The 68,445-nt window shown below is 54.8% G+C and overlaps 5 protein-coding genes across 14 annotated transcripts; 1 reads left to right on the top strand and 4 right to left on the bottom strand.

Moving 5' to 3' along the window:
• Window positions 1-30,835: 30,835 nt before the first annotated feature.
• CNGA2 (cyclic nucleotide gated channel subunit alpha 2) lies at window positions 30,836-37,766 on the bottom strand. Its single transcript, XM_065689894.1, has 6 exons — window positions 37,669-37,766; window positions 37,371-37,478; window positions 36,139-36,309; window positions 33,768-33,875; window positions 33,231-33,337; window positions 30,836-32,535 (listed from the first exon to the last, which is right to left on the bottom strand). The coding sequence occupies exons 1-6, from the start codon at window positions 37,764-37,766 to the stop codon at window positions 31,115-31,117; spliced, it is 2,013 nt and encodes a 670-aa protein (XP_065545966.1). The 3' UTR covers window positions 30,836-31,114.
• Window positions 37,767-40,298: 2,532 nt separating this feature from the next.
• Window positions 40,299-51,000, bottom strand: FATE1 (fetal and adult testis expressed 1). The gene is made up of 7 exons (XM_065689416.1): window positions 50,919-51,000; window positions 47,992-48,219; window positions 47,296-47,450; window positions 46,540-46,628; window positions 45,446-45,607; window positions 42,846-42,924; window positions 40,299-42,396 (listed from the first exon to the last, which is right to left on the bottom strand). The coding sequence occupies exons 2-7, from the start codon at window positions 48,185-48,187 to the stop codon at window positions 42,265-42,267; spliced, it is 813 nt and encodes a 270-aa protein (XP_065545488.1). The 5' UTR covers window positions 48,188-48,219; window positions 50,919-51,000; the 3' UTR covers window positions 40,299-42,264.
• A 1,210-nt stretch (window positions 51,001-52,210) lies between these two features.
• On the bottom strand, window positions 52,211-61,579 carry PRRG3 (proline rich and Gla domain 3). 9 transcript variants are annotated; one of them, XM_065689419.1, is made up of 5 exons: window positions 61,517-61,554; window positions 59,239-59,368; window positions 58,853-58,894; window positions 54,878-55,038; window positions 52,211-54,488 (listed from the first exon to the last, which is right to left on the bottom strand). In XM_065689419.1, exons 3-5 carry the CDS (start codon window positions 58,857-58,859, stop codon window positions 53,952-53,954), a joined length of 705 nt encoding a protein of 234 aa, XP_065545491.1. In that variant the 5' UTR covers window positions 58,860-58,894; window positions 59,239-59,368; window positions 61,517-61,554; the 3' UTR covers window positions 52,211-53,951. The 9 variants fall into 9 exon arrangements, 4 of the variants coding, with proteins under 4 accessions (XP_065545491.1, XP_065545492.1, XP_065545490.1 ...); XM_065689420.1 differs by lacking the exon at window positions 61,517-61,554 and adding an exon at window positions 60,232-60,719; XR_010614814.1 differs by lacking the exons at window positions 52,211-54,488; window positions 54,878-55,038 and adding exons at window positions 56,563-57,313; window positions 58,039-58,217.
• A 275-nt stretch (window positions 61,580-61,854) lies between these two features.
• On the bottom strand, window positions 61,855-62,841 carry RIPPLY1 (ripply transcriptional repressor 1). The gene is made up of 3 exons (XM_065689712.1): window positions 62,786-62,841; window positions 62,190-62,260; window positions 61,855-62,105 (listed from the first exon to the last, which is right to left on the bottom strand). Exons 1-3 carry the CDS (start codon window positions 62,792-62,794, stop codon window positions 61,877-61,879), a joined length of 309 nt encoding a protein of 102 aa, XP_065545784.1. The 5' UTR covers window positions 62,795-62,841; the 3' UTR covers window positions 61,855-61,876.
• Window positions 62,842-64,634: 1,793 nt separating this feature from the next.
• Window positions 64,635-66,952, top strand: CLDN2 (claudin 2). 2 transcript variants are annotated; one of them, XR_010614809.1, is made up of 3 exons: window positions 64,635-64,860; window positions 65,700-66,606; window positions 66,756-66,952. XR_010614809.1 is itself a non-coding variant. In XM_065689357.1 (2 exons), exon 2 carries the CDS (start codon window positions 65,834-65,836, stop codon window positions 66,527-66,529), a length of 696 nt encoding a protein of 231 aa, XP_065545429.1. In that variant the 5' UTR covers window positions 64,637-64,860; window positions 65,700-65,833; the 3' UTR covers window positions 66,530-66,952. The 2 variants fall into 2 exon arrangements, 1 of the variants encoding a protein (XP_065545429.1); XM_065689357.1 differs by having other exon boundaries at window positions 64,637-64,860; window positions 65,700-66,952.
• Window positions 66,953-68,445: the final 1,493 nt, after the last annotated feature.

Here is a 68,445-nt window from a genome sequence, read left to right as displayed (position 1 = left end):
CAGCTAGTCACTGGGAAAGTCAGAGTAAATCTCAGTTATCTGCAATAACTCAAAGCTATTGGAGCAAACCAATGCAGGACAAGGTACGCACGTTTGGTGATGGAGCTCCTAATCAGCCAGACCTTGATGTAATGATGCTTGGGTATGGAGCTGGGCTCCTGCTTTGGAGGAAGTGAGATAAGCCCCACGAAGGGGAAGGGGTGACACCAACGCTGGACCCCGATATTCACAGTGGTGAATTCTCTGTAGCTGCTTTTCAGCTGGTTACAAGATGTTGGTTACCAGCGTTCCTCTTTCTCTTCCCTAATGTCTTTCCAAGTGACAAAGCAGAACATGTAAGTACTCCCATGAGCTCTTAACTGTAACTCTGTACCTGGAGGAACTTAATTGAGAAACCTTTTGTCTGATTTGATTCAAATGTAGAAAATACTATCTGGAGCTCTGCCCTATTCTGAAGCTGATCCAGGCTGTCTTTGTCATTACACTTCATGGCAGCTAAACTCAACATGACAAAGGAAACCTGAGTACATACTCACCCCAGTGAGAGCTCTTCCTCTCTTACAGCAGTGAGCTAGGAGGAGGACACCCACAGCCAAAATCTGTCATTCCAGCTGACAGGCATTTGTATAGTTGATATCTGTGGATTTAATCCCACCAGTTCCCACAGGAGGGGAACACCACATAGAACAGCTAACTGGGGTTCATCCCTCCTGGCTGCGATGCTGGACCTCTCCTGTCTGTAGCAAGCAAGAAGCCTGAGGCTCTTCTGCTACAAGTAGCTGCAGTCAGAGGCAGCAGAAGGGTCCCCCATACACAGCTATCCCAGTCCCCAGCCACTGCCCTTGCTCTCTCAGCATGGGACTTGCTGATGGCAGCCCCAGTCCTCCTGACCCGAGGTGTCAGCAGAGCAGATGGAACAAATGGACAAATGCTGCTTGTCCCATCCACACGTTTTCCAGGAGGAGCAGTGACAAGTTAATGGGCATAAAAAGCCCAAAACAACAAAGAGTGTGAGCATATTAAGCCCTTTTCCATCCCCCGTTTATGCTTCAGCTGCTACCTTGAGACTGGCATAGAAACCAACGTGCCGTTTGCTTCACGCAGCTCCTGGGACCTCCATGGCACAGTTTCTGCTTGGGTAACTTAACTTCTGGAGGCCATTAGGCAGGGTAATTTCACCAGTTCCTAAGCAAATGCCTGGAGGGGTCTTTGCAAAGCCCATTCAGCACAGCTGAAATATGGAGGAGATGTTCATTTGAATCCTAAAGAGAAATGTAATGACTGCTTTGTAGTAAAGCATGCTCACATCAGCCCCCTTTTGGCTGATCAAGGCACCATCTCATCAGCACTCTCCAAGAAGAAGCACTTCTGATCCAGCAAGTGAGCTTAACACCTTTGTGGGAGAGTTTTCATCAACAGACAACATCCAGTTGGGGAAAAATTAGCTGACAGCATCCCTGAGGCACAGGTTTAAAAACAAGTCCATTTTTTCTATTCCCACCCACCCCCCTTTTTTAATCTTTTCTTAACAGGTACTTGCAGTTTGATGGGCCCAACTCCACTGAGATGCCATCTGGCTGAACACAGCAGCTCTGCGAATGGCTCTGACCTGTTTAGTCATTGGCGTGCTGGTGAAAGCAGTGCTCTCCTGAGCAGCATCCACACCAGTGTGTGAGTCCTGTGTCCCAGCCACAGCAGTCAGCAGTGAAATTAAAATGGGGAGGAGGAGACCTGGGTTGTGGTGGTGGGTCAGGCTGCAGGAAAAAGCCCCTGAAAAGGCAATAAGCAGCAAGACCCTGGGCCACCCAAGCCCATCAGTACAGCATGGAGGGCAAAAGCATAGAACAACCGTTTTGGGAACAAGCACACAGGGAAAGAATCACTGGTGCCACAAGTTCAGCAGCATCACAAGGAGGAGCTGAGAAATCCAAAGGAATCACTGTGGGTTCACTGGCAACTTGCAAAGCAGAGAGGAGAAATAGTCGATGGTGGGGTATCTATACTGATGTGCCCGGAAGGATGGAGGAGCTCCCCACAGAGGAGGCAGGAGGGATGCTCTCCACCCCATGCTGGATGGCAAAACAGGCTTTGGAAGTGGCAGTAGCTGGTAGTTTATTGGGTCTTACTGTTACAAGGTGCATATCTGCAGGTCCTGCTCAGTAATGCTTCACTTGGGGATCAGAGTGCTCCCCGCCCAGCCTTAGAAATGGGAAAACAAGCAGAGGAAGATGTTCAGATGAAGGCATCGGGCCAGGCATCTTGCCAGCTGATGCCTTTGAACCACAGCAAACCCAGTACTCAAGTTTGGGTGAAACTCAGAAACTTGTCGCCTCCCGAAAGGGGATTCTTTTGCTGTCTGCTTGTCCCAAGCAACCTCAAACATCTGCAACTGAGCAGTAACTGAGGAACGAGCACTAGATTTCGCCTCCTCTCCTGGGTACAGGTGGCTGCATTGTGCCACAGACACCCTGTGTTTCGCATTCCCCAGCACAGAGGGGCTGCTGTTGCCTGATAGGGAGCTCAGTTCCCAGCTCCAAGGACAGCGCAGCACATGATTTCTCTTAGGTAACTCCTACCTTGCTTCCCCCGACACTTCGGGAAGCGGACTACTTGATCTGCGTGGGATTTTTTCATCTTTAGAGCCGACAATCCTCTGATACAGCCTGTTCTTTCTCTTTGACTCTAACCAGAGCCCCGAAGTAGTTTCTCATCTCAAAAGCTCTCAGTCAATCTACTTTTCAGAAAACATAGCATGTCTGGGGAGAAACCTGCAAAATATAGAACACGTTCCCCATTTGCATCCGAATGCTGAAAACCCCATCACTCCTCTATGATAAATCACACCGGTGCTACACCCTCCATGAAATATTCATGGCCATTTATTATGATGTTTTTATTATCCTCATAAAACTTTCCAGCGATCATTGTCTCTGTTTGCTCAGCCTCCTGCCTGCGTGGGGACTTTTGTCTCCCCTTCAGTGTTTGAATTAATCCATGTCCCACATCAGAGTAAGAACAATCCCACCGTCCTCCTGGGTCTCAGTCCATCTGGGATGCCTGTGGCATCACCAGGGCACTAACTGGGGATGGGAGGGTGACCATGACACACTCCACCTGCATTAGGCTGCTGGAAAGGAATGGAATTCAAACCAAGATTGACCTCTCAGGCCCAGTGTGACAGCACATGTAGCTGAGGAATTGAATGGTGTTGCTGCTCCTGTGTGAATTGGGAGGCCAGGGGGAAACACTGCATGTGACACTGAAAGAGAAGGGAAACACTCTGTGAAGGTGGCTCCTGAGGGATTTACGGCAACTGACAGATTAATGTTATTGTAATCTGCTACATGCTTTTCACATGGGTACATCTCCGTTTCCTCCTCAGCACTGTAGGGTCTGGTATGGCAAGCACAGCCCCGAATCATCTCTTCAACCACCAAACTGCCCTCATGGCAATGAAACAGAGGCAAGGATTGAAGCCGGAGGGAGGATGGGAGAAAGGCAGAGGCAGTTTCTGGAACAGATGCAATTTCTGATTCAGAGCAGCCCTTTATAGCAGGACACTTTGTGAGAGCCCCATTCTGCAAAGCTTTTATTATTTGAGCAAGAGCTTGCAAGACCTGCCTTTTACGTGTGGAGGGGAGTAAAAAAAGATCTACGAGGACAGTGAGAGCGAGAGCCCTCCTTCCACAGAGACTGCAAAGCTGAATCTCAACGGAGTGACCTTGATACAACCTCTTGCTTCAAACACACAGCAAACAGTTCTGCGCTGAGCAAACTGCTGCAAGAGGATTCAGGCTCCTGGCTTGCCAATGCCCTGGTGCTGCTTTCCCCCCGAGCACCGTGTCTTCCAACGGCAAACTGCACCAGCTTGAGAAACATCAATAAATCTACTTTTCACAGCATTTCATCTTCTGATAACAGTAATGAACTCAGTCCAAGGCATTACTGGGAATTAATGACTGCCTGCCTCCTGACTCACCAGCGCTTCGCGGGCTATCATAAATTCCCAGGAACTGTTGTGAACCACACATCAAACAGTAAGCTGGAAAGAAAGCAATTGTCCAAAACCCTGGGACAAATAGACGACAACCCAGTCCCACCTGCAAGCCTGGATAAGTGCAATCACTCTGCCTGGATGGCTCACTGGGGGCAGGCAGAGGGAGCTGCTTCCTGGAGCTCCCCTAAGGATCCCACCAGTGGTTCTGAGTCACTTTTCCGAAGCCTGGATGAAAGCAGCACACACCACCCTCGGCGACCTGCTCCTCTGGATAATTAGACTTGCACTGCGTGCCGTACCTTTAACCTTATTGCAGTCTCACGATGCTCTTGTCTGAGAGATTAAAGAGCCTCCCAGAAGCTCCCCTAGGATGCGGGTACTTCCAGACCATTATCACATCACCTCTAACCTGCTCTTAATAAACCAAGGGAAAATGCTTCATTACTGAAACCAAGCTTCACAGCTCATACCTGCTCGGCAGTCAGAAACCAGGGTACAGCACACATGCGAGGCCGCTTGGACTTTCTTCCTTTCGGATCACACCACTCTCTGCCGGGAGAAGAAGGGTGAATAAAATTACTACATACTTATGTAAATATCTAGATATCTTGCTTTCCCCATTGCAAATGTAAATCTGTGTGTAACTCGCTCCAGTAATTAGGGTTAATGACTAAAGAGCATTTGGAGATCGTGCAGCTCACGAAGTTCTCCACCAGAAAAGACAGATTAGATTTGCTGCTCTTTTTGAAAAATACAGATTTCTGTCATCATCTGTGCACTGAACATGTCTATTGGGCTGTTGTCTCACAAAATTTAACTACATTAACACATGATGTTGTTATCACTTATTAAGCACAGGCCATGTGCAGATTCGCATGAATCAGAGCATTGAGCTGGCAGAACGGACAGTGGAGTATGTTTTAATTTGGAGAAAATATAGCTGCTACATCAAACCAAACGGCTGAGCAGCTCCACTGCAGCAGTTCCATAGCTGCATTCATTTACTGCTGGGGCTGGAGTCACACATCCAAACTACTTAGGCTCCAAGGACAATCACTGCACAATACAGCCCAGTGCAGAAGAGAGACTTGTCTCGTGGTGAATTATCTCCAGGCAGAACCTGCACGAGCCTGAAGAATAATTCTGCACCACAAGTGTGTCCTCCTTTGCAGGTACCAGCCCTGTCCTTGGACCTTTCAGGGCAGAGCTGGGCACCCAGGGTGTCCAGGACCAGCATTCATCCCACTTTGGGAGCCAGGTCACGGATGCTGCAGAGGTGCCCCTGGTTAGCCCAGCAGCTGTGTCACTCCAGGTCTTCAATTAAGACAGCTTTGGCTTCCCAAGCAGTGGGGTGTGAAAACAACACCTCATCAAAACATCCCAGTCCCAACAACTCTTCTAAATCAGCTTCTCAGGATGCAGGCATAAGAAGCCACATGGAAAAGCCATTGCAGCAAGGGGAAGGTTTTGCCGGCTCTTAATTGTGAGGTTTGGCACAAGTCTCTGTAGCTGGTGATCTGGAAAATAGCAAGGAGGAGCATTCCAGCACTGTGCCACCTCCACCAGCTCCAGCAGCAGCTCCTCACTGCTCCCACACCTTCCCACACATGGGTGCAGACACTGCCACAACCGCATCCCATTTCTGCTTCTCCAAGGACCCACAAACCAACAGCTTTGGCTCCTTTCCTCTACCAGACCTCAGGTATTCTTCCGGTAGTGACCTGTGTACAAGTGATTGAAGCTCCCTGACATGCCAGCTGCCCCCAGGCTCCTTGTCAAAACCCTTTGAAAAAGGTGCCACAGGTCAGCAGGCCATAGACTAAAAGCTGCTGAAGTGAACAAGTCCCTAGACAGGGAACCTCATGATTAAGAGCTCTTTAACCTGGCTGAATCCCTGTCTGCAGGATCAAAGGCAGCAGCTGGAAGGCTTGATATCAGAAAGACACAGTTAATTGTGAGAGCAATTAGCCTCTGCAAAAATTCACCAGGTACATGATGGATTCTCTGTGCCTGGAAGCTTTTAAATCTCAGTGAAGATCCTTCGGAAAGATAAGCTTCTGTTTGACCAGTGTAGATGGCTTGATACAGGAATAGCCCAATTTCATAGAATCATAGAATAGTTACAGTTGGAAAGGACCTTAAGATCATCCAGTTCCAACCCCCCTGCCATGGACAGGGACACCTCACACTAAGCCATCTCACCCAAGGCTTCATCCAACCTGGCCTTGAACACTGCCAGGGATGGAGCATTCACAACCTCCCTGGGCAACCCATTCCAGTGCCTCACAATTTATGCAAGAAGAGATGAACATAATGGTCTTTTGAGCTGGAAAACCTCTGAAATCTATGAAACTATTAATAGAGAGTGAGACATTTCTGGTGGGTATGACACCTAGATGACAAATCTGTGTTAAATTCCACAGGATCCAAAGAAGCTGCTCAGCCTTGTTTTGTAACAGCCTCCAAGGGGTTTCCCGGTGGGGGATTCTAGTTTTCCCTTTTTTTTAGCTTTAAAACAACTTTCCAGACTGGAAAACTTCTCCATCTCCCCTCCTCTTACCTCGCTCTGCTCCTCCATCCTCTTCTCTGTCTCCGAGAGCGGTGTGTGGGTGAACCCCTGCGAAAGGCGGCAGCAAAGGTCCATCCCGTGAGTGGGATGAACAAAGAGCAGGGAGCTCTTTGAGGAGAGACCCAGCTTTGCTCCCCCAGAGCAATCTCTGAGCCCTGGTAACCCCCATTGCAGACTCTGGAGGAGCCCCAGAGCACAAGGAGCCCCAGCATCACTGTGCTGCACACATTCAGCTGCTCCCAGAATAGCTTTATCGGTATTTCTCTGTCAGTGTTTCCCCTTTTTAACCCTGCTGTGAAGCTCTATCCTCTCAAATTCAGCAGGGCACAGCAGCTCTCAGTATCTGTTCTTGGGGGCATGCTTCTCGTGCTCTCACCGCCTGCTACCTCATCCACCTCAAATAATGCAAGCAGTCGTGAGGCTTATTCCGTGATGAAGAATTAATAACTGCTTCCAAGACCAATCGTTTCAGCTGAGACTGCTGCGAGCTCATTCTTTCATACATATGTTTTGGAAAAGATGGCAGATAATTGGGAATGCAGCATTACTCCCAGTCATTCACCATCCTCAGTGAACTGCCACCCCCACCACATTATAAAACCCTCACTTAGGCAAGCTGTATCCTCACTCCTTTGCCGTGCTGGCTTAGGGAAACTCTTCAGGGAAGCGTAAGTAGTGCCTACTGCAAATCAAGGACTGCTCAGTCTCTCATGCTCTGCCAATGAGGAGGGGCACAAGAAGTAAGAAGGGATCAGAGACAGGACAGCCAACCCGAGCTGGCCAAAGGGATATTCCATAGCACAGCACATCATGCCCAGTATAGAAACTGGAGGGAGCTGGCTGTGAGCCACCCATCGCTGCCCAGGCATGAGCTGGGCACTGGTCAGTGGGTTGTGAGCAATTGCATTGTGCATCACTTGACTTTCTCGGGGCTCATTCCTCTCTTTTCCTATTGTTGTTGTTGTTATCATTTGTATTATTATTATATTCGACTTTATTTCAGTTACTAAACTGTTCTTATCTCAGCCCATGAGTTTTACCTTCTTATGATTCTCCTCCCCATCCCACACAGGGATGGAGAGGGGGTGAGTGGCTGAGTGGTACTTAGTTGTTGGCTGAGCTTAAACCAGGACAGAAATAAAGGCAGAAAAGCTGTCAACGTTTCCTGCGCTTCCTTGTCATTTATATTTGTGGCAAAGGCTGCATTCTTCCAGAAATCCCAAGTGGAAGAAGTAAAATAACAACCGCTTGAAGGATTTAACCCAGAAGTCTCCAATTTAATTCATATTTATAAAACAAAATCTGTATAAACCTGTGGAAAGCCTTGGAAAAATACATAAGCAGCAGCCACTGATGGAACTACTGGAAGAGGAGTAATTTGCAGAAGGATCCAAGACTTGTTTCTCTTGGACATCCCTTTTGATGACACTTTTCCTTCTCACACAGGGGCTTGCCCTTGTGATCATCCTCTGTGCACAATTGAATGTGCACACAGCAGGGATGATGGGAAAGGGGTCCCTGTGACTCAGAGCTGGATTTCAAAAGCCTGCTGTCAAGGAAGATTAAGCCTGGCATCTCAGGATCAGCAAGATCTGGAATGCTCTCCAAACAGAGCAGCAGGGTCCAAGTTCCTCTGATGGGTCTCATCACCTTGGCACCTCCCATTCTCAGTTCCCAACCATCCTCATGGTGCTCCCTGCCATCCCCATGTGCTCCCAATGCCCTTGGAGAAGATGCCCGTTGCTAGTCCTGCTGTGCATGTATAGGTGGCTGTGTCAGGTCCCCAGGACACACAAAAAGCAAACACCACAGAGCTGGTATCTGCCTGTCTGCTGCAGAGCAGCCCCATAGCTAGGTCCAAGCCTGCCCCCACCTCCACTGCAGTCCTTGGAGCTCCCACCCTGGGAATCCAACACCACCAAAGTGATTTAGATGCCCTTTTCCCCCCTCCCAAAGCCATGCTTTGCCATGCAAAGGTACTGCAGCACTAAATCAGTTTGCGAAGACAGAGCTGTGCCTGGCAGCAAAAGCAGGACCTGAGAGAGATGTGACAGCAGGAGAAACAAGCCAGTTAGTGCCTGAGCCTGGACCCTGTGAGCCTTTGCAGCACCCTGCTGACCACCGCAGCTCTGCCAGCCTGGGGACAGCAGTGCCTCTGAGCACAAGGTGTTGCAGGATTGGAAGATAAAGGTCACTAAGGTGTGATATAAAGGTACCCACGCATCCAGTTCCAGCAGCTCTGGTAGCTCTGGAGCTGGAATCACTGGATCCAGGGTTCATGCTCCTGCAAGGTTGCTTTCTGTGATCTCTGCACTGCCAAACAATGTACCTTGTACAGACCCTGTCCTCTGCCAGCTAGAGCACCCCTGTCCTCTGCCACTCTGCATGTGAAGGTGATCCAGGCCACACTGACAGGAATCATTTCCCTGCACACACCCCTGTGTGTAGATGCTACTGCTTTAGGAGGGGATGTTCCCTGCACTCAGCTCTTGATGGTACCAACCTGATCTCTATGATGAAGCCACAAGACAGAAGCTGCTGTTACATGGATCCACTCAGCCCTGCTGCTCCAGGTCCACAATAGAGTTGTAGGGTTTTTTCCTTGAAAGGACAAAGAGCAAAAAGGAATCAGCAGAACAGTAAACTCAAAGGCATTTTGCACCCCATCAGCTAGGGGAACGCACAGATTCTGTTACCCAAGGCACTGCACTACTTTGCTTCCTTGCCCACCCATTGCCAGTGTTGCTTCTCCTGAGCACCCCTCTGACACAATTCCAACCCAGGCAGCCCTGCAAGGAGCAGCTCCTCAACACATTGATTTGCATGAGCAGCAGGAATCATGCTCTGTCCCATCACCCTGCATCAAAGGCTCTGGGTTTAAGTTAGCCCCTGATGCACAGCCTGAGCCTGGGCACATTCAGGATGATTGCGTAGCCAAATAAGTTATGATCAAAGCCCACCTTGCCCCACTGAGAGAAATGACACTCAGAGACATCCCTGTGTTCCCATGATCCAGTGCTTCACAGACACCCATCATTCGGATGAAGCCCTTGCCTCAGTAAGGGATAGGTGCTGCTCCCCAAGGCTGGAGCCACAAGCTCAAGGCTGAGAATGGCTCGGGATGGATCCATGATGGATGCTGAGGGAAGGAGGAGGATCTGCTCAGGAAGAGCAGGAGGGCATCCCAGCAATAAACCTGCTGCAGCAAAGACAATGGAAGAGGGACTGTGCAGCTTGCAAATGGGGGTAGCTTTGGGTACCACCAAGCTGCAGGTTTCATGGGCTCACTGGGAATGCCCACAGGGGACACCTGGGCACATCAGTTGAAACACAGCTTAAGTGGCCATTAAAAACACGCCCTAATACTTCCACGTGTGTCTTGAGACACCTCATGGGGCAGCCCAAGCTGAGATAGAGTTGGGAGGGGACGTCCTGCCATTAGACAACTCTCCAGTCCTGCAGATCACCCCCAGGTTTCCTTGGCTCTCTCCTGGTGCCTTCTCTGCACAGAGATACTAACCAGGGAGTCAGCCTGTCACTCCCCATCTCCTCTTCCTCCCCAGCGCTGTGCAGATGGCAAATGATGGAGCTGCCAGGCAGAAGCTTGTCTTGCCTACTAGCAAAGCCAGCAGTGCCGCCCTCTGGAAACCTTGCCTCCCTTCTGCAGATGTGCTTTGTCAGTGCGCTGACACCAAGAAGCATGGTGGGAGTTTCGCTCCTTTATTCCATGGAATCAATTCCTGCCCTAAGAGCAGTGAGAAGAGATGAACACCAAGGCACAGCAGTACAGGAGCGAGGAAACCACACACACACACAGCTCCCGGAGAGGCTATCATGCTCAGAGTGCGATTCAGATACTGAGTCCCTTGTTGACACACTGTCCCCCCTTGCCACTTGCTTTCCTGGCTCTGGCAGACCCTGTGAGATGCTCAGGGTTTGGACGTGCCTTTTCCAGGTTCTAAGAGATACAGACCCCTGGCTCTTCCCTGGAAATGCTGAGGCCTGGAAAAACAAACCCTGGCTGTGCTGCTGGCTTTGCCCACAAAGAAACTGGCTGATAGTCACAGGCATCAAAGCTTTTGTTTGTTTCTCTCCTCCTTTCTACTTGTATCTTCTCTTGGTTCTTAGCTGGTACTGAGCACAGCCACAAGTCTGAAGGAGGGGCAAGGCTGCACATCAACACAGCCTTGTTGGCTCAGAATGACCAACCATCTGATGGGAATTCTCCCACATCAACAACAGAAGTGGAAACCACACAGAAATACCCTCCCATCACACACGGCTTCTGATCCCTCCTCAGCAGCTCAAGCCCTGGAGCCGCAGCAACAGGCAGCTATGCCCACCACTCCCAGCCACATCAAGGACGAGGTCTGGTCAAGCAGAGGGAAAGGCAGATGCTGTTCATCTCCCTCTGTCCGGGCAGGAGCACAGTGCCCTGTTCAAAGACAGCAAGAGATCTGGAATCCTTCAGGTCACCCTGGAGGTGGCACTTACCCAGCTGTACTGGTCCCTCCTGCGTCAATGATGGAGCTCTACAAGGATTGTAGGGTAATTTGGCCTCAACAACCCAAGGCTTAACAAATCTTCCCATTCAACTTCTCACTCTTAAAACAGGAACGTGGACTGTGTATCCCCAAGCTGAACTATCAAAGCATCAACAGAAAAATAACAGGTTCCTCTAGAGCTCCTTCATGATGTTCCCGGTCTTAGAAGACTTTCTTTCTTCAGAAAAGGCTAGAGAAAGCCTTGGTGGAGGCTGCGTCCTGCCATCTGTTGCTGTCCCATGTCTGTTTGTCTGCTCTCCATTAGCTGCAAGCAGCTTGCAGGGAAAACGCACCTGAAAACTCATGTGTGCTCATGACTTGTAGCTGGGAGACCTGTAAATCAGGGCTTTGCGCAGCAGATCCTCCTAGTCCCTATTCTCCATCAAGAGCAGGACAGGGTGATGGAGGTCAGGCCTTTAAAGGCAGACGACAGTAAATCCACATGGCACTCACTCCATTGTCTGAAGATTCATGGCTCTGGTCTCTGAAGGTCAGCTTCATCTGTTCTAGTCAATTAAGAATAATCTATCGCTTCTCCCTCTGCACCCTCGCCGGCCGTATGCTCCTCGTCTGCAGGAGCCCGTTGGTCACGCACAAGTCAGAACTGCTCAGTGTCCCAGAGACATGCAGCGAGAAGAGCAGGAGGAGGCAGATCCTTCACCTCGCAATGGGCTCCCAGGGCTCCTGCTTCTCTGACAGGCTGAGGACTGGCAGAAGGGGAAGTCCCCAGCATGATATAAACACCAAGGAGCAGTCCGCAGTGTGGGAACAGGAGAGGGACCTTCCAGCCACACCACAGAACAACCCCAACACCTCACAGCTTCTGTTGCAGTGCTGCTCCCACAGATGTCACGGGGATCCCTCCATCACCCAAGTCCCTTTGCTCTCTCCATCACTCTCATGTGACCACATCTCCTTCATCCTTGACTGCTGCCTCACTGGCTCACAGACAGGAACACAGCCCCTGCCCCACCTTCCCTGTCCTGCCTGGAACCCTATGATTTTTGTTACCTTCTCTGCTCACAGTTCCTGGAGGTTTCCTCAAAGGAAGAACTACTCACCTCCCCCTGCATGGCTGTTTGTATTCCCCTGTTTGCAGTCCAAGGCAGCAGTACAGCACATGCAATTCCCTCCCTTGAGTGCTGGAGCGGCTCAGGAGAGGCTGGGTCTTAGGAATGGCAGGAGGCAAAGAAGGGCTGTTAGGAAGTGAAGACACAGAGGCAGGAGAGAGAGGAGAGCTCCAGATGCCTGACAGACCCCAGTGCCAAACTGAGCATGCTAAAACCTGGCTTCAGGAACTAACTTTGTGGTCTCAGATTGAAACCCTTAACCTAAAGCTATTTAGTCCTGGCTGCTCCCTTGGTGGCATCTCTAGGGATGGCCAAGGAACTCGCCTCTGTAATTTGCAGGAGTCAGTGGCCCTTGGGCCTCCCACATCATTTATGCCACTGTAACCAGTAACACAGCCAGGACTACAGCCCTGACCTGCTGACCCACAGCTGAGACCAGAGTCTAGGAGCACCCTTCAGTGGCTTTGGGTTCTGCAAAGAGTATCACGAAACCTGAAGACAAAGCTCACATTCAGCTTAGGAGAGTTTTCCTGACAATAAACCCAGCCCCAGGTGATGTGGGCAGTGTTCCATCAGGGGACAGAAGCAGGACAGTGTTGGGCAGTGGTATTGAGGTCTCTGATGGAGAGATGAAGGGATAGGAGGGATGGTGACCTCAGCCATGCCCCTGGAGCTTGTGCTGCTGGCTCAGTCTGTATTCTCAGACCCAGCAGGGACCAGGAATTGAGGCACATTCTTCCTGTATGGAACAAGAAGGTAGAAGAGGTTCTAGCCCGCCTCGTCCTGTCTCTTCTTGTCCACTTTGTTAGCTCATTTGCTTTGTTTGCTTTGGTTTTGAGCAGCCCTCAAGGCTGTGTTTTGGAGAGAGCAAAGGAAAGGTACAAAGATGAGTTAATGAGAACGATTACTCAGTGGGAGTTGCTGCCGCTCACCTCCTAACAAGTGTAAGGCACAGCCTTGCAAAAACAAGGTTTTCTCTGATGATTATGTTCATGGAGATTAACTTAGGAAACTTTGCTTAAAACCTGCAGTGATCTGATTGGAAACCCAGTCAGCGAGCAGGCAAGAACAGGGGAAAAACATACCTTGTTTAAAGTTCATCTGCTGGGAGCAGGGAGCGCCTGGGGCTGGACTAGGGCAGACCAGAGATGTGCAGTGCTTCCTCTGCTGTCCCTGGGTTACTCACCATCACACAGGAGATGTGACAGCCCCGCTGCAGCTCAGCAAGGAAGAACCACTTTGCAAAAGCATTTTCTCCCATCGTTGATGCAGTTCAGAAAGCAAATCCTCTGTCTCAAACCCACACAACCTGGGCCAGGGCTGGGGAAGGACTGGACCATGAGCTCCTGCAGTGGATGCTGGCTCTGTCAGTGTAGATAGACTCCTTTACAACTACAGTCAGCTTTGCTAGTGATTAACACTGTGTCTGTGCCTGAGAACTCATCACTGGACTCTCCACACAGGGATGTGATGCCCAAGCTTGGCACATAACGCCTGCCATTTAATGTCCCCATCAAGCCACAGAGAAACCAAATGGACTGGAAAACTGGCCCAGGATCAGTGCTTTCCTTCCATTCTGGCACCCAGGGAATTCAGGACTGCTCTCCATTTCCAGCCTGGCATCCCAATCAACCCCCTGCTCAGGAAGAGCAGCAGTGCCAGACGTGGTTGCCTCTCCCTGTACCATTGGTGGTGGGATGGGGCTTCCCTGATGCCTCCTGGCCAGGGTGGACACCCTTACCCCAGGGGCTCTGCCCCAGCACAAGTGCAAGGGTCATCTCCCTTTGGGGCTGGTGCCACAGCCCTGCCACTAGCTCAGACAGATGGTGAGCAAGCCCAGCTCCATCTCCTGTGGCTGCTTGGCCACTCAGATTGCTGTTCAGGCCAACCCAAATTTGGCTGGCAGGTGTCCATGCCCCAAATGCAAACGTTTTGGCAGGAGAGGCTGTGAGCGGAGTGGATGAGACTCTGCATTCCCCATGGAAGCCAGGCAGAGGGGTCTGCCCCACAGCAGCTCCTGGGATCTCCTCACTTGGATGAACCAAATCTGATGCCCAGCAGCTCTTCCGTCCACTGGCTCCCATCCTCAGTTGCATTTCGGGCATTGGTAGCCCCATGCTTTCTGCCAGGGCTGGCTCTGCTTTTCCAGGGCAGCATCCCAGAGAACTGGCCATGTTGTCTGCATTTCCCCCATCTTTGAAACCATTCTCCTTGATCCATGGCTGACCTTTTCTTCCCCACTGACCCCTGAGCTCCAGGGTCTTGCTGTGGTCCGTAGTTAGCAATCAGTGCTAATCAACTCCTGGCTTCCATTCATAGAGATCTTGGTGTTTTCTGACTTTTTCTGCTGTGCTGTCTTTCAATCTGACCCCTTCAGTGCCTCCTTCGCCCCCTCTTTTAAATCTGGCAGCTCTTTGGATGGAGGAGCACCCACAAGGCACATCCAATCCCAAGAGAAAACCCTTAAAACTGGTTGAAAACTGGTGAGCCAGGTGCTCTGTGTGGTGCTTTGCTTCACCACAAGTATCGGAGGTGAGGGGTCCCACCACCAGGTCCTCTCCTCTGTGTCCAGAGAACTGAGCCCCTCCATGTCCTCTCCCATCCCGCTACCAGGTCAAGCACCAGCTGAGAGGCACCAGCCCTGAGGTCAGTGCTGCTGTGCCACAGCGGCTCTTGTAGGGGCTGCATGGGTTTTACTGCCACCTTTGAATCCCAGTGTCCAGAAACTGAACTCAGAGTCCCCTCCTACACAAACCTGTACTCTGCTTTGTACACAGCCAGTACAACTCGCATCACTAGTTCATGCTGCTCTGCTTCCTGGGGAAAAGAAAGGAATGGGGTTACCATGCTCTCAGGGAATGAGGAAACAATTATAGTCTTCTCTACATATGCAAAAGAATCCTTCATCAGGCTGGGTTTAGGGCCAGAGGTCTTCAGAAAGCAATGCTCTTAAAAATGAAATAAGAAGCCTCAAAAAATGTTTATATGCCATCCCTACTTACAGGCAATTAGAGCAGGACATAAGGTCTGGGTTTATGTGGAGGCTTTTTTGCTTGCTTTCTTTTCCAGCTTGCTTTAATCATATAGCTCTTGTAGCACAGCAATGCGCCTAGCATGATAACTACATACAGGAGGAACATTCACTCCATAAAAAGTCTAATCAATACCACTGGGCAGACAGAGCCAGAAACATGTCAAAACAGAGCTGGGAATTGGAAGAAAGTAACAGATGTCATTCAAAACCTCAAGGCGTGATGAAGGGCCAAATCATGCCCTGCCTGGGTGAGCAGGATGAGAGCTGCGAGACCAGTGCCTGGGAGAGGGGAATTCATTGGTGTCAGGTATTAGATGCAAGGGTGAAGGAGTGATGGGAAAGCAACAACAGGGAAACTTGCCCAGCCAGCACTGTTGCACCTGCAGAGGGTTTGTCCCTTCTGCAGAAGAAAAAGGTAATAGGGATGAGATAACGTGTGTAAAACAGCCAATGGAAGTGTGGGCAGCAGGGATGCACAGGGACCACAGGATGAGGGGAGCAGGGGGAGGTTACCCACTGCAGGAGACAAAGAGCAGCCACTGTTGTGGGTGACAGCAGGAGCCCGCCTGAAAGAGGGTCACAGAAGATTTATGAGCATAGCGATGATGGAAGGCAGTTATCCGTGACCATCACGCATCACCTTGGCAGTGAAAGGATGCGGGGCTGTATCCGGTGCACAGGTTGGAAGATTTAATGCCACCGTTCTGCAGTGTAATCACAAAATGAGCCTGCCCCAGCTGGCTGGGCTCCGTGGGAAGGGCCTCAAGCTCCTGCCCGTGCTTGGTGAGCCACAGCAGTCAGAGAGGGCCAGATCCCAGCCAGCCACAGAGGGAGGTTAAACAACACAGGAGTCACTGCAGAGAGCCTCAGCATCTCTCCCAAAGACCAGCAAGGGTCAGGAACCCACCAGCCTGCTGCAGCCTGAATGCAGGATGCACCAAAGCTTAGCTCAAAGGCTCCAAAGGCTCAACGAACTCAGCGTCTGAGGGCATCACACTGGTCTCATCCAGTGGCACACACCAGCAGCGCCAGGCATCCCTGCTCCCACAGCCTTGATTAATGGTGCTGCACCTCCAGCCCAGCCACTGCAATGCCCCTCACCCCAGCCACAGGAAAGAGGACATAGCAACAGGGTAAACTGAGGACCCCCCCACCCCCAAGCCTGGAGTCCACATGAGATGAGCCACTGCAACCTCCCATGAATCAGCACTGACTGCAAGGAAGGAAGCCCCAGGCTCCAGCCAAGGACACTGGGGCATAAGGGGATGGGGGAAGAGCAGCCACAGCCACTGCAGCCCTTGCATCCCCAGAGTCCGGCCACGGGAGATGCCCGCCTCTCCTCCACAAGCCACATCACGCTCTCCCTAAGAGAGAAGGAAAGCAGGTAAGCAGTATTTACAAGCCCATATGGAGGGGCTGGGATGCTGCTCAATCTTCAGCACAAAAAAAAGCGCACAGTTTATGGTATAAATATTTTGGTTTGCCTCCTCCTCTGCAGCCCACAGGCTCCAGCACAGAAACCACAACAGCAGCCCTTATTCACAGCCTTTTTGGCAACCACCTCCCTCTGATCCCCACAGTCACCCTGTTTGCTGCCACAAAGCCTACACAAACACACCTCGCTGGGGCAGGACCCCCCAAACCTGCGTGTGACCCCTGCAAAGGCCCATGTGCCTCCGGGGCGCTGCCGTGAAGGAGAGGGGTTCTGGTAGGTTGGAAGGGGCTTTCAGCTCCTGGAAGGTGCAGCTCCTCCCAGGGACCAGAACTAGACCCAAGGAAGCTGCCTTGCAGCATCACCTGGCTCTCATGGAGCTGTTTGGTACTCTTTGTTCCCGTTATCCCCCCATGGCAGACGAGAGCTGAGTCCATTCCCTTTCCTGCTTATGGCCTGAAAACTGGTGCTTACTCTGAAATTAAATCAATGGCTGCAATGCAATGGGGAATTTGCCCTGCCAGCCGTGATACCCAGCAGCACTCCCAACACAAGCCCTTCCCATCAGCAGCACAGCATCTCCCTGGGATGCATCCTCACTGCAGCAGGTCATACTCTTACCCCATACAACATATTCAGAAGCCCACCCCAAGCCAGAAGCCACCCCACTTTCCAGCCTCTTCCTCTTTTCCTCCTTCCCGTGCCATGGGAGAAGCACTTGGCCACCAGAGCCACTTTCTGTCACAGCAGGAACAGCATCCGCAGTGATTTGCCAGCAGTGTGGGCAAGAGGGGATGTATCTCCTTTAACAGTGAATCTATGGCCATGTCTTACCATCACTGGATGCAGAGGCACGAGCTTCCACCTCCCAGGGCTGCACAGCCCCAGAACTTTCTCCAAAGCCTCAGGTGAGTGTGATGGGAATTTGGTGGTGTGAAAATGCATTCATTTGATTAAAATGGAGAGGAACTCCATCAGGGGTTTCTTCATCAAAGTCTTCCTGCGACAAGGAAAAGAGGGGGAGAGAGAATTTGCCTGATGAGAAGAACATTAAAAGCAGTTTTTCCACCAGTGTACACTTTATGGCTTTTAATACTGCAGAAATGAGATTGGGTCCTGCCTCCCCCAGCCCTGCCCCGGTTGTCAATGCAGCCAGCCAGGCCCAGCCCTTCACCCTGCTCCTCCGCACAGCTCCCACGGAGGTACCGGGAGCAGCTCTTCCGGGCCCTGGGTTGTCTGCCGACCTCCGGAGCGTTTAACCCGCAGCTCTCACTCATGCAGCGCCTCCCTGCGTGTCTGCTCCAACGCTGCACATCCAACCCGAAACCGGAGCTTGGGATCCGCGCTTACCTCGGCAAACATTTGTTTTGTGCTCTAATAGCAAGGTGAGCACGCTATTCCCCTGTGTAAACATCCACGCTCCAGGCATAAGCACTTCTAAGCTGTGCTGCACTCCTCTCTTGAAACAGCCACTTTCTAGGTGAAATCTGCTGCATTCTCCCGTGTCAACAGAATCGGTGCTTAAGGCTGTCACGGTCTCCTCTGAATGTCTCTTGTCTTGGGTGGGAACAGTTCAAGGGTGGCTATTTATCCATGTAGATGCATCCCCTGCTTTTAGGTGCGCTCTGTTCCTTGTGCCATCTCAGCAGATGGGGCTGCAAAGCGGGAGTAGGAAGAAAAGGATGACGAGCAGTGTACACACGAAAGAAAGAGTGGTTACAACACATAATGGGTTCACCCTCACAGACTAATGTGGTAACTGTCTTGAAAGAGAAAGGCAAAGGGAACAGGGCAGTCTCCCCTCTCTGCTCTTAGTGTCGGTGCTCTGTGGGAGATGGTGACCAAATCAGGAATGCCTGGGGAGTGGGAGAACCCAAAACCAGCCAAAAGTCCTGGAATGGGAAGCAAGAGGCTAGAGGGAAGGTACCAGCTCCCTGCAGAGCGGGTTTGTGACCCATACCAATTCCTTTCATTCATGACCTCATGCTGAAGATGCTTGAGGCCAGCACAAAGCCAGGAGGCAGCAGGAGCAGATGGAGGGTACACAGCCCATCACCCAGCAGAAGACAGCTTGGAGCCCACCAGGAGGGGGACCAAGGACTGCATATCTCTTCAGTTTCTGTTTCTGTTGAGATGTTAATTCACAGAGTATTGAAATGAGCCCCCAGAGCTGGAAAGGAGAAAGCTGCTATTCTTCCTATAGTACATAAACCACTCTATGATTCTGCGATAACCCACCCCATGCCACAGGACAGAGTTGTTGTGTCCTCTCTATAGATGAGGAACTGAGGCAGGAAAAGTGAAACTATTTGCCCAGGGTAACTCATACTAAAGAAGGTTAAAAAGAGCAGAGAAGGGCTCCTGAGTGAGCTGGTGAATGCAGGGCACGTGGTATAAAAGTGGTGTAGAAAACATAGCTTGGTTGGCCTTGGTAAAACAAACTGGCAGTGATGTGATTTTTTTTCTCTATAAATACATCTGGAGGGTATACAGGGAGGGAAAAGCTGTTTAAGCTGAAGGACAATAGTGGCACAAGAAAACATCCCCATTAATGCTTGAAGAAGTAAAAGAGCAGGTTATGGGGAGAAGGAAAGGAGGAATGAATGACCTGAAGGAAAGAGAGGCAGGACAAACCACAGAGACGCTGTCAGGCAGGGGCCCATGGGGAGGATTCCCATGGATCAATGCCCTTGCAGAGCTCAGGCTCCACATACTTCCCACCTGACAAGATTAAACAGAGAGCCAAGATTAGACACTCTTTGGCACCAGGGAACGCAGGGTCACGGAGGCATCGCAGCGGAGATGCTCAGTGCAGGATGTGAGTGGGGTGTGCAGGGAACACTGGGGAACAAGCTGCTGCCAACACAAACAGGAAAACAAGTGCCTGAGCCCACAGGAGAAGGTGATGCCTCTGCCCTCACCCCCCACACTGATGCCCCTGGGCTGTGCATGGGCACAGGGGTCCAGATCCTCCAAGATGTCACCAGCCAGCACAGCATCCCCAGCACATCCCGTGTGCTCTGCTGTCTGCTTGGCTCAGAAGCAGAGCCAGACATTACTTCCTCAGCCTCCCCTTCTAGGAGCAAGCTGGGATTTCCATAACCATTAAAAACAAGCCTTTGTTATTAGCTCTGTGAATTATTAATTCTCTCATAATTGATGCACGAGGGTTAACGGCCACAGCACAGCTCCCCAGCTCAGCCATCTGCAAACACTGCTCCACTTCTGCTCACCGCCTCAGCATTAAAGATGCATCGGGGCTGATAAATGTCTCTGGTGCACCGATCACCACGAGCCTGTTGAACAAAGCACTCAGAGCACGGATACCTCCCTCGGGAAGGGCTGTGCCATGGAGGAAGGCATCTTCTCACAGCCCACCCCATCCCCTGCTCCTGCCACTGAGCACAGGCACCTTCCTGGAGGTGGTATCTGAGCCATCCTGTGATAACGCAGACCCCTCAGGCTCTTTGTGTCTGCCCTCTCTCTTTTCTGCAGCACATGACACACTGACACTTGTCCCCATCCCCATTCTCTTCTGTTTAGCAGACTGGCTGTGGGTCGACAGAGCTGGAGGTTCTGGGTCTTCTGCTATGGAGGAGATGGTTGAGAAAGGAGCCTGCAGAGCCAGAGAAGATGCCTCCATCACAGCCCGCAGAGGGGGATGCCTGCTCTGGCTGATCCTCCCAGGATGCATGAAGAGATGGAGTGGATTTCAGTTGCCTTCAGTGGTTTCAAATGCCCAGAGAGGAGGGAGATGGGGAGCATCTCAGCTAATTAATAAAAACAAGAGGAAATTAGCAGCTGCTCTGAAGCTGCTCAACTCTTTTGATCCTTGCTCAGACCGGCCCTGAAGAAATGAAATGATTCCAGAGCATGAGGCTTCCTCAGACTGAATCGGTTTTTAAGGCAGAGAGCCATGCTGGGAATACCTGAGGAACAGGATCCCATCAGGTATTACAGGATGCCTTAAGGTCTCCCTAACAAGCTCACTGGTCATTAAACTGGTGAAAAACAAACCAACCCAGGCAAATCCAGGCCTAAAAATCAAGCAAATCAACCTGCCAGGGATCAACACCTGGGAAGCCTTTACTCCCTATCCCACCAAAACCCCCTCCCATTAACAGCCCTCCAGCAGGCTATATCCACCAGGTCACCCTGTACCTGAGCACCCCAAGGCTGCTTGTTCTGTACCTTTTTCCTTTTCCCAAACTGCCTCCCCTTCTAGCAGCAGGCTCCAGGGAAGGGCTCAGTTATGGCTGAGTTTGATTTAAACCTGGGCTATGGCAGCGCAGCACACACAGATTGGATCAGGAGGCTGTAAGAGCAGCAGTTACGCACCCACCCCTCCCACCCCCCCTGCTCCATGAGATTGCTCCGAGCAGCTTTTCACTGGCTAAGCTGGGGACTGGGAAAGGTTTAATTCAAGACATGCAATGTCCTGGCTCTAACATGGAGGTCTAAATCCAGTAGCTGAGTTTGGGGCTAGTGGAGCTGCTCCCATCTCACCACTCCGGGGATTTAAAACAAGGAGAGAAAAAAGGAAGCATTAAACATACATTGTCTGGGCTAATCCTGGCCCAGCACTGAAGCACATTTAAAATGACCCTGCTCTAAGCTTCGTCTCTCTCATTTGATGTTTCTCTTATTCGAGGATCTTTCTGGCTTCAACATCTATTTCTCTGTCAACAGCCTTCAGTGCATCTCTCTGCTATCTTTAGTCTCGGTTTATTGATCTCTCATTCCTATCTATCCATCTAATTCTTTTGTGCTGATTTCTGCCTGTCACTCGATTTACTGCAGCACGCCTCTCCTGATTTACAATGTGTAGCTCATGTCAGACTCCTTTTTCACATTTCCCCTTCCCCGGTGAGGAGTGACACTAAACAGGGAGCTGTGTGGCAGCCTGCAGTGTCCAAAAGAATACCCCCCATCCCTTGGCAGGGCTGGAGCATCCCCTCGGCTGCACCTAGGAAAGGGATAAATATAAACCTGAGCGGTGATGTCAGACCCTCTGCCCTGTGACTGCACCTTATCAGAGGAGATTAGTCAGAACCTCGATCCTAATGCTGTCTCTGAATCCAAAACACCGGCATACCCTTGGAGATAAGGGCATCTTTGACAGCAGTGTCAGCTCAGTATCAGGGTGTAGCAGGGCAAAGCAGGGAACAGGGAAAGGCAGATGAAAGGAAGTAAGACTGAGAAAAGGGGGAGGATGGAAGCACGCCCTCAGAGCTGCTCTTGGTTTATTTTCACCTTTCATGTCTTTGAAAGTGAACTGGGAAAAAGAGAGGCCAAGAACAAAGCCCCACCACTTGCCCTGGCTTGTTAACTCATGATGGTTAATGTGGGCCAAGCTGTGGCAAGCGGCACAAAGCGAAGGACAAGGATCCTCTGTCCAGAGCGGGTGGTAAGGTGCCTCCTTACTCGCCAGACAGACACTTTCCAGAGGGCTTCAGCTGATGGATGCCCAGCTTGCGTGGCCACCCGTCCCCAGGGCTCGGCAGGGCTGAAGACCTCACATAGGGTCTGCTCCATGTTGGGATGCTTTTCTGTGGGACCCAGCACTCTGGAGGCCCCACCTCTGGACACCCCCAAAGCACAGGTTTAGTGTGCATGTAGCGTATGGAGAGTGACACCCACAAGCATTGGGATGTCCAACTGTCATGAAGTTTGGCGAGTCAAGCGGGTCAGTGCATGGCAGCACAACAGTCACCTTGGGTCGGGTGCTGGAATTCTCTGGGCTCTTGCTTGGCTCTGGAGATAACACAACCTGTGCTGATGAGGAAACGTGTCACCCTGAGGGGTATCAGCAGGGGAGCTTTGCCATCCTCCTGGTCCAAGACCAAGGCTGGGGAAGGGAGAAAGAGTAACAGCCAACTACTCCATGCAAGCAGGTCCGTAGGTCTGAGTTCTCACAGCTATGCCCTTCGTGTCAAGCCAAGGACAGCTTACAGGGAGCCTTTGCCATTGTTCTGCGGTAGAAAGGTTTCCATAAACTTTGGCGGTTGGGTGTTTTTATATCAAGGGACATTTTCCCCCAGTTTGCCTTTCACAAAAGGTCATTTTTAAAGACAGCAGCCCACTGGCACCCATCATTCAGTGGCTCTGACAAGCCAGAGGAACTGTCAGACCACATTGTGCCTCCTGGCTACATTCAAGGTTTGGCATTCAGTGTTGTTTCTTTTCCTAATGGAGTTTTCCCTTCAAGCCCAGTGCACTATCAGAACCCAGAGAGCAGCAGCACAAGGCAGACCTTCACACAAGTCTCACCATTCAGTTCACTGCCAGGGAGACGCTGCAGTAGGAAATCTCAAAGCAGATGTTATCCAGGTCACAGGATACAGAACTGTCCCAAACTTTTATGCATCTGGATAATGGTGAAATTGGCAGGAATCGAAGGGGTTGAATAGGAACAAGACTCACTGGAGTCCATGGAGGATGAGAGAGGTGGCCCAGGGACCCTTGTTTGAGACAGCCATCAGCTGGGAACTGGAAACCTGGAGAGAGGGAGAAGGCAGAAGGGAAGTGGAGAAGGCTCTTTGTGGAGTAGAATACTTGTTCGTAAGTGTGGCATAAACAGACGATTACAGAGTCCTCAGTTGAGGGAGGGTGAACTACCAAAGGCCCCAGAATAAGCCACGGTGGCAGCATTATGAGCCCAAGCCTCGAAGATGTGGGCACAGAGGATACAAAGGCCACAGATCCCAGGGATGGCAATGCGAACCTGGGAGTTGAGCAAAATGCTCCCAGGGGAACAGGACCATCAGAGAGCCGATGCCCCAGGTATGTGCAAGGCCCCGGATCTACTCAAGTCACATATGCAACATGAACTCACATCCCAGTGAAGAAAGAGCAGAACACAAGGCCTGTTGGAACACAAAACCAGCCTCAAGTGGACTCAAGTGAGAGAAAGTAGAAACCAACATGGTGAATGCCATCCTGGCCACGACCTGAGGAGGGTAATGGCTCATTGCCCCTACTGCCTGCTCCCAAGGCACCCATGGGGAGCCCAGTGCCATGGGGGAAATACCAGCGTTTACTTGCACAGCAGCTTGTAACCACAGCACTGCTGATGGTATTTGTTAAGTATTGATTGTAGGATCAATAGCTGTCAGCGTTAGTATCATTTTAACTGGACTAACAATAACAACTCGTCATTGCATTTTTTGCTTATGCTGTTTAAAGTTTTAATTAGACTAACAATAAATCCTTGGTTTGGCACGAGGAAGTGCGTTTGGCTTTTGGTGGATAGCATCCCCCAGCTCAGTTAATGCATCTCTGTCCTGCCCTGCCTCCTGGGATAGATGGGATGCAGAGCGCTCACCACCACCCCATTCACAGAGACCCTTCTCAGCTCTCCCCCCTTGCAAAGCAACACGTGTGGGTCAGGGCACAGACTAACTCACCCCTTCCACCTTGCAGGGCTGCCCACCATGGCTGTTGTGACTTCTGAAAGCCTTCAGCAGCCAGTCCCCACCTTGATTAAAGGCCTCGGCACACGAAGGCACAGTGGAAAAGCAGGGAGCTTTAATCTCAGTCTGTCGCTAATACCGCCGCAGAGGCAAGTTAAGCAGACAGCAGTGACAGCTCACATCAGCCATGCCACGTTCCCAGGAGCAGCCCAGCTCAGAAGCAGCAAAGGGAGGCTTTAAACTTCTGCAAAGGACAAGTCTGCCCATAGGAAAGTACCTCTATACCCATGCAGACAGCAGCGTGTTACCAGTTTGTATAAGCTCCTCAGAGCATTACACCTGCAGCAGCAGGGAGCCGTTTGCTCCCACCCATGGGGATCAGCAGGATCCCTCTTTAGGGCAGAGGACATCCTGCTGTGGCTGCTGGGATCTGACCACTGCATTAACCTATCTCTGAGCACGGCTGGAAGGATGCTGCAGGGCTGAAAAAGGGCTGAGTTCAGGGCATCTGCCCATAAACAAGAGCTCAGCTCCACACCAACACCAAGCAAGGTCCATGCCTCTATGCTCCATCTCCTGCAGCTTCCCCCAGGATGCTCCTGGGGACAGATGTGACAGGTACTGTCCTGAAGGCTGGCATGGGCCTGAGAGCTCCCCCCACTCTGCCTCACTGTGCAGTGCTAGAACTTGCCATCGTGTGGGGCTGCAAAACCCCTCTGTGTTCCAATGCCAGCTTCCCTGTCTCAGTCCCTTTTCCCACCAGGAAAGCCAGGTGAAGACACAGAGGAGCTTCGCCAGGAGCTGGGTGGCCCCATGCCCCTCATCTCAACAGGGGCACTTTGCTCAGCTCCCCCCCAGCACCCCAAACAAGACAGACATTGCCCCTTTGTATGTTCCCCCACTCTTCTCTCAGCCCCTATCCTGGTGCCTGGCAGCCTCCCAGGGGCAAGAAACATCCTGTGCTTAGAGCCCACCACAACATGCTCACTTTCAATGTGCTTACCCAGGCAGTAAAGCAGAAATGAGAAATGGCAGCTAATTAAAAGTATTGATTCATGTGGCATTCAAAACTCTTCAGAACAAGCCAGGGGGGAAGAGGGATGAGGAGCCTGGGAGAAAAGGGGATAGCAGGATATTGCGATGCTCCAGACGGGTGTATCTTTGCTCCCTGTGATTTCTTACCATGGGGAAGACTCTTCCACACTAACAGTGCTCCTACAATGCACTGTCCCCAAGACACTGGGTCTTTTCTTCACCAAAGAAACCTCCAAGATTCCCATTGCACCAGCTCCATGTGAAGCCTCGCTGAAGCTTGGCATTCCCCATGAATTTGTAAGCCTAGCTGATGGTAAACCCCCTGAAATGAGGGAGAAGCGCTGTTGGGATGTGCTTCTACAGCACGCTCGAAGGTCACCACTTGCAGTCCCTCCTGACCTTCCCATCTCGAAGCCATATGCAAACACGCAGCAGAGGTTGTCTTTGTGACTCAGGTACATGCAGGGCTAGGAGGGTGCTTGGGGCCAGCAAATACAGACAACTTCTAATCTACAGCTCATCTGCTCTGCTACAAGAAGATGGGTTTTAGCACCAAAGCCGGAGCCGATATCGTGCATGGGAATGGGAGCAGGGGAGATGGAGCCCATCACCGGGGACTCGGGTGTCTTTCAGTAGAAACATGCAGCTCCTGAGATGAGGCAGGTGGTTGTGATGAGATGGAGCTGAGGCTGCCCGTTCCTGGCCAGTGCGGGTCTGTCTGGAGAGGAAGGTGGCTGCTGAATCCTCACTTCTCAACAAGAGCAGAAACTTTGTGACTCAAGAGACAAGTGAAGAGCATCTAGACAGCACTCTGCCAGTGACAGAGCTATGAATAGACTGAGAAGCACCCACAGCCACCCATGAGGTGAGAAACTGCTGCTTTCCTGCTCCGCATTACCATGTCACCATCTCCCCGCCCCTCTGTCTTGTGTAGCTTCCGGCAGCTGTCCTCCTGGGGCCGGAAAAAGAGCCAGAAACTGGGACTGGGAGCTTGCTCCCCATCCCTTTGATCACACACACCAAGCAGATGCCACCATGGCCTAGATTACACAGGCAGCAGGGTACCCAAGTGCAGCATCACCATCTGAGGGCTCAGAAGCAAGGATGCTCCTGCAGGCAAGGACATTGGGTAGGCATCTCTGGATATGCTCCAAAAGCTTCCCAGAAAAGTGCCAGAGTGCCTCCAAAACTTCTTACCCTCAGAACTACCCTGGCAGCCTCCTCAGCAAGGTTTGCAACCACATCATGGGCATGGGAGGGTCTTCACCCTCTGCCTGGTGTGTTATCAGGGCTTCCTCTGAGCTCAGGGAAAGCCGTGAGGGATTGCAGGCACATGTTTAGGTTCCTTCTTCTCTTCTTCCTCCAGCCTATCTTGCTTTCCTCTCCTCCATCCAAGCTATTGCAGACCACCCCACCAAGCAAAGCACCAAGGCAGCTCTTCCTAGAGCAGAGCGGGCACCCCTCTGGTGCCGCCCCCCCCCCAATCCCACACCACACACAGGGATCACAGCACTGGAGGAGATCAAAGGTTCTGCTACAACTGCAGGTAATCCGGCCAGGCAGGCAGAGGGATTCGCTCTCTGTCACAGACTTTATCTGTCTCCAAGAAGGATAAGCCTAAATCCTCTGCTGTATTTCCCCTCCCTCCCCTCTCTAGTCCAGAAGATGCGATGTGACTTGTGGCCGAGACCAACAGGCAATGCTCAGGAACAGGTCCAGGAGAAACGTGTTGCTTGGGGCAGGGAGGGGACAAGGGTGATGGAAGTCATAGAGAAAGGGAAGGGAAGGATACCCGCAGTCTACAAACACCTCTCCTTGCAGATCCTGGCTCTGCAGGCTCTCACCCTAATAAACCATGTGGAGGGGCCATGTCTTCTACCCCAGAGGCTGGCAGAACCAGCCAAGGCGGATGTCCCCACAGGAGAGGGAAGCTTACAGGCAACCAGTCCTGTGTCAGCGTCACTGGAGCACAGCCTGGATCCTGGCTTCAAGACTCAAGTCAGACCCTACCACTGCAACCCCGCTAAGGAGGAGGACACCAGGGAGAGACTCATGATGCGGTAAGGAAGCCTTCCCCTTCAGGAGCCCCAAGCCAGTGGGTTCTGGGGAGAAGAGGTTTTGGGGAAGCATGCCAGGTTTTCCCTCCATCCATCCAAGGAAGATGGCTAAGGTGGCTTCACCTCCTGCTCACCCATCACCCTGAGCTGCTGTCATGGCAACACACACTCTGATGCAGGAAGGAATGGGTGCTTCTGCTTGTTTACCTGAGGAGGAGGTGCACCCTCCTATTTGAACAGGGAAGGAGAAGGAAGCAAGTGAGGCAGTCGGCTTGGGAGCTCACACAGAGGCTGACCTGGACCTGCACGATGCCACCTGCAAGCGGGGTGCAATGGTCAGTCACTGTTTCAGTCCTACGGCTGAGAAACGTGTTCCCAGCGATGGGGATACCACCCCCCACCACATGCACAGAGGTGATAGAGGGCTTGTCCTCCACAGGATGAAACTGAGACTGAGCACCCACCATGACATGCTCAGTGCTCAGCACCAACCTCCGCCTCCAAAGGGCAGAACACACCTCAGTGAGTCAAAACTCAATAAAACACCTCAGGAAGGTCCTCAGATATTCACCAGGGGCTGCAAAGAAAACACACGCTGCCCAGCACCACCAGAAGCCCTTTGAAAGTGGCTCCTATGCTGGTGAGTGGTGGCTGTCCTCTGCAGCCATTGCCCAGGAGCAGTCCCAGGACATCCAGCATCACCCATAGGCCATGGGAGGCTGCTGAGCATAGAGCCTTTCCTTTGAAACCCCACTCATACCTGCAGGGGAAGGAGGCAGTGCTTTGATTTCAGAGCTCTTGAATCCAAATGAGCATAAGCAAGCCATCCCCGCTGCAGGGAAGAGCTGCACGGCAGTCCAGTGACCTTCTACACCACCTCCACATCCCAGCCCCCAGAGAACAGGGGGAAGTCTTGCTCACAGCAGCTCTCTGCATGCAGTGCCTCACTACTGGGAAGGCAGTACCAGCAGCAGGCAGGCGGTCTTGGTTCCCTCCGGCACAGAGGAGGCAGGAGCTGGAGGAGGGAAAACTATTTAAGGAGCGCTGAGAGGGGCCCATGCTGCAGAGCTGCCTCCAAACTTTGCTGATTTTCAAGCTGAGCCCATAGGAGAGACACAAGGGAGTCAGGAGCACAGAGCCCACTGCTCCACAGCAACGAGGTCCTGGCTGGGCAGCCAGACCCCATCTCCGCAGCGCAGACTGCTGCAGTGACACACTATGGAGAAGGCCATCACCAAGCTCAGCTGTGCTAAGGGCAGCTGCACTGCTGCCCCTGTCATGCCACACACCAGACCCACAGCCATCAGGTATCGCAGTGAGTCATGAGCCGAGCATCCCCACACCCCTGTGTCCCACACCTTTCCCCAGCACTGCATGCACAACAGACCCTCTCACCAGGGCTGTGGTGCAAGGTACAGAAGCTGCAGGTTTCGTGCCAGACCCTGGGCTCAAAGCCAGGCCCATTCTTCAATCCAGTGGTCAAAACCCATACGAACCCTGCCTGCACCCTGCTGACCTGAATTAGCTCTGGCGAAGGGGCAAAGGCAGATGCTCTCCTGTGCTGCAGTCTCAACCCTGCTGCCCTCTGCCTAAGGAGAAGAGGGGCTTGCTCACAGTCACCAAAGCGGCTTCTTCATGAACCTCTTAAGAAAAGCAAGAAGCCGGCAGGAGGGAGGCAGGGGTTATCACTGCTGCGCCCTGGCACGTCTCTCCATTCCCCCCAGCTGTGAACTGGGTACTTACATTTCCCAAAGGCGGATGAGAGCTTTTCCTGGGTATCATCCAGCAATGATGATTTCATTCCTAGAAGCGATGCTCAGAGGGGAGGGAAACCCAGTTCCACATAACACACTCATGGCTGGTACACCTGAGAATCCCAGCCTTTTTCCTGCAGCTCTGCTTCGATGGCACTGGAATGGACGGCACTGGGACCCTGCTGAGGCACACACATTTCCCCCAGGTCTGACCTCAATATATTTGGTCCATATTTGATGTCTCCCACTCAGTTGAGAAAGCCTCTGTGGTATATGGCATTGCTTTTTGCAATGGGAGAGGAAGGAGAGAAAGAAACGACCGGTAATACACAGATAAAACAGTTTGATGTGTCGTGGTGCATGGGCAAGTCCCTGCAAGGTGCTGAGCAGACCCTTACAGTGGGCACCCTCAGCTTTTCCTCCTGGATGCCAGGCCTGACGAGCAGCCTTAAACAGCCCCCTGCTCCCCATCCCCAGGAGAGCCTTAGTGGGGACAGGTACCTACTGAAACCATCTGTAAAACAGGCAGCAGCCAAAGCTGTATGTGGCGTGCCCCGCGCCCGCCCTGCCGGGAACTGAGTGCAGCTGTGTGCTCCGCTCCAGCATCTGCCTGTCCTGGGCACCGAAAGAGCCATGGAGCTGCTGCTAATTTCATTAGCAGGCCTGTCAAGCGGTTCATCAATCTCTGATTTCCTGGCTTGTCGCCGCGAGGAAACAAGCGGGATCTGCTCTGCATTCACAAAGCCAGCCTCTGGGGTAATTTGTCTGAAGGCTTAAAATTTCCCGGGTGGATTATTATCCGGGATTAGAAGTGGGGGAGGGAGTGCGTTTGCTTCCTTTTGGGGTCTTTTCCCCTGGAATAAGCCTGAATATCCCCTAAACTGCCATTTCCCCAGCCCGGAGGCAGGAGCTTCCCTGTCCCCGGGCCAGGCGGGAGCACGGGCACCCGCTGCCCGAGGCTGGCTGCATGCCCTGGCCAGCCCTGCTCCGCAGCAGCAGAGAAGCAAAGCCCCCAGGCTCTCAAGCGAGAGGGGCACGGATTAGGTGCATGGGGCAGGCAAAAGGGAACTGAGAATCACAGGAACAACCAGGTTGGGAAAGACCTGTAAGATCATCAGTCCAACCGTTACCCCAGGACGGCCAAGGCCACCACTGACCCATGTCACCGAGGGCCTCATCTGTTCGGTTTGTGAACACTGGCAGCGACGGTGACTCCAGCATGCCCTGGCCAGCCTGTTCCAGTGCCTGAGCATTCTCCCTGCAGGGAGCTCCGGCTCCATCGGGAATCACTCCAGGTTCCGCTGCCTGGCGCTTGGCACCGCAGCGGGACGCGAACCGTGGTCCTCAGCGAGGGTCCGGCCGCTGCGGCCGCCGCCAGCCCCTGCGGCTCCGGGCTCGGCGGCTGCAGGCGCGGCCGTTCTGCGGCTCACAGCACCCCCTGCTGGCGGCCGCGCCGCACCGGCGGGGCGACAGCGGCTGAGCGGGGCGGGCGCCCGGCGCTGCTCCCCACGCGATGCTGGAGGGGGGAATGCCCCGTCCAGACCAGGCAAAGAAGGAGCGGCAAGATCGGGGTCGATAAATCACAGGACAAGGGACAGCTGCGAGACAGGGTTGTTGGTGTTTGAGAAACAGCGGAACAGAAACTACCTCGGCTGCAACCAAAATCATCTCAGTAATCAAAAAAAAACAACCAACCAACCAGGAAAAAAACCAAACACCAAAACAGAAACCCTACAATTTAATTTGAGATGACAAAAAACTTTGTATCTTACCCCAAATTCTAATTTCAGGGTGATTTGACCTTCACCACAACATACATGAGAGGTCAACATTTCCAGGTGCCCCTCCATGCAATCCTCATGTCCCACCTTCTACTAAGGCAAATAGGAGGAAGAAGATGTGATGAGCATAGACCTCCTGCAGAAGCTGGAAGGAAATGTTAGCGGTGGCATTAGCCATTCTCCTCTTTCTAGTGATCTAAGTCTCAGGTCTCAGATGAAGGCAACAAGAGAAGCAACAGGCCAGTGGAGGAGCTAGGACACTCACTTGATTTGGAGCCATCTCAGGAGCTGCCATCAAGGCAGTGGCAGCAGCAATGCTAAGGACCTGAGGGAAGTCCCTGGCAAGGCAGCCATAGGATCTACATTGCGAAATAGCAAACACTGTCTCAGCAGAAGGCCAGACATCAACCAGCTGACCTCTGCACCTCCTCATGGTGTCCCACCAAGTAAAGCTTTCACCTCATCCTCAAGCAGACTGTCTGAGCTATCAGAGAAGTCCTCCAGATCCTGCTGCCTCATCCTGGACTCCAGAACAGTGATGCGCTGCTTGAGTTTCTTCTGGGCATCATTGTACTCTGTCAGGACCCGGCCAAAGCGCGTGTGCAGTGTGTCCAAGTTCAAGGCCAGACTGTCCAGCCTCTCCTCCATGCTCTTCCCTTCCATGCTTTCCTCTGTAGCTGACTCATCCAGCAGCCCTTCCTTGATCAGTATCTCCCGGCCACGCTCCTCCAAGATCCTTTTGGCATCAGGATACTCTGTGACTGCTTCCATAAGATCTTCCTTTGACAAGCAGAAGAGATCAGAGTATCCCAAGCTACGGATGTTAGCTGTGCGCCTGTTGCCCATTTTGCTACCTTTAATGTTGAGGATGCTGATCTCACCAAAGCAGCTTCCTGCAGTGAGCAAAGCGTACTGTGTCGTTCCATCATCTCCCACCACGGCCAGCTTCCCCTCCTTGATAATATACATCTCTTTCCCAATGTCTCCTTTCCGGCAAATGTAATCCCCTGGGCTGAACACCTGAGGGCGAAGCTTCAGCACCAGCTCCACCAGTAGATCTGCCTCACAGTTCTGGAATATCCTCACCTTCTTCAGTGTCTCCAGGTGAACGTTGATGGCAATCTCTGCCCTTAACTTATCAGGGAGATTCTTGAGGACTTCCCGTTCGTCTACTGCTTTCTTGTTGGTCCACACGTAGTCAAACCACTTGATGACTTTGGTTTCCATGTCTTTGCTGACCTTGTGGAACTGCATGTAGTGTTTGATAGCATCAACTTTTGCCTGGAACTCTGCCCTAGTGGCATTCATGTTGGATATCATGGATCCCACATTCCCCACAATGGTGGCAAAGATGAGGACACCAATGAGGAAATCAAAGATCACAAAGAGGTATTCTTCATCAGTCACAGGCGGAGGGGTCTCTCCAATAGTCGTCAAAGTCAAGGTAGACCAGTAGAGACAGTAGACGTACCCCAGAGTCAGATTACTGTATTCAGGGTCTGTGATGTTGGGATAGACCCAGCTGTCCTTTCCAAGCCCTATGGCCTTGGAGATGGCATAATATATGCATGCGTTCCAGTGGATGATGACCAGGATGTAAAGAACCAAGTTGCTGATGCGGAAGATGTTGGGGTGGCTGGTTCTGGTCTCGGTCCTATTGAAGAACTCAAACATGCGGGAGAAGCGGAGCAGCCTGTTGAAACGCAACTCAGGGCAGTGCAATCCCACAGTGAAGTACGCCAGGTCTGTGGGCAGGATGGAGAGAACATCCAGCTTGAACTGTAAGGTGTGGATGTAGTTATCCCGTAACTTCTTCGTGTCCTTAACCAGGAGCCCCTGTTCCAAGAAACCTAACGGACAAGCATACGACAGAATTATCTTGGCTAATGTTCAACTCTACTGCAGGGTTTGTGGATGCGTTTGAGAAACATTTTATGGGATGACATGCACATGTATGCACAGGGTCATCCAAATACTACCATTTCCACCTGACCTACTCCTGACCTACTCCATTTACAAGCTTTTGTTACCACGCAAGCCCTTCATCTGGCAAAAGCCACCTAAAGATACCACTTAGGGATTTAGTTTGTTGCCACGAAGAAATGGGGACACAAAGGTTTCCATCCGCCAGGTCATGAATTATTGCAGTTCTAACAGAAATGTACAGCTACTGCCACATTCTGAGAACACTAAATTCTGCTGTTTTCCCATGTAGATAATTCATTAGCTGAACTGATGCAAAATCAGAGATACAGACCTTCAACTATGCCCGAATACTAATAGCAACGCAGGTAATCTTGTACAATTATTCAAAGGGGAAGTTGGAAGCTGGGATGATTAATCTTTCACTCTGAAACTTACTTCATTTCTCAGATTTTTCTCATTAGATTCTTTCTGTGGAGACTGCTTCCTATTAGCGAGTGCCAAGGGAGACAAAACCCTCCTTCTAATGGAGCTGTAGATTAGGTCTGTCCCTGGCAGATCATCTCCACTTCTAGGGGATTAAAGCAGAGCACTCACAAGCCAGGGGTCTGTTTCTGCTTACCTGTGCGCAGGCGGATCACTACGTCCCCAATGTAGATAGAGTCTGAGACGTAGTCTAGCACCAGCCAGAGGACAAGATAGTTCTCTTGCAGGTCATTGAAGCAAGCCCTGGAGAAAGGTCATAAAATAGGGTGGTGAGACCAACAAATCTCCATATCATCTCCAGTTATTACAGCTGAATAGGCTGACTCTGAGGCTCCTAACTCTGCAACAGGGCTTACCCATTTGCCCCTCTTCTCCTTTTTTTCTCTGAAAACCCTGTCCTCTCTTCACATAGGTGAAGCAATGTCTTGAAACCACCTCCCAGATATACCTTACAGCTTTACCCCAAAATCATGGTCCTTTCCAACCAGGGCCAAAGGATGGATGCTCTGTCTCTGCACCATAGAAGTCACAGAGATAGCAGGAGATCCCTTTCCTTTAGGTTCGTACCCACCCCAGCACCACCAGTGTCATTTGTCTGATACCAGCTGAGCAATGACAACCAGGTGAACAGGAGGAATAGAGGAGAGAGGGAGCCTACAACCTCCCAACTCACCTGGCTACGAGCAAGCACCAGTTATAGAGGACAGGAACTGCAACGACAGCCAGCCAGCAGTAATACCAGTCCCCTGCAGGGTCCACCACAAAGATCTGCCATTTCTTCCTGGAACCAGAGAGAAACCAGAGCTGGCAATGTATAAATAAAGGGCTAAATACAGAAAATAAGGTTGGAAGGAACCATCCTTTAACCCTTGCACTGGACTGGCTTAAAACTTAGCTGCAGCTTGAGCACCAGTCTGTAAGATAAAACCAATCCCAGCAGCGCTGAGCAAAAACATCCAGCACTGTTGAAGCTTCTTTATCCCTAAAACTGGGCTCAGTAATGTACCAGAAGAGGAAACTGTAGGACAGTAAGGCAGAGCTTGTAGCCTACATACCCCCAGCACCTGAGTGGCAAAGCCAGAAACAGATGTATGGAAGCAGATGATCAGAAAACTTGTTGTTACACGACATTGCCTCTCCCAGATGAGGTTCGGATCCATGCCAGACAGATCTTAAAAGATCAATTAGAGCAGGAAGGAAAGTGTTCTGCAGATCAGTGAGAGCACCAAGAGATGCCCAAGCCCCAGAGCAGCAACCCAGGGCAGCTGGCATTGCAATGCTGCCATCACCACGCTGCTTGTAGCTGCCTGCCTGCAGCCTGCTCAGCCCTGGTCCAGCCTTTGAACTGCTCCCAAGTGTTTGATCCTACTCATCTTGGGACTCTGAGATTAGCTGTGTGTGCTCCAGTCGCCAGATCTCACCAGAGAAGCTGGGGGGAAGAGAAACTCTGCAGCTGGGCAGATAAGCTCAGTGGCTGCAGCCTGGTAGGGCAAAACTCCTCCTTCCCCTCCCTCCTTTCCTGCTTTTGAACATGGAAAACTCCCTCCAGCGATAGGAAAAAACCCAACCCACTTGCCAACAGATTCCCCGTGCCCACCCCATTGCTTCTGACAGCTTCAAAAGCAAAACCTCTGCATTGAAGTCCCCTTCCCCAGCGGCACAGGCGGCAGCACTCGTGGTGCCCGGAACATGGGGAGCAGCACTCGGCACAAACCCAGCAGCAGTCCTTCACACTCCCTCTGGATACAGCAGAGACAAGCGGGCGGTCCAGCTTCCCCATTAGAAGTGCTTATCTTTTGCTCAGAAAGAGCAACTTTAATGGGTTTTGAGAAAGGGACTTCCTGGTCCCGGGGACACACAGCACCAGTGCACGGGAAGCACTGCCACCCGCAGCCAGACACTTCTGTTGTGACACCCACAAGCACTAATAACCTCAACAACAATGCTGATAATGGTAATTCCAGCTTTAAATCACCAGTGCTGCCCATGGCAGGTGGAAACCAGAGCTCTGGGTTAGCCCAGGAAGAGGGAATCTGCCTCTTCCTGAAGCCTTTGCAACCATGGAGTCTCCCATGGCTGTGAACGGCAGCTCACATTGAGTTACCTGTGGTTACTTACTTATGTTACTTACCTGTGGAGATGAGGACCAGAAAACAGCAGAAGCTAGAACCGTGTCCTCATGAGTCCACTGTCACCAAGAGCCCTTTCAGGACATGCTTCACCTCCCTCTGATAATTAACAATCTCCCCTTAACCTCACAGGGCAGAACAATTCTTTCCATGCCCAGTAAAGGCCCAGAGACAAGGCTCAGATCTTTTTCTCCTACAGAAAACAATTACTTCTTGGTGGTTTAATTACCACGGATAATGGCAGGGTACAGAGGAGTCCATGAGCTTTGCCCTTTAATCAGCCGGCAGAAGAAAAGCCAGGTTACAGCTTTGCACCAGGAGTGAGAGCGGAGGAGATGAAAGGGCTGGATTTGAAAGAGCCTTTTCACAAAGCTGCCGTCACAGCGTCTGCTCCTGGGGAGGCCAGGGCAGCAAACACACTCCCTTCATCCCGCAGATGGTGAGTGAGACTGGCAAACCCCATGTGTTTGTGCTTGCTCTGGTCTCCTGTGTGGAGATCCCACATCCCTTGCCTTGTCCCCGGCTCCCCATATGCACAAAAGCTGAAGGTACATCTCCTCACAGACCCAGGGCTGCCTCTGAACACCAACCCTGGTGCTGAACTGCTCTGGAAACGGGGAGCTCTGCTAGCTGTCACAAGCCATGCAATGTGTGCTTCCCACCAGGGCATGGACCAGGGAAGAGAAGCCCACATAGGTAAGGAACAGTCCAGGTCTTTTCCCCAGGGACAGACTACCAGGTCCTATGTGCCAGGCTGGCTGGAGAGGGCAGGGAGGACCTTTCTCACCACTGCATCCTACCGCTCCCTTTCCCATCCCCATCCACCTCCATCGGCCATCACTGCTGGAGCCCCCAAGCCCGATGCATGGCTGTCTCAAGCCAAGGATGGCTGTGGCCACAGGAAAGCGACCCTACTTCTTGTTTCCTTCCTCAGCCTCCTCATCCTGCAGGTCACTGGCAATCCTGGCAGCCGCTGCCTGGAACTCGGTGCCCTGGAAGCGCTCGAGGAAGGGGTCTGGCTTTTGCTGCTCCTCGTGCAAGCTCCTGCTGGCCCAGTCCCTCAGCACCAGCACCAGCCGGACTATCCTGGATGGGGGAAAGGGGAAGAGTCAGGAGGCGTCTGCAGAGCAAGGAGAAGGCTTCAGAACCAGAGGCGAAAACGCTCACAGCTCCCTCTAAACCCCGTTTCCTTTCTCCTCCCTCGCAGTGATGCTCATTCGGTCATTTCCCGAGGGGAGCAGCTCCAGAGGAGCCTTCAGCACCAGGGCGAGGGGAAGCTCATCGCCCAGGAGCCTCCTTTCTGAGCGGGGCAGCCCCGAGGGAGCCCCGAGCCCTCGACAGGACTTGGCCGGGCTGCGGCGAGCGGCCCGCGCGGGTGAAGGCCGCCCCGGGAGCTCTGCTCCGGCTGCCCCGGCGGTGGCAGCGCCGATGGGAGCGGAGGCTGCAGCGCGGAGCCCGGGCGCAGAGGGTGCCTGCGCTGGGCTTGGGAGGGGAGGGGGCGCGGTGGGCAGGGCCGCACTCGGCGCTCCCTGGTGCGGGTCCCCCGGCGGCAGCGGCTGAGCTGCGGGACGCTGTCGGCAGCTGAAAGGTCAGGGGAGCTGAGGGGGAGCCTGTGCAGGGGCCTCAAGCGCCCGCCTTAGCTCATGCAGAAAAGGAGGGCATTGACCCAGGGAGCTGGGGGCTAGTAATGAAACAACAACAAAAGGAGGAAGAGGGCAGCTTTAAAGCAAGGGGCTTCCTCTAAAGTCTGATATTCCCATCCAGAACTGCTTCTGCAGGGTCTAACACGGCAGAGGGGTTGGAACTTGATCTTAAGGTCCTTTCCAGCTTTAACTATTCTATGATTCTGTGGCGTGGGACCGAGAATATGAGCAAGAGAGCTCACCCTGTCAGAGTCCCATGGCTCCTTCCCCAGTCCTGCTGCCATTCCCACAGGGACATGAGGAAAGCACGGGTGATGGGACAGAGGGAGGCTGCCTGCCTCCCCAGGCCCACAGATGCGATGAAGCCATTCCCTCCTTAAGCCCTCTCCATGGCACCATTCACAGATGCTGGTCCCTGCAGCCACTGAATGTCGTATAGCAGGAGGGGATGCTGACCCCAGGGTCAAAGCCAGGTGCAGAAGGCTCAGGCTCGCATGCAGGTACCTGGCCAAGGTTCTCCTGCCTTGGAAAGCAGAGGCAGGCGGCTGCTCCCCTCCGTTCGAGGGAGTTCCTCTCTGCAGCTCTGAGGTGTCAGCCTGGGTTGAGCAGGTCCTGCAGCAAGGAAAGAGGGGGACCTCAGCCACGCTGTGCCATCATGGCACCCACCCACAGCCGGGTGAATGGGAGGAAGCATGTTGGGCATCCCAGCCCTGCCCATGCTGGGTCTCAGCCACTCACAGAGCTGATCCCCCCCCCCCCAAACCCTGCCTCCCCCCCCAGCCCCACCAGGGACCAGCCTGACCTCGTGGTGAGCCCCGTCCCCTCCACCTGGGCTTGACCAGGCGGGCAGTGGTGGTGGTTGGCCAGTGAGCTCTGCACACTGTTGTTCTTGGCCATCATCCTCCATGTGAAGAGACCATAGGCACAAACCCTGCCCAAGGGACCTGCAGAGAGCAGAAGACAGCCACAGGAGCAGCCGTGCAGGACACCTCATGTGGTTTGGACACAGCATAGGAAGAGAGGGTCAAACCCCATGGGGTGTTTTCCACCCCCAGCCCTTGCTGATGCTGTGTTAAGTCTTGCAGAGCATTTCACCCTCCCCAAGAGATCTCACATCACCCCATCAAAGATGCTGCTGGCTCGTCAGCCATTGCTGGGGCAACAGCATCCCCAGTGAGTCATGGCATGACAACAAGCCCATGGCTCTCAGCCCCACTGCCTGCCCAAGGGTGAGAAAATAGACTTGTAAGGGGTGCAAGCACAAGGCCAGGCCTGGCAGGGAGATGCTGTCGTGCATGACTTTGTGTACAAGGGTGTTTGCACCCGAGCAAGTGCTCTCCTTCCCCAGGGCACTGGAACCTGCTGGTGCCCTGCCCAGAGAGCCCCATCTCTCATCACCCCGTATCTCCGCCCCGTGTTGGACATGAAGGTTTGCCATTTAAAGAGAGTCTTGCTGAGGTTCCTGCTGGCAGGAGCTACCGCCTGGCTTCAGAGAGCAGCAGAGAAGACCCCACATTAACACACAGAGGCTGCTGTGGAGCTGTGGGATTTCACCAGGGTTTGTCTCTAATAAGTGAGAGATGCCCACGGGGCTTGCTCAGCCCCAGCACCACACACAGCCCTCACTGCTCTGCTGTGCCCCACTATAGACCACGCAGTGCAAAAGCACCTCACAGAAACACAGATTTGCACATACATAAACCCAAAGGCACACAGGCATTGCCCAGCCCTACCCAGACCATGTATCCCCACCCTGCCTGCTCCCCCTTGCGCACACAGCACACCCGTTAGACCTCTATTGCAAGGATAAGGCAGGTTCCTGGAGGCCACACACTCATGCTCACACAGCAAGGCTCTGCCTGGGGAAAGCAATGCCTTGTACAGCTCTGCCAACACGCACAAAGACACCATCCCCACCACACGCACCCGCAGTCGCACACCCCTAGGCACAGTGAAGCCTCTGCTGAGAGGCCACCACTGCCCACTTACGAGCCTGGTGTCCCCTGAAGCCTTTCACAAACGAGTGTTGAGCTGCAAAGCCAAGCCGGGAAAGCAGAGCTGCTGCACTCCTGCCCTTCTCCCTGGCCAAGCAGAGGAGCAGCGCTGCAGGATGCACATGCAGGTGATCGTCACTGCAGCACACCCATCCCCTGAGCATCCTCAACATCCTGAGCACCAAGGCGCACTTCAGAGCTGTTAATAGCAGCCAGCCTTTGTGTCTGGGGGATGAAAGGGGAGGAGGGAAACGTGTTGATCAAGGACGCTCCATTTCCCTACCCACGCATCCCTTTCTCCCCCTGTCACTTCCTCAGTGGCTGAAGGGACCCCAGACACCTCTCAGGGTAGAACCCAGCAGGAGATTGCAGCCATCCTGAGTAGGTCTGGGTCCAGTGGCTCCCGAGGCCCCAGCAAACCTTAGGGAAGCCTCACTGCCCACCCAGGGGCAGGCAGAGCCAGCAGACCCCCAGGTCCTGCACACAAGGGGCTGCACCAGGATTGTGTCCTGGGCTGCCTACTTCTGCTCCCTAGGGAAGAAGTGGACTAGATGATCTCAAGAGGCCCCTTCCAGCCCTAACAATCCTGTGATTCCATTTCCCTACTTCACAGGCCGTGCTACAGCTACTGCTCTCATGGAAGATCTGCAGAAGTAAACACATTTTAACACCCCCCCCATCCATTTACCTCTCCTTACGCTCAGGGACCAAATGTGCTGCTCCGGAGTCCCAGCAAAGACAGCCACAGTGTTTGAAGGTAATCACGAAATGCTTCTTTCACCAGTTTCTTCCTTTGTATTTTCTTCACAAACCCATTCTAATATCACAGCCAGTTAGCAAAGAAGTTGCACCCTCAAGGCAGTAAGGAAGAGGTTAATTTTTACCTGCCTCTTGCCTAATCAGCCCCTGCTATGTGCATGGAGTCCTGCACCCTGTGCCAGGCTGATCTGAAAGCACCAGCACCAGGAGTCCCTTTGGTATCAGAGGTTTACCTTTTATTTTCCTTCAAAGGCTTTAATTCCACTTGTTCTGATCTCACTGAACACCGGGCAGCAGGGAGCCTGAAGGTAGAAAGGGATGCTCTGCAGCCTTGGTGGGGTGAGCACGCAGCAGCAAGGGGCACATCACCCTGCTCTTGTCCTCAGCCCTGGGGACCACAGACCAGGAGCACCGGCAGTGGCACATGTCCCCGCTTCCACCTCTCCTTTTGCTCCCTGCCTGCTGCTGCCTTCAAAAGCAGCTCCAGGAGCTGCTCCCTCACAGCTCCCTCGAGCACCATGGTGCACAAGACACGTTATTTGCCATGCACATCTCTGTGGCAGTGACCCCAGGAGACACCCAGCACTGCCACGTGTGCTGCCCTGGGACAAGGCAGAGCTCGGAGGAGAAGGCAGGGAAGAGAGAAAGGAAATCCATAAAGTCATCACACCCCAACACATCCGGAACACACGGTCTTTATTAAAATGTGCATTTCACGGGTCAGCATTTCCAGATTTAAACCTTACATAAAAGTCGTATTGTATCCCCTCTCACCTGCCTTTGAAAACACATACAGTTTGATCATGTCTCCTCCAGACACCTTCAATTCTCACTTTGAAGGTGTCGTGTCCCCAAAAGGGTCAGCCCTTCTCATCCTAAAATACAGCTTAAAGAAAACCCTACACAAGCTTCTTCCAAACCTCTCTGAGAAGAGAAACCAGGCAAACTCTTCACCTCCTTTCCTGGCACAAGTCACACAGCAGCAGCCCCTTATACAGACCCATTGTGTAAGGCCCCCTGGTAACCCTGACCACATCCCTGAGCCACAAGCCATAGGAACCACACCACACTATCCTGGCGCGCATCTGCAATATATCTCAGATGATATGATGAATATGCTCAGCTCTCAGCCACAGGTTCAGACCTGCAATTACATGTAGGACAGCTATTGATTAGTTAATGTCCAGCTACCAGATTTACAGTCATGGATGCAGGCAGAAAACACCCAAGCATTCATGTCTGTGAATAAGCTATTGGGACATCTGGGTGACCTGCAGGTGCAGCTACAATTACTGATAGGTAGAACAGAGAGGTGCCAAAGCGTGCCCCAGAGCCCGCAGGCACAGCTCCAGCAGATGTGCTGGGTGAACCCCCAAAAGCATCTCAAAAGTCACCTCAGATCCAAGTGTTACTGAACTCCACAGAAGGAAAGAAATGGCAAAGCTCTTGAGCTGGGCTGGGTTTTGGCTAAAGAGCATCCAGGCCAAGGATTCCCCTCACCTGTGCTCGTGCACCATGGCTGAAGGTACAGCTTGGCAGCAGACCTGGAGCAATCCTGCCCTCTGGCATTGGCAACCTAACAAATATCTACTGCTGCCCAAATGGGCAATTTTCCATGGCCTGTCTGGTGCTATCACTGTCGGTACGAGGTCTTATAATCCAGAGAGTCACCATGGGGAGGCTTCCCATTTAAATCTCCCTGGGAAAGAGCCAAGCTGCAGGATAAGCCCAGACCTCCGCAACGCTCTTACAGTCACTTTGGATTTGAACGTTCGCAAACACGCTGCTGAAGTGCTTCCAGCAGGACAGGAGCCGAGAAGATGGTTGCACAGCAGCAGGGATGGGAACTGCTGGCTCCTCCAGCTCCGTACCTCCTGGAGCAGGGGCTATGGGGTGGGAGACCTGGCAGCAAACCTCCACCCAAGAGCAGCGGCACAAGGAAGAGAAGGAAGCCCATCAGCAGTTTAAAGACACTCAACCACTCCGCAGGTTTTGGAGTGCAAGACAAGGAACAGACCCCAGCAGTTGGCTGAGGACTTTTATGGGGTCAGAACTGGGTTATCCAAGCTGGGACCGAATCAGGGGACTGGGCCCACCAGCATTTAGGACTGTTACAGGACCCCGTGTCCACAAACACTCAATGCCTTGGGTTTGCACCTCCTCTGGCAGACAGCCCAAGGGCCAGAGGTCTTCCATTGCTCTGCGCACCTCCTGTGTCAGCCACAGGACCTGGGCTCTTCACAGCAGCTTCCCACAGAAGCAGTGACCCCATCAAACATATAAGGTGGTTGCTAGGATACAGAGAGCATCTGCAGCCACAGCCCAGCCCTGGGACTATACCTGTCGGGCCATAGTACCCCACCTCTCCCCGACACCCATCTCCAGCTGCTGTGGCACAAGGTCCAGCTTCATCGCTTCCCTCACCCACCTCTGATGCTAGAGCACGGGAGAGGGATGGCACCTTCATTGTCATCAGGGTCTAAAGGACACAGATCCTCAAGGGCCTACAGTGAAAAAAGCAGGTCAAGGTCAGAGGAAACACATGGATTCACGGGTTTACTGGCTGGAAGTACACGAGCAGGGATCCTCGCTCTGCCCTCAGCCACCCTGCCAGCGCCCGGCAGGAGAGGTCAGGGCACAAGGAATCATCTCCTCATCCAGAGCCACGTGTTGATGAGGCAGGCGGAGATGAGCACGGAGTAGACCAGGATCTCCTTCTGCTGCGAGGCCTTGCACTGCTCCTCCAGCACACGCACCCTGCTCGAGATCCTCGTCAGCTGCAAGGGAAGCAGTGGGGATGCTGTCAGACCCACACAGGACACTGGAGCACCCCAGAGGTGCGGGATGGCAAGGGATGGAGGGGTGGGAACTGCCATCTCCTTCAGGTCCTCCTTTGCTACAGCAGCAGCTGTCTTTATGTGGGAGAATTAGCAGAGATCCTCAGCTCCTGAGCCAAGATCCTGCCCATCAGAAAAGTACCTGAGCCCTTTACTACCAGCAGACAGAGGGGTCTGGCTGTCTCCTGCAGCCTTACAGCCCCCTCGGGGCTGGACCTTGATGTGGCAGCACACATGTAAGTCCTCCCCTGCCTCCCCATTAGCAGCATCAGCTGGGACTAACTGGCAACACCAGCCCATCAGGACTGAGCAATGGACACCCGGAGCCTCCTCACTCACCCTCTGATGGCTTTCCCAGGAAACCCTCCCAGCCCTTCACCCCAGCTCACCTGCTTTCTCATTGCTGCCATCTCAGTCATTCCAGCCTCCTCCAAGGCACCCTCCGGGGCTGGGCCAGCCTCCTGAGAGCTGTGGGAGGAAAAGCAGACATGCAGAGGGACAGACACTGCTTGAGAGGTGCCTTCCCCATGCATGGCACTGCTGCAGGGAGCCATGCAGGCAGCACGCCCGGGATGTGCTGTCTGGATGCAGCATCAGGAGACAGGAAACAGCACCTGCATAGCACCTCCTCATCTCTTCTGAGCCCCCATCATGCATTAATTATACCCCTCCACCATGCACCCCGTAGTGATCACAACACAACATGACACACAACAGGGAAAACACATGCCTGGATTTCCTTTAGAGGGTCAACAGAGAGAAAACATATTTACCAAGCATCCATCCTCACAGTCGGAGGAATTCATTGAGGGCTGTATAAACCATCTTTAGAGCCAGTCAGGTAAATACGTATCACAGGGCAATTGCTGAAATGGAAGGATCATCTCATATACATCAGCAGGCGAGGATCCCACTGGTGGGAAGTGGCTATCAACGGGGGGCAACTATGCGAGCAAGTGCATCAACCAGCAGGAAATGGTCCTGTGTTTGCCAAGACAAGGATTTGTTCCTCTCTAGTATCTCCAGGTATCACAAACTCACTTTCCCCACTCCTCTGACAAAAATAAAGCATTGCTTTTTGCCCCTATAGCAAATTTTACCTGCAGCTTGAAACATAAATGAGCAACCAAAGCACGCACCCTTTCCTTCCATTCCTGGAAACAAGGAGGCCACCACTGGCCTTAGCTGCTGCACTGGCAGAGGCAATGCAGACTACACATCTCCAGGGCATTCCCTGGAGACCCAGCCACTAAATGAAGTAGATCCACAGTGAGAAAAATCAGGACTGCCATGTTCAGTCTGTTGTCCCTGTCCTCAGGGGCTAGCCCTACATCAGCTCTTCTGCAGTCAGAACTCCCCTCTGCACACCAATGGGCACAAGCACTTGCTGGTACCGTACAGGTTACTGCACGTCTAACACAGCTCCTCAGGGAAGAGAGGGTACCTATGCCTGTTTGCAACACGATGTTGATCTCACTGAAGACAGGCCAGGACAGCGTGTGGAGATTCAGTGAATCTCTGTCTGAAAACACATTTGTGAGATAATACTTCCATGTAATGAAACTGCAGTGCAAAATGAAAGTCACGACAGAAAGGAAATCCAATTTCCCCCAGCACAGAGCCATTCACAAAGGACGCTTACTGCAGCTTTCGACTGAAAGTCCCGGTTGATCCAGGTGAACAGCCTTTGGAGTGGAGGCTAGAAATTACCTTCTAGTGACTCACCCCCTTCAAGAGGTCACTGTCAGGTAAATGCTCCATTCTGTACCCAAGACCAGGCTTTTCTTTACTAAAACCTCAGGATAAACAAGTCACCTCAGTGCTGCATAGAGGCATAAAGTCGTCGTACCAAAGAGATACCGTGTGCCCCTGAAATGATGCAAAGTACCACAAAGAGGCGTTTCAAGGTGGCTAGCTTTAAAGGGAGATGGAGACCTGGGGAGAGGCCTGGGACTCACCCCACTGCATCGCAGCAGCTCCGCAACCTACTGCTACCATGGTACTATGGCCTAAACCTCCCCTACTGCTGATGGGAGGAAGGAGAAGGTGTTACATAGCCACTAAGCAGATCTGTTGGCATGCTCTGACTTCATTCCAAAACAAAAGCCACATTTGAAGACAGTCAGCCTGCTGTGGCTAAATCAGGGACAACACGAAGCATCATCCAGCATCTCTGCCTGCACCTCCACACCAGCTGGGGAGGGAAGGCTGGTGTGCCACTGATGATGGATGCTCACTCTCCTCCCTTTCTGCCCTGAAGCTTTGCTCAAGGAGAATTAGAAGCAGTTTGATGCTCCTCCCGGTGCTGAGCAGCCTCAGAGCAGTGGGGACACCCTAAGGCTGCAAGGACATCTCTGAACATGCTAAAATGTACTGCTCTTGCAGAGGTAAAAGTGTCATGGACACAGCTGCTCCAGCACACCCAGAGAGACCGAGGTCACTGCATACCTGCTGCAGTGAGCACACAGGCATACGGCACCCAACCAGAGGCACCAGCTATGGGATGAGTAACGCAGTGCAGCCAGTTAGTGGAAAAGGGTAACTAAGAGTGACCAAGATACAGCCAAGGGTGCTGGCAGCCTTCAGGAGAGGGTGTCTCGGGCAGGACCTAAATCAGGCCTTTCCGGATTTCAATCCCATTCACACATTTCTCTCCATCAAGGCATGCAGTGAAATTAGCACCTGCCTGGCAGTGCAGGGAGGCTGAAATCCCAGCAGTGTCCCAGGCAGCGCTTGGTCACTCAGGGCACTGGTGTTAAGCTAAGCAGAAGGCACAGGCTGGGCTGGGTTAGCAGTGGCTGGCTGCACCCAACGCTCCTGGGCCAGGCACCCGGAGCTGGCAGACAGGACAGGCGAGAAGGAGCAGCCACGCAGGACCATCCGGCTCCTGCGCCGTGCAGCCTGAGCTTTACAGCGCCTGTAACATAGCTTAGCGAGGCAAAGGCGAGTCCTTAGAATGCAGCGAGGTGGCTCAAGAGGAGCCAGTCACCTGGGTGGCATTGGGTCTTGCAGGGAGCTCTGGAGCCGGTGGAAGAGCATCTGGCCCAGGAGGCACATGGTCTGGAAGATGTTCTGCATGGAGTAGATCCTGCCCGTCCCCGTGAGGAGGGGGAGCGGGGCACTGCGCACGGGCAGGGGGCACGGGTCCAGCCTGGGGTGCACACAGAATCACTCCTGTTGTTGACTGGCCTTCTCCAGCACGGGCACAGCCTGGCATTTGGCAGTGCCCTTCAGCACCTCCAAGCATCTCTGGGCAATACCATCAGCACCCTGACCCCCATATAACCAATAGGAGAAACCCTCCAGTAGCCCCCATGCTCAGAGGCAGGCACCTCAGTGCTCCGAAGCCAACCATGGCTGTGTGATAACCAGACCTTCACCAGCTGCTCTCACGGGGATTGCAGAAAGCAGCTCACTGCCACCCAGGACAACCCTGGACCATAGGGGGAAAGGTAGCTCTGCTCTGGGATTAACTGGAGGCAATTTCTCCACTAGACAGTCTCTGGAGCCCAAGGCCATGAGCAGAGGATCACTGTCACCGTGCTGCTTCTCACAAGCTACACTCAAAGAGCTGATAAGCAAGTGTGCTCCTAGCCCACTCCATCTGCAAGGTGCCACAAGTTCCAACGAGCCTTGTGGAAGCCCGTAAGCCCTAGTGCCTCATTTTCCAGTGGTCACCTGCCCATAGCCCCCAGCACTTTGCCATGCTGGTGCTGGAACAGGAGAACATGTTGCAAAGCACTGAGAGGAAGATGGGCAGAGCCAGAGAGATGAGGACAAGCAAGAGCGGGCAGCTCCTGACGCAGTGGCCAGGCAAGGACCGACAGGTCTTCCATGTGCATCTCAGAAGAGAGCTCATCACCCTGGGGATCCACACAGCTCTGCCTCAACACTGCCTGGTATGAACCTCTCTGACACCAGAAGCCATGTTCCTCTCACACAGTTGAGGACTTGCTAGGCATTGCCTTGGCCCAACCTGCATTCCCCCAGCTCAGGGCACTGACACCAGGGAGCATCAAAGCAGCACTGGGGACAGGAGATGCTGATCCCACCCGCCCCAGGCGGCTCTGGGTTCATGCTCACCGCTCACGGTGCTGGCCCGGGCTGTGCATGGCCAGCAGGGCACCGTCACTTGAGGTCTTCTCCCGCCGTGACTTGCTGCTGTGGTGGCCCTGTTGGCATCAAACACATCAAGCACTCAGCGCAGGGAGCATCACACGAGCCCCAAACCTACTGGTGGGGAGCCGTGCTCAGTGCAGAGCGAGGGTCACCAGCGAGGAGTCCGCCGGTCTGATCTCTATTGGGATCAGAAATCCGGAGCCTAATGCATGCACCAACAGCTCTTGAATCTCAGGGAGGTGAAAGCTCTTGAAAAAGCAGCTCCAGCAGCCAAACCAAGCCTCTGCCTGCCCATGACAAGGGCCTCTCCTTCGTTTCGCACAAGGTCAAGGTCTGCTTTCAGCTCTTACACCAGAACCCTGTACGGTGCAATGACGAAACAGCTCCTCTTACACTTCACCCAGGAGAAACAGCGGTTCAAAAGGGACTTTAAAAGTAGCAGGAGGCCGTTGTGGGGGGCCGTACTCAGCCTATCTCCTGCTCACAAAATGCAGTTGGAGATGTGGCTGAATCAGTGTCCCAGCACGCAGGCGTGTGCTGGTGATGGGACACAAAGCGATCCCACCGCCCCTACACCCTCGCTCCTAGGGCCCTGGAGGAAGAGGTCGCACTCTGGAAGATGGATTCTGGCTTGGGCTGATACCAGACCTCTGGAAAACCCAGCTCTGGAATTGCTGCCCCTTCCCACCACAGCAGCCCCATCCGCCCCCAATGCGGTACCGATCGCTTGCGCTTCTGGGAGCTCGATCTGCTGGTGATGTGCAGGTAAGGGGCATCCCCGCGGCAGGGCTGTGCAGATTCCATGTGCACCATGACAGAGGGAACCTCCCTTTGCGGGGTCAGCAGCATGGGCCTCAAACTGGCATCTGGTGTATCTAGAGAGGAGAAAGGGAAGGATTAGACCAACCGGAATGCCCTCAGGACAGGGGAGAAGAGGGATCTACCCATATAGGAGTACATTAAAAAACATGTCCTGCAGACGTGAGCAGGACAGCCTGGAGAGGCAGGGACTGGAAAGCCACCAGCCACGCTGCTCCAGGAAAGTGAGGGCTTGGAGCTGTTTCCCAATGAGACAGAGCCACATGTCCCTGCATCCCAAAGCAGGGAGCCTACCAAAGGCCACGGGGGCAGAGAAGTGAGAGAGAGATGTGGAAGGAGATGCTCCACATTTGGTCCTTCTCCTTTCGGAACTAAGACGCCTCCTGCTTTCTGTTGCTCACCTTTGCCCACCTCTGCCCAAGCATCTCTCCATCATCCAGTCCTTCCTTTGAGAAGAAAGCTGACTGCCAGGACCACCCCTGTCCTCTCCTCTTGAAAAGCAAACCACTGGGGGCTTTGCAAAGGGATCCTACTCCCTAGGATGTTGTAGTGCCCCGCCAACCTTCAACCACCCCAAAAAGCAACCCAGGACATCACCTGCAAGAGAAATCCTATCAGGGATGTGCATCCGAAGGGAAGGGGACACCTCCTCTGTCACCGGCTCCTCGTCCACAGGGCTGAAGCTGTTTGTTACCCTCAGTCTGCTGGGAACCTGCATCCTTTGGCTGATGGCTTCTGTGAAGGGCACATCACAGTGGATGCGGTTCGGGTCCGGTCCCCAAAACAGCCACATCTTTTCTGATGTCCTCAGCTTGCTTGAGCACCCTGGGGTTTCACACAGAGGAAGAGAGAGCTGAGCAGAAGTGGTGGCAAGAGCTCGTCCAAACTGGCACCCGCACATGTGCTATAAGACAGCTAAAATACAAGCAGAAACAACCCATAAGACAGCCACTGTCAGAGCTGCCCCAAACAACAGGGTGTCCTACGAAGCCCCGTGGGTGGGAGCAAGGATGCAGGGCTGCTGCTGCAGGTGGAATTCCTGTCTGGCAGGGTAAGAAAGGGGAGCAAAGCGTGAGTTTAGTGCCTATTGCCTCCATTGACAGCAAGGAAAGGGCAATAGTTCAGCACACCTGAAAGCAGTTCAGTATAGCCTAAAAAACTAGCAGGGAAAAACCACCCATCCAGAAGTAAAGTTTTTTGGAGGGCCGGGAGCACATTTCTGTGTTCGTACACCTTCAAGGAGAAAATGAGGTTTTCTATAAACAAAACACATTTTGGTGGCCAGATTCCAGGTTACCCCAAGAAAACCCGAGCACTCGAACTCCTCCACACACACATTAGCTGCAGCGTCCCCCAGGGCCATAGCCCATTCCCACCCATCTCCTTGAGTGCCCTGCACCAAGCTGAACAAGATGGGCTTGGCCCCAAGCAGAGCTTCCAGATGCTGAACCATCCTGCAAGAGAGGAAGGAAAGGAACACACCAGCATCCCCAGGCCAGCGCCAGCTCCACTCTCTTCCAGGAGGGGACCGGCACCAAGGAGGGACACAGCCCCCAGAAGCACCTTCCTGGCTCCCAGCACTCCACACTTCCTCAACAAGCTGCAGCTGAGGAGAAAACCCCAACAAGTGAGGGCTGCAGAAGCAGCCAGACCTCAGCGCTGCCCCAGATGTGCCACTCGCATGCAGAGACCCCTGCGCCCTCATTGCTGCTGCCCTTTGAGCTCACTGCACCCAGAAAGGGCAGCCTCTGCTTCCAGGTCAGTGTCTCCATCGTAAGAGGGGCTGCCTCCAGACAGAGAAAGGAGTTTTCCTTTTCTCAAGGAAGAGAAATGGGAAGAGGTGAGCAAGCAGGGTCCCTGCCTTCTCTGATCATGATCCAGGGACCACATTTAGCAGCCAGGTGTCCGATGCTGCGTTTCCAGCCCACCAGGCTGCTCGCAGCAGCACCAACCAGGGCTGCCCACTGTCACCCTCACTGCTGCTTCTCGGGGCGCTTTGGACCCTCCTTCCTGCCTCAGGGTGTCACTCAAGGGAGAGGAGCAGAGGGAAACCCCTCGGTTGTAGCAACAAAGCCCAAAGGACCGCAGCACAGTACCCAAGCCATGATCCCGTTCCCTGTAACTCCAGGTACATGAGGGTGGTGGAACCAGCTCCATGTCTGCAGTAACCAGCACCTGCCTCACCCTGCTCTCTCCTCCTCTGTCATCAAAAACCTTCTCATTGAAGAGACAGAAATTAGCTCCGGCAATTTCCTGCTTCCAGCCACACAGAGCCAAGACCAGATCCTCACCTGACCAGCTCTGACCCCGGGCTGCTGCTGGAAACAGGCTGTGCAGGGCCACAGCAGCCCCTGGCTGCCCCGCAGCTCCTCCACCACCCTGCCGAGCCCCCACCCTGGCACGGGTGACACCAGCCCATGGGTGTCACAATACACACGCACCCTGCTTCTCCCCAGAACCTCAAATAAAATGGGGCTTGCAGGAAACCCCCACTCAGGAGCAGGGCAGTGCACCCCAAGGCAGCGGCAGTCCCCCAGGAGAAACCTGTACCAGAGACCCAGCCCTACAGCTGTGGAGACCACAGGGTTCCTCCTTCACGTTTTGGGGGCTTTAGAGGAGCGGATGCTCTGTGCTGCTCTCTCAGGCTGCTCTCTGGGAAGCCAGCAGATATTAATAACCATAAATCTGGAGAGGGCACATCGGTTCATGTTCTAATCACCTATGAAACTGCTGCAGCTCCCGAAGAGCAAAGGGAGGGGAGTGAGAAGCAGGTTCTGAGAGACTAAGCTATTAAGGAAAAAAAGAGATCAGCTGTCAAAACCCATAAGAACAAAATGCTTAAGTGGCTGGATTTCCTCCTTTAACTTTCTTTAGGGCTTTTCCTAGCTATTGCCAAGCAACCTCCCTTCCCTTGCCAATAGAAGACTCCTTCTCAGGCTCTGCTTTGGCACTCGTATTCGCAGCGACAGGGAATTTCCGGCTCACTAAGCCAGTGGGTAGGTTTAAGCCCTGCAAGTCAGGAAAACCTGCCCTGGGGAGGGGAAACCCCACAACCGCCCTCTCTCCGTCCCTCCGCAGCTCCGTACGGGGCAGGAGGGGATCCCAGCCTGGCCCAGCACCCCCCGCACCGCGCAGAATGGGGTCCTGGGGTGCGCAGCTCCCTGCTGAAGGAGCCGACATCGCCCGAGGGTCTGCCCTTTGCCTTGGGGCTGCACCTTGTCACGACAGAGCGCAGTGACAGGCAGCGGAACGGCTTCTGTCACCCGCTCGGGTCCGGCTACGCAGAGCAGGGGTGACCCCTCTGCACCCCCGGGCCTCGGCTTAGGGAAGCGCCACGGGGTGAAGGGTTGGGGGGATCCGAGCACGACAGCCCAGCTCTGAGCGCCGCGGGGTGGGAGCGGGACCGGGGTGCTCCGTGGGCCCCCTGCGGGGGACACCGTCCCGTCGGGCCGGGGAGCGGCAGCAGAGCCCGTCGGTTCCCGAGCCCCGGTGCGGGTCGCAGGGCGGGGAGCGGACACACTTACTTGGACTCTTCCCTTGCAGTCCAGAGCAACTTTGGGCCCGGTAAACAGCCGCAGCGGCACCGCCGGCCGGGGCGGAGCCGGGGCCGGTGTCACCGGGGCAGCCAACGACCCGCCCTCCCGCCGCGCTTAAAGCCGCCGCCGGTAAGCACCGCTCATCAGCGCGGAGCCCTGCGGGGGGCAGCGGGAGCGCAGGGATCATAGAATCATAGAATAGTTAGGGTTGGAAAGGACCTCAAGATCATCCACTTCCAACCCAAATGCTCCTGACACGGGGAAACACCCGGGACAGAGGCAGGCCCAGAGCTCGATGCCCCCCACCTTGTCCCCAGGCAGCCCAAACGCTTCAGCGGGAGGGCTCAGCGCGGCTCCTCCTGGCGCCCCAGTGCAGGCACAGCACGGGCCCAGGCAGCCCTTCGAGCCGCCGAGACAGCGGCCATGCGAGCAGGGAGCTGGGGCAGAGCCAATCTCTCCTGCCGCTCGGCGGAGTCTGCAGCGATAAAATGATCCGTTTGGGATGAGCGACAGTTTTAAACACTTCTGAATGGGGACAGAGTCCAAGACCTGACCGTAAAATCTGGTTTTGAAAGGGCTTAAAATAAATCCCACACTGCCCCAGTCTTGCTATTTAAAGGGGATTATCTAAGAGGTTTAGGAGTACACAGAGGAACAGCAGGACAACTTGTGCACCTAAATCCCCGCAAAGACCTTAGGAAATCCCTCCACACTTCACCTACCGGCTGGCCAGAGCTCACAGGACACCCTCCAGCTCTCAGCCACAGCCCAGGGAAGGCAGAGGCTCCTGCTTGGGGGGGGAGCGTGTCCCAGCCCCACAGCACACGGATCCGATCCCCTCCTCGCTCAGGAGTGTGCATGGAGGAGGGATGAATTGGTGCCATTGCCTCCATCACCTCCAAGATGTGAGCCCCAGCACCCTACCAGATGGAAACCCAGCTGTGCCTAGTGAGACATCCCCCTGTGCTGGGGGAAGAAGGAAGGGGGGGAAGTTCAGAGCGATGGCATTTATCTTCCCAAGTAACCATTACATGATACAGAGCCCTGCTGTCCTGGGGATGGCTTTCCTGCCTGCCCATGGGAAGTGCTGAATGAATTCCTCGTTTTGCTCTGCTGTGTGCACAGCTTTTGCTTTACCTGTTAAACCGTGTTTGAAGCCACTTTTCTGATCCTCTCCCCCATCCCACCGGAGGGGAGCAAGCGAGCAGCAGGGGCTGGAGCTGCCGGTTGGTGTTGAACCTCCACATTCCCTGTGGAAAAACGCCACCCTGCGCCACTCGGACAGTGAGGGTTTTTTAATAAATACCTTTTGGTCTTGCACAGAAATAAACCAAGTTTTACAGAATACAAACTGCAGGGATAACAACCGAGCATCAAAGACAGAGGATGCAAAGTGCCCTGCTGTCTCCCCCTGGTCTTTCCCAGGCTCCGACCCCAACAATCACTGTCAGGTCTTCCCATAACCCCGGCTTGCTGAGGCTGAAAGGCAGAGGAAAGGCCTGGGAGGGGGCAGACGGCGCCAGCAGCTGCAGACCCCACATGTGCTGCCCCAGGAGCTGGGCAAGCCTCAGCACTGGGCTGAGGCCACCGACTGCAAGAGCACTGCTAGGACCGAGCGGGGCGCAGGCAGGCGATGGATGCACAATAGCCTTGCGGTGCTGGTGGAGGCTGGTGCTGGGGTGAACACCTCGTGGTGGCAGTTTCTGGGCTATTCCTGGGGAGCTGCTGGGCACAACCCCGTTTTTAACGCATCAGATATGACTGGGAAAGGCCAGCCCCATTGCCTGGACCCCAAAAGCAGCTGCCCAAGTAAAGGGGACACTGATCCTACAGCAAAGCACCTGGCTCTGCCCTAACAGCTGTCTGGCCAGGGTTTGGCCCTACTCCTGACACACTGGTATCACCGGGCTGTGGCATGATCAGCCAGCTCCCACCCCTGCAGCTGCCTCTGTCAGCAGGCCCTCCACACCATGGCCACAGCCACCAAGACCCAAGAGAACACAGTCTTGCATTGCCCTTTACCTGCTCTGGAGAACAAAGAGCCCCAAAGAGAAGGGCCAGGCAGGACAGGGAGGTCTGGGGTAGGGAGAGGGCAGGTCTGGCCTGTCCACAGGCTCCCTGTGCCCGTATCCCACCTCTGAGGCAGACACCAGACAGGCCACACTCCAGGAAAGAGGCGCATCCCCAAGGGACCAGCTTTGGCTTGAGGTCAGAGATGACCCCACCAGCCAGCTCCACTACAGCCAGACCTCCAGTTGCCTGGTACCCCACTGCAGGAAAGCAGAGAGCATCAGGAAGAGAAGCTGCTACTCTGAAGCCACTTATCTCCCATATAGAACCATCACAAGCCTTTCCCGATTCCCAAGATCTAGGACATGAGAGCACCCCCTGACTGCTCCTCCCTCATCTCTGGACAGCAAATATTGCTACAGGCACCACAGGATGGACTGGGCTCCCCAGTCCCACCTGGCAGCAAATCCACGCAAGGGAGGCACTTTCTCTCCAGGGAGAGTGTGGAGGCTGCTTGTGGGGATGGACAGAAACTCACTTCTGCATCCCCAGCTCCTCATCTGAGCCCCAAGCAGCAAAACAGGGCCCAGCAAGGCCATGGGGTAAGGCTGAGCAGTGTCCCAGGGAGGCTGCGAGGCTGTTTCAACCATGTATCAATCAAAAATGTTATGTCTGTTTGAGGGAGTGGAATGAGGAAATCAAATGCACCATCGGGAGACCCCTGCGTTGAGCCAGGAATGAGCTGCTGCTCTGCTCTGGCTGCTATAGCACTTACGTGAGTGGGGAGTGAAGTGCAGGAGGTGGCTGGTTCCAGAGCCATCCCCGCAGCCCAGCCTCGCCACTTGTGGACAACTACTTATGGTTAGGAGGGTAAGGCTGTTGGGATTTCACCAGCTTGTACAGGTGAGATGGAGTGCCAAGTGGCACCCGAACGGGGGCCCCAGACCCGGCCAAGGGAAGGTGGGTGGGTGAGTGTGAGTACGTGAAGAGGCAGGGGAGAGGCAGACCCCGCTATTTGCCCGCAGCAGGGGCACTGGCCACGATCTCTTCATACTTGGGTGGTGGGTCGTTGTAGGAGACGCTGGTCTCTTCCCCACTGCTGCTCTCTGGGTTGCCTGTCACCTCCTCATAGGAAGGTGGAGGGGTGGCACTGGACAGTCTGGAGAGGACAGAGACTGAATGCTCTGGTGGGCAGAGGGTGCTGTCTTGCTGAGGGGTGCCCCCAGCTCTGCCATCTCCAGCTGCCCTGTTGCTGGCCTCTCGCTGATACTGGGTTTCCCCTTGGCTCTGCGACCGCTCCCGGTACACCATGACCCTGGGGAGGCTGCGTCCCGTCCGGCTGGCCAGGTAACGGCTCTGGGCATAGGAAGGGCGGTGCCGGGTGGCCTTTTGCAGCTGGCATCTCCAGATGATGAAGAGGGCGATGACGATCAGAAGAGCCACTCCCAAGAGTGGCACCACCACGTACATAGCTTCTGAGCGCTCCGTATTGTGCCCCGGGTCCTTGACAGAGTAGACGTAGTTGGTGTAGCCCTTCCAAAACTCCATCTGTGGCAGGAACAGAGAAGTAACCATCATGTGCTGCAGGTGGGAAAAGCACCCCTTGACTACCACCAGCAATAATCACTGCCTTCCCTAGGCTAACAGAAGAGGCAGGTTTTTGGCCGTCCCCCACCACTCTGCCTGCATCTGCGGGGCTGTGGGAACCAACACAAAAGATTGCCAGGTCAACCCACAGCTTTGGGCATGGTGTCCTCAATACCAAGGTGAGGGCACTGTCTGGAAAGGGAAAGTCATGCTGGAAACTCTGCCTGAAGACGGAAGAGGACAAAGGGAACAAAGAGGCTGTTCCCCTTTGTGCTTTCTTCCTTTGCCTCCAGCTTACTAAGGTGCAAACCCTCACACATCCACTGGGGAGCAGGGCAGGACAAACGCACCGTCTTCTCCTTGTTCTCGAACACTTCCTTGACCTCCTCATAGCTGCAGACCTCCTCAATGCACTCCCGCTCGATGGTGCCCTGCCGGATCTCCTCCAGGAAGCCGTTGGCTCGGGGAAAGCGCTTCAGGACCGAGTGGGCATTCCTGGCCCCCAAGAACACTGCAACACACAAGGCAAAGAGATGCTGAGCAGGACAACCCCACACTTGACCTCTGCCCAGGCAGGCTTCCTGCCTGGCTTCCCACACAATACTGGCGATACAGGCATCCCAAACACCAACAGCCCAGGGCTATAGGGTTGCGGTTAGCACAGCAGAGTGCCCACTGAGGGAGAAACCACCCAGAGGGGTGCAGAGCTCTTGGGGTCTGCCTGGAGACATACAGCACCAGGAGCATCCTTCCAGCTGGGATGCGATACTGAGACACCGGAAGTGGCACCTGCAAACAACACAGGGCAGCTAGGAAAGAGACAGAAAGCTCCAAAAAGACTTGTATTCAACCTCCTGCCCTTGATGGGATTTCACTTTGCTGCACAGCAAAGGAGATCCCACCAGGTGAGCAGGACCCTGCATGGCTGGGATGAAGAGCCAGGCCTCTGCCAAGGCATGGGGCCAGCAACAAGACAGACTCACAACACAGTGCATTGTGCATCATTCTAGAGTCACGCATCACCCCAAAGCCTCCCCTCTTGCCTCAGAGCTCCCCAGAAGGGCAGCCAGCCTGCTGGAAGCTGGTGCCCCTGCTGCCAGCTGCTGTGGAGTCATGCAAGCTTAGTTAGGTGGCTTTGGGGACTCTGTTCTGGACCCAGAAAAACCACTGTGTCTTCTCCCAGGCCCAACAAGGGCAAACATCCCCAGCACATGGGGTCATGAGTCAGATATTGAAGGGGGCCTGAGCCTCTCCTCACATGGCAGCATGTTCTCATCACTACTGCATTTTGTGTAGTGACCTCAAAAACAGACCTTCCTCTGTTCCCAAAGCCTGGGAGACTCAATGTTGCCCACATAGGTCTTCCCAACGAGCATGCAGTCATGAAGCCAGACATCCCACCTATGAGAAACACAGCCCTTTCAAAGCCTCTCTCTATGGAGGGAGACCTCCATGGGGTGCAAGGAGCAAGCACCTACCAGGACCTGCAGCAGCACAAGAAAGGCAAACGAGTTATTGCCCAGAAGGCAAAAACTCCACACAAACCACGATCCTTCAAGGATCCAAACATCCCACGCATGCATTTCATTAGAGTGTTTCCATCAGGCAGCCCAACACATTCAGCTGTAGGCTGGCCCCATCTCTTCCCACCAAGCCACATAACTGTGCTGCTTCCCTTGAGGAAGATGAATCAGTTCAGCTGGCTGATCCACAGAAACCCATTTACCTCCTTCACCCTCAGGCTGCCTTCCATTGGATCAACCAGATGAACAAACTCACTGAAGCACCATCAACAGATGCAGGGCAAGGAGGCAAGGGGACAGCAGGAGTTTCCCATTAGACCAGCTTGGCTGTAATACAGACATACTCCTTCAAGAGGGAGCTTGGTGAAGAACAGATCTAACAGTGAAATGCCACCAACTTCTTTCATTAGGAGCCTTTTGCCAGAGAGACCAGCAGGACTTCACCTTCCATGTGTCCTGCTCCTAAACAATACAGCTAGAAACACTCTGACACTGTCTCAAGGCAGGAACAAGACCATGGTGTAAACAACTCCCACCGTGCTACACCATCCCATGCCTGGAAGCACTGTGTTCTTTTTGTCCTGTGTAGGTGCATTTCCCCCCCACCATGATTTATTAATGGCTTGTTCAGTGAGCAAGCCTGCAGAGGGCTGCACCGCTGAGGTGTGAATGAGGAGCAGCATGAATGATGTGAGTCACAGACCTTCCCTCGGAACCAGCTTTATTATGCAAACTTTCTTCTATTTTTGGTTTTACAAGGACAACTGAGAAAGCGTTTCCAGGAGGCACAGAAGGCACATGGCAGGAGGGCAGGGATCAGCTCTCCTTGGCTTTCGCAGTTGAGGAGAGGGAGCACGTTGGCAAGCCGGCCTCCTCTTGAGCCTTTCCAGAACAAGATGAGGTTTGACAGCCATCCTGTAAACATGCCATCCTCTGCTGGACAAGTCTGGCCTCGCCTCCTCTGCCTCTCGCCTTGATCAGGCTGCAGTACCAACTCTCCCCTCCTCGGCACTTGAGTCTGAGCCTCTTCCCAAACTCCTGAGCACACCTTGAGCAGCAAGCTTGGCACAGATCTCACTGTCAGGGTTTCCATCCCTGCAGTCACTTGACCCTTTCCCTGCTCTGTCGTGCTGAACTGGCCACTATGGTGGGAAATAAAAACAAGACACACAGGCAGGCAGGTATCACAAGCAGTGTCCCAGCTGAAAGCATACTGCGATGGAGGTGTGTGCCTCGTCCCACAGCCAATTTCCTCTCAAGGACCTAGAAATGGCAGAAGAGCAGAAACTAAGTCACTACTCCCTCCCCTCTTTTACATAAAAAATGCAAAGAGCTCCCATGTGCCTGGGGACCAGAGTAGGAAAACAAATGGCCTTTGGGAAACAAAAGCCTTGCCAACCCTCATCTCCAGCCTGGATCCCCAAGTGACAGGGAGAGCCCACAGCTAAGCAGGTACAGACCCCAAACCGCAGGGCAAAGGGGACTTCCCAAAGCCTCAGCACTGACCCCTTGTGCCTCTCCCACTCTCCACACCGGAACCGGTGCTTGGGAAAGCCCAGAGCTTTAAGCAGCGGGAGCAGGAGCATCGCCGCATCACTGCATCCCTGCTGCGTTTCCCGAGGTGCTGCTGGCCCCTGGCGGCGGGCAGGCTTGGCCACACCACAACCCAGAGTGGGGACCCCCTCTCTGCAGAACGACACGTGGCTGCGTCTGCAGGGGAAGAGCAGGGCTGCACGCTGCGGGGAAGCACATGAGGAACACGCCGACCACCACGATCCCCTCACCACAAGGGTGACACCTCCCACAAGTAAGTGCTTGTGAGCCAGCACCTGAGCTCTGAGCAGGAGCAAAGGCAGCAGAGGAGGAAGGCAGGAACCAGCTGGATGCCCTCCTCATTGGCAGATTAACACTGCCTTTTAAAACCACTGCCTGATGATCTCTGCTCCCTTCCCCACCTAGCACAGCATAGATAACGAAGGAAGGCATACCTGTCATCCCTGGGGTCCTCCTCCTGCCCAGAGTTGGCTGCTGGCTCCACCTTCATAGCTGGCTCTGGTGACATCCCAAGCACATCCCGAGATCCCAGACGGATCTCTCCATGTCCCTGTTCACAACTGCTGTCCTCCTTGAGTTCCCATCACACCGATGCACACAGCCTCTGCGCAGGCTGCTCAGAAGAGCGAGGAGGGAGGGTTGAGCCCAGCCCCTTACACACCGCACGTTATCCTCCACCCTGCACCCCCACCAGCCTCAGCCCAGCTTTAGCCGCTGGCCCCATCCGACTCCTTCCGATGCCAAGACACAGCTAGCTCCTGGTGAGGCACTGGGAAGGCAGTGCCCCAGTGCCACCAGCCACCCAGGCTACAAGGCAGCGTGGCCCCAGGGATGGGTAGCATGTGGGATGCCAGTCATGGGCCACGAGGAGCACTGTTGCTAGAAGATGTCAGCGCAGACCAGCAGCCCCTGCAGAGGGGCCAGTCAGCCCAAATTGCCCCAGGGAGGCCAGCCTTGCACAGCAAGCATCACGCACACAGAGACATGCTGCAGCGTGCAGGGAGTCCTGGAGAGGTCAGCACCTCCTCTCAGCTCCCACCTTGCACAGTGGAAAGAGAAGCACGAGTCAGGCCAGACCTGAGGAATCATCCATGGATAACAGCCGATGGCATGTGCTCCCCACAGAGAACAGCACCCCCCAGAAAGCACAGGCACCCCTTCCTCGAGAGGTGGCTGCCAGTCATCCCCCTTCTCTCCTCCAGCACCACCACCGCCACCACCTCTGCAGCTTGCCTGGGGAGCACTTACTTGCCATGCTGCCTCACTCGGCTACAGGGGGCTCCTGCCTACCTGCAGGGAAGAAAACAGGAGAGTCACTGACAGCTTAAATGTCACCCCTGAAGCCCAAGACCTCCGTTGCCCAGGGTCAGGTTCATGCAGGAAGCAGGGTGCTGCCTGGTGGACCCATGGCAGTACCTCCTCAGAGAGCCAGGGGCTCATGCTGCCTCCCCACTCATTGCACTGCTGGAGGGGCTCAGGGCACCCTCAGCTCCCCGACAGCCTGGGGCAGGTCTCTGCTGTCCTTGTGCTGCACCAGCCCAGGGCCCTGCCCAAGAAGCCCAGAGGGCTGTAAATAAGTAGGAAAATAACTGGCTGAAGGAGAGTCCCCATATCTCATCAGCACACGAGATGACCTGCATGTCAGAAGCAGTCTGGCGCTCTTCCCCTCCACAAGAGATTGATGGATACAGGTAAAGCAGTCATCCTGTTCTCATCAGCTTCACAGCCGTGCCAGTTCTCACCTCTGCAACTCCTACCCACAATCTGCAATAAACAGGGCCATGCTATTTTCTTCACTGCCATAAAACTGACTACACTGCAGGAAAGCAAAGGATATGCATTCCTTAAAGGTTGTTGGACCAAGCTAAGAGCAGCGATAAGAGTGGCAGAGCTCCCTGCACACCACCAACAGCTCTCCAGCTAGAAAACCAAAACCACACTGGACGTAACCCTACGAGAGTGAAACAGAGTCCTGCAGAAGCAGACTATAACCCTCTCTGCTCGCAGGAGGAGTTTCACTCACTTGCTTTTCATGCTTTGTGTTCTCCCTGTGCTCAATGCCCCACTAATCAGATGCAGGGGGCAAACTTATCTCCTCCCGCCCTGTGTGACACCTTGCTATGGCAAAGCCATAACTCTGTGAGGAGACAGAAGGGACAGCATTAACCAGCTCCTACAGTGATTTACAGTGGATGAAGGAGCAGTTAGAAACAGCAGGAACTAAACCACGTGCTGACTTCAGGTTCAGGACTTCAGATATTCAGAGTTATCCCAAAAGCACTTGAGTCCACTGAACTGGAGCGAGGTCAGCGACCGCACGGAGCCCTTCCCGGGGTCAGTGGGGCTAGGAACACATTTCTCATTGCACATAGACACACAGCAGGGCTTATGCACAGCACCCCAGTGGGCACCACCACTCCTCACCCACAGCCACCTTCTCAGTAAATCTAGCACCAGGAGGCCTTTTCCTCAAGGAACTGTGTACCCAATCCCGCTTCTGAGCTGTCCTGGGGCATGTGGGAGCAGCTGGGAAGCCTCTGGATCTGTGCATCTCCCCCGAGCTCTGAGAAGAGACCACCCGACCTGCTTTTGCTGTCATCAATCTTTACAGAGAGACCCAAACCTACAGGGCAAATAACGTGCGCAGAACACACAGCATGGGAAACTTGCTCCTGTTTCCACACAAAACCTCTGTATCACTCACTGTTACAGGCATTCTCCCCATCTGGTGAACAGAGGATGCAGAAGTAAGGGTACTGTCAGGATCCTGAGCTCCATAACTCACGCCATACATAGGACAACACATTTAATGCATCAGGAAGATTTTTATCCTTAACTCTTTTCCCAAGTACCCATGTCAATGCACTCAGTATCAGAGCTCAGAGGTGGTTTATTCCAGTGCCACAAGAAGACAGGTCTACACAAGCCTACAGGCATGAGCAATGCCTGCGAGCAGGGCAGACATCCCAGACACTTATTTTTGTTTCCATACGCAAATCCCTCACCACCACCCCCGGCTCCAGCGAGCAGGAAAAGCTGCACCCCCAGCCAAGGCAGGCAGCATCCCTCCTGCCTCCGCACAGCCACGCAAGCCGAGAGCAGCCGAAAGCTGGAGGCTGACCCAGCAGACACCCACCCAGTCCCGGTTCTAACCCCCCCCCCCGCTTCCCAACACGCGTTCGCCTCCTCTATAAATACCCCATCGATGGAGGTTGCTACGGCAACCGTGAGGAGGCGCGAGGGATGCAGCCATGAGAGTGAGGATGCTGCAGTCGCACATTTGTGTCTCCCCCGGGCTCCCCCCATTCCGTCACTGATCCCAAAGGAGGGAATCGTGCTGGTAAAACACGGAGTGTGCGTGATGCCGGCAGAGCCTGAACGGGCATGGGGGGGGGGGACGTGGCACCTCCTCGGCAGGCTGGGGGGCACGGGGACGGGTCAGGGGATCCACCCTGGGCAGTGCCATCACGCGGGCAGGCTGCTGGCTCTGCCGGCACCACGGCTGCCAGCCGGGATCCCAGCGGTACGGCGGGGCTTCCGTGCCAAGATGCACAGAGGAGAAGGGGCTGCTCGGGCTCCGCTTGCCAAGGGTCCGCGGGGTCCTCACGGGTTGCCAGCAAGCCTCGTCCTCCCGGAACAGCCTTCGGGTCCCGCCCGGCCCCTCCATCCCAGCACCGGCTCTACCCAATCCCAACCCCAAGTTACTTCCTCCAGCCTCCGGTGTGCCCCGCTCCGGGGTCCCCCCAGCCCACACGTGAACTCGCCCACCCGAGACGAGCCCCCCCCCCTCCACAGCCCGGCCCCGCCGCCGCCGCTCCCCGGGCGCCCCTTGCCAGATCCACGGCCCCGACTCCCACCTCACGCCCGGCCCAGGACCCTCCCCGCGGCCCCCTCGCCCCGCGCCGCCCTTACCTCATGGCGGCGCCGCCGCAACCGCTCCCTCCCGCCGACAGGGAGTGGATGGGCAAGCCCCGCCCCCGCCCCGCCTCGCCCCGCCCCGGCATCGCCCCTCGACCAATCGGATTCCCCGCAGCCAGCACGCACCGCAATAGGAGAGCGGAGCGGCGGCGATGGGCGGGGACACACGCTCCGCCCCCAACCCGGGAGCGGCTGGTAGCCAATGAGAAACGCCTACGGCCGCCGGGCCGTGCCGCATTGGCTGCTGGGAGTTGTAGTGCCCTGCCCGGCGCGGCGCTGCCGGGGTGAAGTCACCGCCGAGGGCCGGTGTGCCCGGGTCCTGTGCCCGTTGCTGCCCGTGCTTCCGCGGTGCCCTCACGCCGGCCTGGCAGCACCGCCTGCATGCGGCGGGGGGCCTGCAGGCATGGCCCCTCCGTCTTCCTCCTCTTCTTCCTCCTCCTCTTCTTCCTCCTCCTCTTCTTCCTCCTCCTCACTGTCCGAGTCTTCGTAGAGGCAGAGGGTGGCCTGCACTGGGAAGTTCTGCAGCAGCTTCTCCCCCACGGCATACAGATAGTCAAAGGACTTGGACTTGGGCCACAGCAGCCTATGGGGAGACGCGGGGTGAGGCGGGTGAGACCCCCCCACACACACCCGCTGCCCCCGGTGCCACCGGCTGCACGGCGCTTACCTGACCGGGTGGTGGAAGAACGCCAGCGCTTTGTCGGGGCCGCCGTCTGCCGCTGCCTCCCGAGGCCAAGCCTGAGGAGACACGGTTGTGGTGGGACCTGCCCTGGGGCTCCTGCCGCGGGGTGCATGGGGACCCCCTCCGGCAGCGAGGGCAGGACCCTTCTCTCCACAGACCTGTCAGACGGGTCAGCCTGCCCTGGAGCCGGCTCCTCCGCCCTCCTCTGCCGTGGGTTTAGGCCCTCATGCCCCCGCAAAGGAAACCGGCGCCTATTCCTACCACCACCGCCCCCGACGGGCTTTTGGCCAGAGTAATCTCCCTGCCCCGTGCTCATGGCCGGGCGTCCCGCTAACCCCCTGAGGAATGCCTGCCCGGGCTGGGAACAGGCAGCCCTTTGAGCCCCGCGCTGTGGGTGCCTGGCCATGCCCCAGCGAGGCTGCGAGGCTTGTGGGGCAGAGGGGTGATGCACCCGGGGAGGTGCGCACCGCACCGCCATGCACCAGTGCCGGGGTGAAGGAGTCTGGGGCGAGAAGCTGGCTTCTGCCAGACAGAGACCCCAGTCCTGACAGCAGGAAACTGGGGGGGAGCGTAAAACTCACCGTGTCCATCTGCTCCCTCCGCTGACCGGTTCCCTCCTCCGCTCGGGGCAGCCACGGTCTCCAGAGGGGTCTAGGTGCAGAGAGCAGGGTCAGTACGACACCCACCCACCCTGTCCCGCTCCCCCTTGCCTTGCCCCCCTCACTGCCCCGTGCACCCCCAGCCCCGCAGCCTCCCCTGCCCAGCCCAGCTCAGCCCATGCCCATGAGTGTGGCTGGAGCGCCGGGCACACACGGGTGCTTTCATCCTACCTTGGCCTCAATGCTCCTCACCCTGCTTCTGCCCCAGCATCCCTGGGAGTCCGCAGCATTGCTCCCCGGGCTCTACACCCTCTCTCCCACCCATGGCCACCGCGATCAGAGGGATCCCCGTTGGAAGGGTCCCCAGCTGAAGCCTTCCCCAGCACACCCCTTGCCTTCTCCACCCCTCCCCAGACCCCCCCCCCATGCCGTGGTACCCAGGTACCTTCCCCCTGGCCCCAGCCGCGGGGCTGCGGGAGCACTGGCCACAGGCACCCGGAGCCCATGGAGAGGCAAGCAGCAAGCAGCAGCTTCCATGGTGGCAGGAAGCTGTGTCCCCTCTGACGCTGCAGCCCCTTGGTGAGGACACCTTTATAGCCCTGCCCCGGCTGGTGAGTCACAGATTCTTCAGGGCAGGGGACTGAGGGGCTGGGGGTGCAGCAACAGCATCCCCGGGGTGTGAAATTTGTCCCAGTTGTGTAAACAGAGGGTCGGGGGGAGGCTGGGGGCGGAGGGGCTGTGGAAATCAAAACACAGAAGGGAAAAGTTAGACACCGTTTGTGAGAAAATCCCCAGGGGGGACCAGGGGAGGGCAGAGACAATTAACCAGGATAATTAAGTGCTGTTTGTGGCCATTTGCATAAAGCAGGGTGGAGAAGGGATGTGAAGGGCTTGGGCAGCGTGATGGCCATGGGATGGGGACAGCACAATGGGCATGACGAGGACAGTGTCATGGCCGTGCTCTGGGACAGGGTGATGGGGACAGTGTGACAGGCTGCAGTGGCGGCGAGCACAGAGCAATTAAGAGGCAAGTGGTGGGATGCTCAAGAGAGGACAGGGAAGGAGGACATATGGCAAGGATGGACCCCAGGCACAGGCAGGACAATGGTCCTGCTCATGCACCCGTGGCCCCTGCTCAGATCGCCCCAGGGAGCTCCCAGGCTGTTTCTACACTGCCAGCACATGGTTTCCCCTGCTACCTCCGTCTCCTTTGGCTTTTTTGAGCTGAGGACCATACCGTGAGGTAGAGGAGCTTCTCAATACAAGGGTGCAAGGCTTGCTCCCCCCGCCTCAGCACCACCACATGTCCTGTCCCTGCCGCTGGTCCTGCCCAGCGCTCAAGGGAGGGTTTCAATATGGGACAAGGAAAGAAAATAGCAAATGGTCCGTGCTGTAGCTGTGCCGTCAGCATCCAAACAGCCCTGTCCAAACACCAGCCAGACCCTCAGCTCCCAGCACAATTTGTCACCGGGGGCCCTCCCTGCCCCTCTCCATCTGCAGCAGCCGGTGAGAGGGAGGGGGCACGGGGCCAGTGCAGCCTCATTACTGTCCCCATTTGCTCCTCATTTGGGCCAGGGGTCTTACAACAACAAACCCTGCAGAGGACCAGCAGGGCGGGGAGGAGAGAAGCAAAAGCCCAGGCTCACTCTGTGGGTACAGGGAGCTCAACCTGTTGGCATTTCACTGCCCCTTCTGACACAGCCCGAAGCGGACACATGGACCGTGGCATGTGGTCACCCAGCAGCCACCAAGGTGACAGCCAGCCACAGCCCTGAGCCACTTGGACAAGCCTGCTCTGATAATTAACAAACAAGAAAAACGAGGCATTGCAACTCCCTTCCCGATGCCGAAAGGGTTTAATGCTGGGGTGCAGTAAGCCTCTGATCCAGGCGGAGATTTGCAGATGGATTTTGCAAAGCCGTCGCTAAACAACTCACAACCCCTGATCCCGAGGGACGGGTCTCCGGGAGCTCACCCTGCCCTGACCAAAAGCCTCTGGTGCCGGGTGGGTGATCCCCGGCCATCCTAGCTCCTGCTCCGTGTCTCCAGCCGCCTCTGTGAGTACCACAACACCCCTGATGTGGAGCGGGAGGTCTCGGTTAGCACATGGGAAAGGAGGCAGAAAGTTGGGAAACGCTGGTATAAAGCGTTTGAGGTGCCGGGGGGGACACGGGGACAGGAGGGGGGCACAGGGGGGTGGTGGCACTCGCATCCGGGAGCGTTCCCAGGGCGGTGTTGGCACACTGGAGTGTTTTGGGCTCAGTCCTGTTTCTCAATAGGCTGTGGGAGGGGGAATTTGGAAAGCAGGCAGAAGGAAAACAAACCACCCCACTGCACTGCCGCTGCCAACCAAGCCCCATCCACACCCAGCGCTGCGGGCAGGAGATGGCCCCAGCAGAGGAGCCCCGCTGGTGGCAGCGAGCACAAGCTGCACCCCAGTGTGCTCATCACCCCACCAAGGGACAGGTCACCCTGCTTGGCCGGGGGAAGCATCCCTGAGGCACTTGCAGCACGCTCTGCCCTGATGTAATTCTGTCCTAAAGGGACCTCCGGGCTCTCCTGGGGACACCGGCGTCACTGTCACGTGCATCCCTCCTCACTGTTGTCCTCAGTGGCATGGAAAGGGCGATAGCCATGGTGGAGCTTCCTTAGCTCAGGACACCACAGGAGACGAGGCATCCCCAGGGAGCCATGGGCACTTTCTCCCCACCAGCACCCAGCTCTCCAGCCCTGCCCGCGGCCCCGGCGCAAGGGAGGGCTTTGGCATCCTTCCCAGGCAGCGCTGCCCAGCCTCTGAAGTTTGGCTGGGAGATAGGGGAGATGAAAGGGCGCTTGGCGCTCCTCCGCAGGCTTGGGTCAATCGTTAATCGGGGAGGGATCGCTCTCCCTCCTGCAGGTAACCTCCCCCCGGCTCCCACCCACAAAAGCAGAACCCCCTGGAGCTGCAGCACAGCCAGCGGGGCCATGGGGAGCTGATCACACACAGAGCGAGGAGCTGCGAGCCTGGGGAGGTGACAGCCAGCCCCCGCCATGGTCTCCATGGGACTTCAGCTGCTGGGCTACACCGTGGCCTTCCTGGGCTATATCGGCACGCTGGTGGCCACGCTGCTGCCCAGCTGGAAGACCAGCTCCTACATCGGCGCCAGCATCGTGACAGCCGTGAGCTTCACCAAGGGGCTGTGGATGGAGTGTGCCACGTACAGCACGGGCATCACCCAGTGCGACATCTACAGCTCGCTGCTCAACCTGCCCGCCGACATCCAGGCGGCACAAGCCCTGATGGTGAGCTCCTGCGCCGTGTCCTCCCTCGCCTGCGTCCTCACCATCGTGGGCATGAGGTGCACTGTCTTCAGCCAGGGCTCGCCGGCCAAGGACCGGGTGGCAGTGGCGGGCGGCGCGGTCTTTGTGCTCGGGGGGCTGCTCTGCTTCATCCCGCTGGTGTGGAACATCCACGTGGTGCTGCGGGATTTCCGCAACCCCGTCATCCCCGACAGCATGAAGTTCGAGCTCGGGGAGGCGCTTTACCTGGGCATCATCTCCTCCCTCCTCTCCCTCGTCGGCGGCTTCATCCTCTGCACCTCCTGCCCTGCACGCGACACCACGGCCACCTATGCAAACACCTACCGGCCCCGGCTGCTGGCAGGCAAGAGCTGCCGGCCCTCCGTCAGCCACACACAGAAGACCAAGAGCGAGCTCAGCTCCTACAACCTGACGGGATACGTGTAATAGCGGCTGCAGGGGGGAACAGGGCCGGCACCTCTCCTGGCTCTCCAAAGCATCTGGGCTGGCACCAAAGGAGCATGGTAAGAGGAGAGGACACGGCAGCATCCCCAGTGATTGTGGGGTTTGACACTGGGGATCCGGAGAGCCTTGTGACTGCTCAGAGCTCCCCGCTAGAGGCTCACATTGGTGAAGGACCCTGCATCCAGCTTCTGTTCCCCTCTCCATGCAGGCAGCCCCTGGCACAGCAGGACCCCAGCCTGCAGCCCCACTGAGCCTGCCTGGATGGGGGTGGGTGAGCTTGTACCCCCAGGGACCATGGGGACCAGGTATCACAGCGGGGCCAGGGTGTCTGCACGGCTCCGGAGGCGCTGCTGCGGGGGTTGAGTGCTGGTTGCGAACCGATGTCTCAATAAATCCGTGCTTCCAGCCAGGCTGTGGCTGAGTTTTCCTGCAGCACCGAGTGGCCTTGGCAGCTCCCCCCACAGGATGGGCACTGGTGGGGGCCACATCCTATAGTGTAGAGGGCACCCCTTGCTCTGGACTGTGGTGTCACCCCCAATCCCATGGCTCAGGCAGGTGGGAATGCTGTTGGGGTGGGGGGGATCCCTCCCCTGTATGGTTTGTACCTGGGCACGATGCTGGGAGGTTGCTATGTGCCACCACGGTGAGGGTGCCAGTGGGGACAAGTGGGCTAATAGCAGGCAATGCCCCCCTGCCAGCCCTGCTGCTTCTCTGCGCAGGTATCATTGGGAGTGGGGTGCCCACAGGGGGATTTGCTGCCCTGGGGTGTATGTGGTCCCCAGGCGACGGGGAGAGCCCTGGAATCACATCTCCATCCCAGGATGCTGTGAGCACTGGCACCCAGGAGATAGCACAGTCCCAAGCACCTGAGGCAGCCGCTGGCCGGGGCAGAGACTGAGCACCTCAACACAGTGCAGATGGGTCTCGCAGGCAGGTCCTGAACCCAGGAGTCCTTGCAAGAGCTGTTCTGAAGGGGAAAAGTGAGACATTGGTAAGGCACAAGGCACGGGCAGACAAGAGCCAAGACTGCTCCACACGACCCTGTGCTGCCACACCACAGCACAGAGCACACGGGGACCCCCTTGCCCTGGCTCCCTGTTCCCCAGGAAGCAGGAGGCTTTGGTCTACCTGCTGGCCCCTCATAAAGTAATTTAGATCAGGTCACAGGGAGCAGGATGTTTCCCACTCAGACGTCACCACTGTTACCCTTGCACCAGTGAAATCATCTTTGCTGTGGGGTTAACCCGCTCCAGAGTATGTCGAGCCGTGCTTCCTCCCCTCCTCACCAAGCAAGGGGCTGCCCAGGGACCCATCCCCATGCACTAGAGGGGAGCAGGGCGGATTTCAAGGCAAAGGCCAGTCACCCCCTTTGCATGGCCAAGGGACACAGCATCAGCCATGGACCAGCTGGGTCACTTAATGCTGCCGTGCGTGCAGAGGATGGAAGGCTGCAAAGGGGCTGCAGTCCCCCAGGAGGTGCCCCAGGTTCACTGAAGTCCCCCCGCCGTCAATCTGTTGTTTCTACACAGCTGACGCAGAGAGGAGGCGAGCAAAGAGTTGGTACAAGAGGTCACGCCTCCGAAGAGGAGGAATTCCTGGGCGCCAGGTCCCCATCCCTCGCCTCCCACCCCGGGCTACGGGGCTGCACAGCGCGGCCTGTGTCCGAGGGCAGGGGCTCTGCTAATTAAACAAAGGGGCATTTGAGATGCTCGGGTCAGAGTCTGATTGCGGCTGGGTTTGTTAACGCTTTCATTCAAGCAGCACAAGGGAAGATCTATGGGTTTAGAGGAGTCAGCTTTTGAATGGCTTCCCCCCCCCCTCACCCCGTACCCTTGCAGGTATAGGCAAGGAGAGGCAGAGCGAGGTGCTTGGGTACAGAAGCACCCATGGTTTGGACA

The sequence above is a fragment of the Lathamus discolor genome, chromosome 9 (assembly GCF_037157495.1).
Source record: "Lathamus discolor isolate bLatDis1 chromosome 9, bLatDis1.hap1, whole genome shotgun sequence".
Classification (NCBI taxonomy): domain Eukaryota; kingdom Metazoa; phylum Chordata; class Aves; order Psittaciformes; family Psittacidae; genus Lathamus; species Lathamus discolor.
Note: the sequence above shows the minus strand (reverse complement) of the source record. Positions and strands in the feature narration are given on the sequence as shown.

Coding starts and splice junctions, on each gene's coding strand:
- CNGA2 (XM_065689894.1), bottom strand. CDS start 37,766: ATGATGGCCAAGAACAACAGTGTGCAGAGCTCACTGGCCAACCACCAC. Junction 37,479..37,668: donor GGGACGGGGCTCACCACGAG/GTCAGGCTGGTC, acceptor TCCTTGCTGCAG/GACCTGCTCAACCCAGGCTG. Junction 33,338..33,767: donor TGGTGCTTGCTCGTAGCCAG/GTGAGTTGGGAG, acceptor ACCTTTCTCCAG/GGCTTGCTTCAATGACCTGC.
- FATE1 (XM_065689416.1), bottom strand. CDS start 48,187: ATGTGGCTGTTTTGGGGACCGGACCCGAACCGCATCCACTGTGATGTG. Junction 42,925..45,445: donor CAAGACCCAATGCCACCCAG/GTGACTGGCTCC, acceptor TTCCTCCCACAG/CTCTCAGGAGGCTGGCCCAG. Junction 42,397..42,845: donor TGGCAGCAATGAGAAAGCAG/GTGAGCTGGGGT, acceptor CTTCCCTTGCAG/CTGACGAGGATCTCGAGCAG.
- PRRG3 (XM_065689418.1), bottom strand. Junction 54,489..54,877: donor TCGAGAACAAGGAGAAGACG/GTGCGTTTGTCC, acceptor TTCCTGCCACAG/ATGGAGTTTTGGAAGGGCTA.
- RIPPLY1 (XM_065689712.1), bottom strand. Junction 62,106..62,189: donor TTCTTCCACCACCCGGTCAG/GTAAGCGCCGTG, acceptor GTCTCCCCATAG/GCTGCTGTGGCCCAAGTCCA.
- CLDN2 (XM_065689357.1), top strand. CDS start 65,834: ATGGTCTCCATGGGACTTCAGCTGCTGGGCTACACCGTGGCCTTCCTG.